Source organism: Miniopterus natalensis, chromosome X (genome assembly GCF_054644295.1).
Source record: "Miniopterus natalensis isolate mMinNat1 chromosome X, mMinNat1.hap1, whole genome shotgun sequence".
Taxonomy (NCBI): Eukaryota; Metazoa; Chordata; class Mammalia; order Chiroptera; family Miniopteridae; genus Miniopterus; species Miniopterus natalensis.
In genome coordinates, this window is record NC_142103.1 from 45,879,572 (window position 1) to 45,951,660 (window position 72,089).

The 72,089-nt window shown below is 35.2% G+C and overlaps 1 pseudogene; it reads left to right on the forward strand.

The window, feature by feature from the left end:
• Positions 1-33,403: 33,403 nt before the first annotated feature.
• Positions 33,404-33,857, forward strand: LOC107541186 (ubiquitin-conjugating enzyme E2 N pseudogene; annotated as a pseudogene).
• Positions 33,858-72,089: the final 38,232 nt, after the last annotated feature.

The window sequence follows — 72,089 nt, forward strand, 5'->3', positions numbered from 1 at the left end:
TGATGTTTCTATCTCCTTCTCCCTCTCCCTTCCTCTCTCTGACATCAATAAAAACATATAAAAAGTATGAAAAAAACACACAAGAAACACACACACAAAAAAACAAAAGATATACCCATACTGTAGCAAAAGGTAGTATTTTATTTTAGTATTTTTTATGGCTGAGTAGTATCCTGTTGAATATATGTACTACATCATTTTTATCCAATTATATTTTGAGAAACACTTCTGTTGTTTCAAAGTATTGGTCACAATTAATGAGGCTGGAATGAACACACTAGTGTGTAATTCATTGTGAATACATGTTTTCAAAATTTTAGGGTAGATACCAAGGAGATGTCTGTTCTTGTGCCAGTGCCAGGCTGTTTTGAATGCAGTGGCTTTGTAGTATAACTGGATATCTGGTATTTTCATCCCTCCAACTTTGTTTTTCTTTCTCTTGATTGCCATGGCTATTCGGGGTGCTCTTTGGTTCCATATAAATTTTTGAAGTGTTTGTTCTAGATCTGTGAAATATGCTGTTGGTATTTTAATAGGGATTGCATTCAATTTATAGATTGCTTTGGGTAATACGGACATTTTAATGATTTTAATTCTTCCAATCCATGAACATGGTATCTTTTCCCATTTGTTTATATCTTCCTCTATTTCTTTTTTCAGTGTCCTGTAGTTTTCTGAGTAAAGGTCTTTTACACCTTTGGTTAAGTTTATTTCTAGGTATCTTATTTTTTTAGTTGCAATGGTAAATGGGATTGTTTTTTTAGTTTCTGTTTCTGAGAGTTGATTATTGGTTTATAAAAATGCCACCGATTTCTGGGTGTTAATTTTGTATCCTGCTACCTTGCTGAATTCATTCATTAAATCTAGTAGTTTTTTGATGGAGTCTTTAGGATTCTCTATGTACAATATCATGTCATCTGCAAATAATGACACTTTTGTTTCCTCCTTTCCAATTTGGATAACTTTTATGTTTTCTTCTTTTCTGATCTCTGTGGCTAAGATTTCCAGTGCTATGTTGAATAAGAGTGGTGAAAGTGGGCACCCTGTCTTGTTCCTCTTCTTAGGGGAAATTGTTTTAATTTTTTCCCATTAGGTATGATGTTGGCTGTAGGTTTGTCATATATGGTCTTTATTGTGTTGAGGTATGATCCCTCTATTCAGACTTTGCTGAGAGTTTTTATCAAAAATGGGTGTTGTATTTTATCAAATGCTTTTTCTGCATCTATTGATATGATCATGTAATTTTTGTCTTTCAATTTGTTTATATGATGTATCACGTTTATTGATTTGTGAATATTGTACCAGCCTTTCATCCCTGGAATAAATCACACTTAGTCATGGTTTATGTTCTTTTTAATATATTGCTGGATCTGATTTGCTAATATTTTGTTTAGGATTTTTGCATCAATGTTCATTCAGGTATATTGGCCTGTAATTCTCTTTCTTTTTAGTGTTTTTATCTGGTTTTGGAATTAGGCTAGTGCTGGCCTTGTGAAAAGAGTTTAGAAGTGTTCCTTCCTCTTGGTTTTTTGAAATAGTTTGAGAAGAATAGGTGTTAATTCTTCTTTAAATGTTTGGTAAAACTCTCCTGTGAAGCCATTTGGGCCAGGGCTTTTGTGTGCTAGGAGCTGTTTGATTACTGCTTCAACTTCATCAGAAGTTATTGGCCTATTTAGGCTTTCTGACTCTTTCTTATTGAGTTTTGGAAGGTTGTAATTTTCTAGGAATTTATCCATTTCATCCAGGTTGTACAGGTTCGTGGCATACAGTTGTTCATAGTATTTTCTTACAATCCTTTGTATTTCTGTTGGTCAGTTGTTATTTCACCTCTTTCGTTTCTGATTTTGTTTATTTGAGTCCTTTCTCTTTGTTTCTTGATGGGTCTGGTTAACGGTTCATCAATCTTTTTTAGCTTTTTAAAGTATCAGCTCTTGGTTTCATTGATCTTTTGCTTTTTTTTTTTTTTTTTTTTTTTTAGTCTCTATGTCATTTATTTCTGCTCTGATCTTTATTAATTCTTTTCTTCTACTTACTCTGGGCTTTTCTTGTTGTTATCTTTCTAAGTTTTTAATTTGTAAAGTTAAAGTGTCTATTAGAAGTTTTTCTTGTGTTTTGAGGTAGGCTTGTAGAGCTATGAACTTCCCTCTCAGGACTGCTTTCATTGTGTCCCATAGATTTGGAGTTGTGTGTTCATTATAATTTGTTTCCAGGAAGTTTTTAATTTTTTTCTTAATCTCTTTGGTAACCCATTCATTGTTTAAAAACATGCTCTTTAGCCTCCATGTGTTTAAATGTATTTTAGTGGTTTTATTGTAGTTGATTTCTAATTTCATGCCATTGTGATCTTAGAAGATTCTTGATATGATTTCAATCTTCTTGAACTTGTAGAGACTTGCTTTGTGTCCTAACATGTGGTCTATCTTTAAGAATGTCCCATGTGCACTTGAGAAGACGGTATATTCTGTAGCTTTGAGGTAGAATGTTCTGTAAATGTCAGTTAAATCCATCTGATCTAGTGTGTCATTTAGGGTCACTGTTTCTTTATTGATTTTTTGTCTGGAAGACCTATCCAGTGAAGTCAGTGGGTGTTAAATTCCCTTAGTATGACTATTGCTGTCAATCTCTCCCTTAATGTCTTCTAGAAGTTTGTTTATAAATTTTGGGGTGTTCCTATATTGGGTGCATATATGTTAATCAGGGTCATATCCTCTTGCTGGATTGATGTCTTTAATATTGTGTGATACCTTTCTTGTCTCTAGTTATGGTCTTCATTTTGAAGTGTATTTTGTGCAATATGAGTATTGCTAACCCAGCTTTTTTTTCATTTCCATTTGCATAGAAAATTTTTTTCCATCCTTTCATCCTGTGTGTTTTGTTCTGAGGTGGGTCTCTCGTAGACAGCATATGTTTGGGTCATGTTTTCTTATCCATCCAGACACCCTATATCTTTTTATTGGGGCATTTAATCCATTTACATTTAAGATTATTATTGAAAGATACTTATCTACTGCCATTTTATTTCTTTATACCTATGTTTCTCATTCTTTTTATTTCTACTTCTAATTATAGCAGTCCCTTGAACATTTTTTGTAATGCTCCTTTTGTAGTGATAGTCTTTTAACCTCTGTTTTGTCTAGGAAACTCTTCATTTCACTGCCCAGCTTCATTGATAATCTTGCTGGATAGAGTAGTCTTGGTTTCAGATCCTTGTTTAGCATTACCTTGAATACTTCATGTAATTCCCTTCTGGCCTGTAGAGTTTCTGATGAGATGTCAGATGACAGCCTTATGGGGGTTCCTTTGTAGGTAACAGCTTGTTTTTCTCTAGCTTCCTTTAAGATTCTCTCCTTCTCTTGGATTATTGACATTTTAATTATATTGTTTCTGGACATGGGCCACTTTGGATTCTTCTTTCTTCGGACTCTTTGTGCCTCCAGAACTTGTGTGACTTTTTCTTTGATCACTTTATGGAAATTTTCTGCTGTTATTTCATAAAAGAGATTCTCTAAACCCTGCTTACTTTCGACTTCCTTTGGAACTTCTATAATATGAATATTGGTATGTTTTATGCTGTCTCACAGCTCCCTTAGACTGTCCTTCTGTTTTTTAATTGTTTTTTGTTTGAGGGTTTCTGATTGAATCACTTTCTCTACCCTATCTTCTAATTCACTGATCCGATCCTCAGCTTCCTCTAATCTGCTGTTTATTCCTTCTAATGTTTTCCTTATTTCTGCTATGACGTTCTTCATTTCTGACTGGTCATTTTTCATAGTTTCCATATCTTTTTCATGCTATTGAGCATCCTTACAATCAGTATTCTGAAATCTAAGTCTGAGAGATTGCTTATCTCCATTTTGTTTCACTCTTTTTCTGGAGACTTCTTTTTTCTTTCAGTTGGTCCTTGTTTTTTGGTCTCCCCATTTTGGCTACTTTTGGGGTTTGTTTTTAAGTGTTAGGGAGATATGCTAGGACTCTCAGTCTTTTGAGAGGGTGTCTGGTACAGGCCAATGTCAGACACAGTTTGTGTCTGGCCCTGTGTACCCTATTTGGGGCTATCAACACCCCCAGACTTGAGGTCTGCACTGCTAGGGATGGGTGCATTTCCACAGGACCAAAATGCACACCAACGTCTGCTTTTGTAAGGCCTGGATCCCAAAACAGATCAGGCAAACACTTAAAGAACCTTGAGGTCTGCCTCTGCTTGCAGACTATTTAATCGGATTCTCTTAATGAGCCTCAGGCAGTAGAAGCTCCATAAGGTGGGGCAGCTGGTTGTTATCAGTCTCTTAACATGCCTGAGGCTGTAGAAACTCATCTGGGCAGGGTGAGATGCTGTCCAGCATCGTGGGGCTATTGCTTCTCCCCTCAGGCAAAGGCCCAAAATTCGCCTTCCAAGAAAGATATCCCCCATAATCTGGGAGAATGACTCCAGAATCTCCCCACACAGCTCCAGTCCACTCCACTTCTACTCCAGAGCCTAAGGTGAATGGCTGCACATGAATTATTGTGTGTTGGCTCTTCAGAGGGTGCCTGCAATTCCAGCTGCCTCTCCCTGGCAGACAGAAGTCCTGCTGCTTTTCACAGCCAGATATTATGTGGGCACCTTCCTCAGTTCTTGTGCTCTTGGCTGGGAAGTCAGCCTGTGGTTTAGGCCCCAGAGTTCTCAGTGGGAACTCCCCCACAGCTGAGATATCCCTCTGCCTTCAGCTGCTGCCTGTAGGAGCCCAGCCAGCCCCCTCATGTCTGCACTTCCTACCAGTCTCAGTGCGATCTCCACTTTTCCTTCTTGGTATGATGGTGCTCTCCAGCTAGTCTGCAGTTGGTTTTCAGGATGGTTTTTCTATGTTTTAGTTGTAAATCCAGATTGGTCCTGGGAGAGTGTCAGTGTAGCTTCCACTCAATCTGCCACCATCTCGGATCTCCCCAAATTTAAATTTTTATTTGAGTTTATTAAGGTGCTATTGGTTGAAAAAAAGAGTTTATAAGTGTAAAACTCAAATAAAACATCATCTACACACAGCATCATGTACCCATCGCCATGAACATAGTCTTTTTCAATTCCCATTTCCTTCCCTTCATGCCCCTCCACCTAGACATCACCACATTTTCCCTTGGGCTAAACCCTACTGTTATCACTATTGTCTAAGCCTATTATATATATACAGATATGTGTGTGTGTGTGTGTGTGTGTTTATGTGTGTGTTTTGGATAATTCCTTCACCTTCTTTCATGCAGGCTCTATCTTTCCTGCCATTTGACAGCTGTCATTCTGTTCCATTTATTCATGCCTCTGTTTCTATTTTGTTTCTCACTTTATTTTGTTGATTAGCTAGCATATATAAGTTATATAATATGGTATTTGTAGTTTCTGATCGGCTTTTTTCACTTAGCATAATAATCTCTGTGTCCAATCATGCTGTCACAAAAGATAAGATTTCCTTTTTCATTAAAGCCACATAGTATTCTATTGTGTAAATGGACCGCAGTGTTTTTATCCACTCATCTACTGTTGGGCACTTGGGCTGTTTCCAGGTCTCAGCTATTTTAAATAATGCTGCTGTAAATATAGGGGTTAATATATTCTTTATGATTGGTGTTTAAGGAGTCCTAGGATATATTCCAAGAAGTGAGATCACTAGGTCAAAAGGGAGTTACTTTTTAAATTTCTTGAGGAAACGCCACTCACTTTTTCACAGTGGTTACACCAGTGTACATTCCCACCAACAGAGCATGAGTGTTCCCTTTTCTCCATGTCCATACTAGTACTTGTTTTTTGTTGATTTATTGATGATAGCAATTCTGGCAGGTGTGAAATGATATCTCATCATGGTTTTAATTTACATCTCTCTGAAAATTAGTTATGCTGAGCATTTTTTCATATATCTATTCTTCATTTGTGTCCTCTTTGGATAATTTTCTACTCATGGCCATTGCCCATTTTTTAATTGGATTCTTTTCTTCCTGGTGTTGTATTATATTAGCTATTTATTTATTTGGGAAATTAACCCTTTATTGGATGTATCATTTTCAAATATATTCTCCCATACTGTGGGTTTGTTTTCATTTTGTTAACGGTTTATTTTGCTGTGCAAAACCTTTTTAGTGTAATGTAGTTCCACTTGTTTTATTTATTTTTTCTTTTGTTTCCTTTGCTTTAGCTGATATATCAGCAAAAATATTGCTCTGAGAGGTATCTAAGATTTTACTGTCTATGTTTCTTCTAGGATTTTTATGACTTTGAGACTTACATTTAAGTCTTTTATTGATTTTGATTTCACTCTTGTGTATGGTGTAATTTCCTGGTCTAGTTTTATTTTTTTAACATACCTGTCCAATTTTCTCAACACCATTTATTGAAAAGACAGTCTTTACTCCATTGCATGCTCTTTCATCCTTTGTCAAATATTAATTGATCATAAATGTGTGGGTTTATTACTGGGCTCTTTATTTTGTTCCATTGAACTATAAGTGGTGGTAGCAGGCTGTTTTGATTACAATGGCCTTGTAGTAAAATTTGATGTTAGGTATTGTGATACCTCCAACTTTGGTCTTTTTATAGATTGCTGAAGATGTTTGCATCTTTTGTTTTCCTTATAAATTTTTGCATTTTGTTCTAGATCTGTGAAATATGCCACTAGTATTTTAATAGGAATTGCATTGAATCTATAGAATGGTTTGTGTAATATGACATTTTAATGATGTTTATTCTTCCAATCCATGAACATGGTATACACTTCCACGTATTTGTATCTAGCTCAATTTCTTTTTCTATATCCTACAATTTTTTTCTATATCCTACAATTTTTTGTGTACAGGTCTTTTACTTTCTTATTAAAATTTATTCCTACTTACCTTAACTGATTTGTGACCATAGTAAATGGGATGATTTTCTTAGTTTCTCTTTCTGTTAGTTCATTACTGGTGCATTAAAACATGTCAATGATTTTTGAATATTAATTTTGTATTCTATTCCTTTGCCATACATATTTATTAGACTTAGTAGTTTTTGGTAGAGTTTTTGGGGGCTACTATGTATATTATGTCATCTGAAATAATGAGAGTTTTACTTCCCCTTGTCCAATTTGAATGCCTTTTATTCCTTCTTTTTGTCTGGTTATTTTGCTAGTAATTCAAGTACTATGTTGAATAAGAATATTGAAAGGAGATATCCCTGTATTCTTCCTGATATTAAATGAAACAATTTAAATATTTGCTCTTTGAGTATGATGTAGGCTGTAGGTTTGTCATATATTGCCTTTATTATGTTGAGGTATGATCTCTATTCTCATTTTGTTGAGTGTTTTTATCATAAATGGGTGCTGAATTTTACCAAATGCCTTTTCTTTCTCTATTGATAAAATCCTGCGATTTTTATCCTTCGTTTTTTATGTGAAGTGTCACATTTATTGATTTGAAAATATTGTGCCAACCTTGCATCTCCAGAATAAATCCACCATAATCATGGTGCATAATCATGTGTTTATGTTTTAATTTAACTTTATTGTTGAATGTATTACAGATGTTTCTCTTTTCAACATTGATCCCCAACACACTACACCCTCCCACCCCTCCAAGCATTCACCACCCTACTGTCTGTGTCCATGGGTTATGCATATATGCATATAAGTTCTTAGGTTAACCTCCCCCCCCCCCCCACTCCCCACCTGTTCCTTCCCTCTGAGATTCATTAGCCTGATTCTTACTTCTATGGCACTGGATCTATTTTGCTCATGTATTATTTTGTTCATTAGATTCCACATATGAAGTAGATCATGTGATACTTGTCCTTCTCTGACTGGCTTATTTTATTTAGCATAATACTCATTTCATTTAGCATAATACTCAGCATAATCAGGTCTCACCATGCTGTCTCAAAGGAAAATATCCTTTTTGTTACAGCTACATACTATTCCATTGTGTAGATGTGTGAGAAGATTCATGATATGATTCTAATCTTAAAATTGTAGAGATTTGCCCGGCTGGGTGTGGCTCAGTGGTTGAGTGTTGACCTGGGATTCAGGCAATCAGGGTTTGATTCCTGGTCAGGGCACATGTCCGGTTTGTGGGCTCAATCGATGATTCTCTCATCATTGATGTTTCTATCTCTCTCTCCCTCACCTTTCCTCTCTCTGAAATCAATAAAGATATATTAAAAAAAAATTGTAGAGATTTGTTTTGTGCCCTAACATGTGGTCTGTCTTTGAGAATGTTCCAAGTGAACTTGAAGAAAATGAATATTCTGCAGTTTTGGGGTGAAAGGTTCTGTAAATTTTAATTAAATCCATCTGATCTTGTGTGTCATTTAGAGTCATTGTTTCCTGTTGTTTTTTCTAGAAGATAAATCCAGTGAAGTCAGTGGGTTGTTAATGTCCCCTACTATGACAGTATTGCTGTTGGTCTCACCCTTAAAGTACTCCAGAAGATTTTTTATATATTAAGGTGATTCTTTATTGGGTGCATATATGTTTACCAAGATTATATCTTCTGGTTGGATTGATCACTTTAGGATTATTTCGTGACCTTTATTGTTGTTTATTATGGTCTTCATTTTATTTATTTATTTATTTATTTATTTATTTATTTATTATTTTTATATATCTTTATTGATTTCAGAGAGAGGGCAGCAGGGGGAGAGAGAGATAGAAACACCAATGATGAGAGAGTCATTGATCGGCTGCAGCCTGCAACCCAGGCATGTGCCCTGCCAGGGAATCGAACCTCGATCTCCTGGATCCTAGGTCGATGCTCAACCACTCAGCCAAGCCCGGCCGGGCTATGGTCTTCATTTGAAAGTCTATTTTGTCAGATATGAGTAATGCTACTCCAGATTTTTTTTTTTCATTTCAAATTGCATGGAGAAATTTTTTTCACATCCCTTCACTCTCATCCTGTGGGAGTCTTTTGTTCTGGGGTGGGTCTCCTGTAGACAGCATATATTTGGGTCATGATTTTCTTATCCATTCAGCTACACTAGGTCTTTTGATTGGAACATTTAAGCCATTTACATTTAAGGTTATTATTCACAGGTATTTATTTATTGCCACTTTAATTCTTTATGCCTATGTTTCTCTCTATATATTTCTACTTATTATAGCAATCCCTTTAATATTTCTTGCAATGTTGATTTGGTGGTGATAAACTCCTTCTGCCTTTTTTTGTCTGAGAAGCTCTTTATTTCATCATCTATTTTGAACAATAACCTTCCTGGGTAGAGTAGTCTTGGTTTCAGTTCCTTGGTTTTCATTACCTTTAATACCTCATTCCATTCCCTTCTGGCCTGCAGATTTTCCAATGAGAAGTCAGCTGACAGCCTTATGAAAGTTCCTTTGTAGGCAACAGATTCCTTTTCTTTAGTCGCCTTTAAGATTCTCCCTTTGTCTTTAATTTTGGTAGTTTAATTGTGATGTGACTGGGCATGAGTCTATTTGGTTTCTTCTTGCTTGAGACTCTCTGTGCCTTCTGAACTTCTGTGACTTTTTCCTTAACCAGATTAGGAAATTTTTCTGCCATTATTTCTTCAAACAGGTTTTCTATCTCTTGCTAACTTTCTTCACCTTCTGTCACTCCTGTGATGTGGATATTGTTGCATATAATGTTGACCTACAACTCCCTTAAATTGTCCTCCTGTTGTTGTTTTTTTTCTTTTTTGGTTGTTTGAGTGATATTTTCCACTCTGTCTTCTAATTCACTGACCCAATTGTCAGCTTCCCCTCATCTGTTGTTTATTCCTACCAATATATTTTTTATTTCTACTATGTCATTCTTAATTTTCTTCATAGTTTCCATTTATTTTCTAATGCAATTGAGCAACCTTACAATCAGTATTCTGAACTCTATATCTGATAGATTGTTTATCTTCAACTCATTATCTCTTTTTCTGAATAATTATCTTATTCTATCATTTGGGTGTTTTTTTTCTCTCCACATTTTCTCTACCTTTTTGGGTCTGTTTGTATGTATGTGATAATTATTGTAGTACTACCAGACCTTTTGGATGGTATCTGGTGCAGATTAATATCTGATGCTGTTTGTGACTGGCCTTGAGTACCCTGTTTGGAGCTATCAACAATCTACAGCTTGTCACTCCCTCTGCTGGGGCTAGGTGCATTTGGAAAGGACAAGATGCACACATAATTCTGCTTTTCCATGCCCTGGATTAAGAAGTAGATCAGGTAAAGATTTAAATCACCCAGAGATACCTCTCTACCTGCTGGCTGATTATCATTCCAAGTCTTTTAATGAGCCTCAGTGTGTAGACCACAACAAGGTATACTCTCCAAGCATCAGGTAAGAGGTTTTCAATGGGTGAGTCAATTGCTTCCTCCTCAGGCAAAAGCTGCTGGATGTTAAAGGTCTGCCTGACAAAGATGTCCTCTACTGTATGGGGGTATGACTCAGCACATGAATCCAGATGGTTGCCCTCTGAGCTCTATCTCCAGAGCCCGAAACCCTGGATTCTCCTTACACAGCTTTAGTCTGTTCTGTCCTTCCTCTGCTGAAGCCCAAGTTGAGTGGTTGCACATAAAACTTTGTGTTGGCCCTTTAAGAGGGTGCCTGCATTTCCTGCTGTGTCTCTCTGGCAGACAGAAACCCTGCTGCCTTTCACATCTAAGTGTTATGTAGGCACCTTTCTCAGTTCTGGTGTTCTGAGCTGAGGAGCTTAGCTTGAGGTTTAGACCTCAGAGTTCTCAGCGGGAACCCCCCACAGCTGAGATATCTCCTCAGAACTTTAGCTGCTACCTTTAGGAACCCAGCTTGCCCTCCCATATCTCTAGACTTCCTATCAGTCTTTATGTGGTCTTCACTTTTCATTCTTGGTTATGAGTGTTCTTTCCAGCTAGTCCTCACTTGATTAGTCAGAATGATTTTTGTATATTTCAGATATAATTCCAGTTTTGTCCTGAGAGAGAGTCTGTGTAGCTTCCACTTAATCTGCTGCCATCTTGGATGTCTTCCATAACCTGTTTAATATATTGTTTGATCCAGTTTGCTAATATTTTATTGAGGATTTTATTATCTATGTTTGTTAAGGCTGTAAATAATTTCCTTTTTTCTGGTGTTTTTATCAGCTTTCCAAATTAAGATATTGCTGGCCTCCTAAAAAAGAGCCTGTATGTCTTCCCTCCTCTAGAATTTTTTTGGAATAGTTTGAGGGGAATAAGTGTTCTTATTTGAATGTTTGGGAAATACACCTGTGAAGCCATCTTATCCAGGATTATTATTTGCTCAGAGATTTTTTTATTGCATCTACAATTTTATTAGTTATAATTGGTCTATTCAGGTTTTCTGATTCTCCCTTATTCTGTTTTGAAGATTGGGTGTTTTTAGGAATTTATCTATTTGACACAGGTTATCCAATTTGTTGGCACATAGCTGTTCATAGTATTTTCTTATAATCTTTTTTCTTTCCATGATGTTAGTTATTTCTCCTCTTTCTATCCTGATATTATTTATTTGCATACTCTTTCTTTTTTTCTCTGTGGGTATAGTTAAAGTTATGTCAATCTTCTTTATCTTTTCAAAGAACTAGCTCTTGGTTTCATTGATCTTCTGTTTTGGAATTTTTGTTTGGTTGGGATTTTTTTTCTTCTTCTATGTCATCTGTTTCCACTCTGATTTTTATTATTTCCTTTCTTCTACTTACTCTGGGCTTTGTTTGTTTTTTCCTTATTCTATATTTTTTAGGTGTGGGGTTAGGGTTTTTTTTTGAGATTTTTCTGGCTTCTTTGGGTAGGCCCATAATGCTATAAATTTCCCTCCTATGCTTGCTTTTGCACTGTCCCATAGATTTTGGTTATCATGTGTTCATTTTCATTTTTTCCATGGAATTTTTTATTTCTTCTTTGATTTCAATGTTAATTCATTCATTATTTAATAACATGTTATTTAGATTCCATATGTCTTAATGTTCTTTAGGTTTTGTGTTGTAGTTGTTTTCTAGTTTCATAACATTGTGCTCAGAGGAGATGCTTGATATGATTTCAATCTTCTTGAATTTAAGACTATTTTTGTGTCCTAACACGTGGTCTGTCTTTCAGAATTTGTCATGTGCACTTGAGGAGAATGTATAATCTGCTCCTTTTTGATGTAATGTTCTGTAAATATCAATTAAATCAATTTGATTCACTGTGTTAAGTTTGGTGTTGCCTTTTTGGTGTTCTCTCTGCAAGTTACATATTTTGATGACAATGTCGTGTTAAAATATGATTGTATTGCTGTCCCACTCTCCCTTAATGTCTACCAAGATTTTATTTATATATTTAGGTGTTCCTATGTTGGGTGTATGTAGCTTTGCAAAGATTATAGCCTCTCCTTTGAATGATATATATATGTATATATATATTTTTTAAATATATCATTATTGATTTCAGAGAGAGGAAAGGAGAGGGAGAGAGAGAGATAGAAACATCAATGATGAGAGAGTCATTGATCGAGCCCGCAACCAGGGCATGTGCCCTGACCGGGAATCGAACCTTGATCGCCTGGATCCTAGGTCGACGCTCAACCGCTGAGCCAATCCCGGCTGGGCTGAATGATATTTTTAATATTACATTGTGACCTTTTTGGTCTCTTTTATGGCCTTTGTTTTGAAGTCTAATTTGTCAGCTGTAAGTATTGCTACCCCCATCTTTTTCATTTCTGTCTACATGGAATATGTCTTTCCCTCTCTTCACTTTTTCTCTGTGTATATCTTTTGTTTTGAAGTGTACCTCCTGTAGACAACTTATATTTGGGTCATATATTCTTATTTGTTCGGCTACCTTATGTCCTTTGATTGAAGCATATAATCTATTTACATTTAAATAAATAAATAAATAAATAAAGGCACTTTAACATTTCTTGCAATACTGATTAGGTGGTAATGAGCTTCTTTAGATTTACCCTTGTCTATTCATTTGCTTTTTTGTTTGTTTTGTCTGGGAAGCTCTTTACTTCACCTTTAGTATTAAATGAAAACTTTGCTGGATATAGTAGTCCTGGCTGCAGGTTCTTCGTTTTTATTGGTTGGAATATTTTATTATGGTCTAAATCCCTTATGGCCTAAAGTGTTTCTGTTGATAAATCAGCTGACAGCCTTACAGGAACTCCATTGTAGGTAACTGTCTTTCTCACCCTACCTTTAAGTTTCTCTTTGTCTTTAACCTTTGACATTTTAATTATAATGTGCCTTTGTGTGGGTAATTTTGGGTTCATTTTAATAGGGGTTCTCTGTGCTTCCTGAACTTGTGTGACTATTACTTTCACCAGGTTAATGAAGTTTTCAGCCACTATTTCTTTAAACAGGTTCTTGATTCCTTCCTCAATCTCTTCTTTTTCTGGCGTCCCTATCATGAGGATGTTGTTATGCTTGATGTTCTCCCAGGCGTCCCTTAAGCATTACTCATTTTTTAAAATAAACTTTTCTCTTTGATGCTCTGCTTATATGTTTACTCTTATCCTGTTTTTAAATCTCTGATTCAACGATCTGCTTCATCTAACGTACTGTTGATACCTTATAATGTATTTTTTTATTTCAGATATTCTATTCTTAATTTCCAACTGGTTCTTTTTTATGATTTCTACCTTTTTAATGATTACTTTTTCTTTGTTTGTTTTCACTGCTATCATCCATTCTTCCCCTAAGGTTCTTGAGCATCCTTATAACCATTGTCTTAAACTCTGCATCTAGTATCTTGTTTGATTTCATTTCATATAATTCTTTTTCTGGAGATTTATTTTGTTCTTTCCTTTGGGGCATATTTTTTTGTCTTCCAATTTGGCCTCTTTGTATTAGGTAGATCTGCTATGATTCCCAAGTTGTTTTGATGGCTTTATGATGTAGGTGTCTTGTTGAGTTCAGTGGCACATTCTTCCAGATTACCTGAGCTCAGTGCTCCAGGAATGTTTCTTGTTGGATATGTGCACCTTCCTGTTGTAGCTGTGTTTTGAGTGCTGACTGCTCTTTTATGGGTTGAGTTAACCCTTCAATTGAGTTAACCCTTGCTGATTATAAGTGTAAAACTTAATCATCATTTATGAGATACTGTTCAGGCATTGTCCCCTGAGGGAAAGTTGTTTCCAGTATGTTCTGGTACCTGCCAGAATTCCTTCTTTTGTGTGCTCCCTGTGTGAATAATTAAGTTGAGCTCTGGTGTTTTCTGAAGCCCACTATTGGTTGTGTTGGTTCAGGGTCCACTTGGGCATGGTTCATGTACAAGTTAATGTCAGATATTGTTTTTACCTGGCCTTGTATTACCTGTCTGAACTAACTACAATGTTTACTCTTTGTGGCTGTGTCTACTGGACTTGGGTGTGAATGAGAGGGGCCAATCTGTATATAAGGGTCAAATTCCTTCGTCTTAGACCTGGAGGCAGATCTGTAAAAGGACTGTGGCTCCCTGAGGTCTGAATTCAGCTGTCAGCTACTTTCCCTTCACCCGAGGTTGCCTGGTCTTCTTCCAGAGACTTCTGAAGAAAGACTGTAGAGTGGGACTAAGCTAGATATGGACCACAGCTTCTGGTCCACATCTAGTTTGGAAGCTCAGTGGGGTGTGGCAATTAGAGTCAGGAAGATGTGGCTAGTGGTTTCCCTACTTGGGGATCACATAGCCAGGCACTCAGTGAGCAAAAAGTAGCCCCTACACCAGAGCCAAAGCACTCAGTCTCTGCCAGAGTCTCAAATTCTAGTTTATCCTTGAAAGGGTAGCTGCAGTTTCAGGTTGGATTCAGCCTGCTGTAGCATTTGCAGGGGCAATCTCAGCTAGCCCAGGTCCTGTGGACCAGATTTAAAAAGTCTAACATTGTGGATAAGCATTTTTTCTGGGTCTGAGACAATAGATTTTGAGGGACAAACCTTTTGAATGTCCCAGCTTTGAGCTTCTCTCTCTTCCCCACATGGAATTGAACCCAGGCTATCCAGGACTAGGAACTGTAGATTCAAACAATGTCCTGTTGGGGATGGTGCCCTCAGCCAGTAAGATGGTGGTGGGCAGATATGCCCATTCCAAGGGTAGCCTGGATTGAGCTCTCTGGGGAGATAGGAGTAGTCTCCCCCTGCTCCTCATGATGTAGCCACACACTCCAGTCCCCACTCATCTGTTTCCCAGATAAAAGCTTCCCCTGAACACATGATCTGAATGTCCTAGCTCTGCACAGCACTCTGGTCTCCTGCTCAGCTGCACTCAGAAAGATGCGGCTGGCCAACTGATTTAACAGGTGGAGGAAGGAGTACCAGCTGTGTGCTTGAAGTTTAGGAGTCCAGCCTTCTTTTCAAATCCACACACTTTAGTCACTGCTTGGGTCTCTGACAAGAGTCTCATCAGATAAAGAGGGCTCCAACAATCACTGTTCCTTGCAGCCAACAGACAGTTTTGCAGGACCTGAGTATGGAAGAGTGGGATTGCAAACATTTGGATAACTGGAAGTGCATTCTCTAGATTGGTGTTGTAACAAGAGAGTACTCATCACTGAAAAGGTGGGATTCTGGGTCTCTGAGGCAGATTGGATTCCCACTGATTTTCACCACCAGATACTATTTGGAACTCTCTTCCATTCTCTGTTGTTCTGTGCTGGGGGCACTTACATAAGACTGAGACCTCATGCTTCTTGGAAGAGGGGGTTTTGCAGCCCCAATATCCCTCCATCCAGGGCCACACCTGAGTATAAGGGTTCACCCTATTTGCATCTTTGTCCTTCTTAACAGTCTCTACATGGCTTCTTCTGTAACTCATTGGTAATAATATCTTTGTTCAGCTAGGCTTCATTTGGTTATTCGAGTTGATTGACTTACAATTTAGCTGTAAATATGGCCTGGGTCCAGGAGAAGTCAAGCATTGCTACCATGTACTCTGCAGTCATCTTGAAATTTCTGGTAACTATTTTTAATTGTTTGAGGAACTGTCATACTGTTTTTTTTAGTGGCTGTACCAGCCACTACATTTCTACCAGCAGTAAAAGAGGATTCCTTTTTCTCCACAACTTCCACAGCACTTTTTACTACTTGTTGAAAATTGCCATTCTAACTGGTTTGAGGTGGTATCAAATTTTAGTTTTGATTAGCATTTCCCTAATACTAGTGAGGGGAACATTTTTTCATATATCTGTTGGCCATTTGTATGTCTTTTTTAAAATTTTTTATCCTTACCCAAGGATATTTTTTCCATTGCTTTTTCAGAAACAATGGGAGAGAGAGAGAGAGAGACAGAGAGACAGAGAGAGAAAAGCATTGATGTGAGAGAGACACATTGATTGGTTGACTCTTGCACATGCCCTGACCAAAGTGACACCTGCAACTGAGGTACATGCCCCTGGCTAGAATCGAACCAGAGACCCTTCAGTCCATAGGCTGATGTTCTAACCACTGAGCCAAACCAACTAAGGCTGTATGTATTTTTGAGAAAAGTTTCTGGTTAGGTCCTCTGATCATTTTTTAATTGGATTGCTATTGAGTTGTATGAGGTTTTTGTGTATTTTGGATATTGACCCCTTGTCAGAGCTGTAGCTTACAAAAATCTTCTCTCATTCAGATGGTTGCCTTTTTGTTTTGTTAGTGGTTTCTTTTGCTGTGAAGAAGCTTTTTTATTTGTTATAGTCCTATTCATTTATTTTTACCTTTACATCCCTTGCCTTTGGGGTCAAGTTCATAAAATCCTCTCCAAGACTAAGATCCATAAGTTTAGTACCTATGTTTTCTTCTATGTAATTTATTGTTTCAGGTCTTATATTTAGGCCTTCCATTTTAGGTAAATTTTTGCATATGGTGACAAGTAGCAGTCTGGTTTCATTCTTTAACAGATAGCTTTTCAATTTTACCAGCACCATTTATTGAAGAGGCTTTCTTTTCTTTATTGTATGTTTTTAGCTCTTGTGAAACATTATTTGTACATATACATCTCAGTTTGTTACTGGGCTTTCAATGCCATTTCATAGATTTGTGTGTAGATGTTTTTGGTCAATACTGTGCTTTTCTAATTGTAGCTTTGTGGTATAACTTGACATCAGGAAGTGTAATATCTCTGGTTTTATTATTTTTTCTTATGATTGCTTTGGTCTTTTGCATTTCTACACAATTCTGATGTGTCTTATTAAGCGTTTTTGGTTTTTTTGCATCTATTGATATGATCATTTAAATTTTATCCTCCATTTTGTCAATGTGGTGTATTACATTGATTGATTTCCTAAGTGGAACTATTGTTGTGCCCCTGGAATGAACAACATTTTATTGTGATTTATATATTTTTAAAATATATTGATATGTTAGATTTACTTGTATTTGGTTTAGGATTTTTGCATCTGTGTTTATCAGAGATGTTGCTCTGCATTTTGTGTGTGTTTGTGTGTGTATGTGTGTGTATCTTTGCCAGGTTTTGGTATCAGGATTATGTTATCCAGTTAAAAAGGCTTAGAAAGTATTACATTTTCTTCATTTTTAAAAAGAGTTTGAGAAGAATTGATATCAAATCTTTTTTGAATGTTTGCTAAAATTCACTAGTGAAGCCATCTGGTCTTAGAGTTTTAATTTTTAGAAGGTGTTTTGATGATTGTTTCAATTTATCCACTATTGATCAGTCTATTTAGATTTTCCAGTTCTTCATGATTTAGTCTAGGAAAGTTATATATTTCTAGGATCTAATCCTTTTTTTCTAGGTTATTGAACTTGGTAGCAGGTAGTCTTTCATAGTATTCTAGCATACTACTTTGTATTTGTGTGATGTCTCTGTAGCTTCTCTTTCATTTTTGATTTGGTTTATTTGAGTCTTATCTCTTTTTTCTTTAATGAGTCTAGTCAGCATTTAGTAAAATTTCTTAATCTTTTCAAAGAACTACCTTTTTGTTTCATTAATTTTAGTATTGTCATTTTGTCCTCAATTTCATTTAATTTTGTTGTAACTTTTATTATTGCTTTCCTTCTGCTGACTTTGTGCTGCATTTCTTCTTTTAGTAGTTCTTTAAGACATAAAGTTAGGTTGTTTATATTGGGTTTTTCTTGCTTCTTTACATAGACCTGTAAGAATATAAACTACCCTCTTATTACTACTTTCAATGCATCTCATAATTTTTTATGTGTTGCATTGTCATTGTCATTTGTCTATATGAATCTTTTTGTTTCTCTTTTTTTTTTCTTTTTGACCCAGTCTTTTTTTAGTACCACATTGTTTAATCTTGAGACACATGGTTTTTCTCACTTTTTCCCCCCAGTTGATTTCCAATTTCAAATCTGCTTCATATGATTTCAATCCTTTGAAATTTGTTGAGGCTAGGTTTGTGTTTCAACATACAGTTTAGCCTTCAGAATATTAAATATGCATTAGAGAAGAACATATAACCTGGTGTTCTTGGATGAAAGGTCTGTAAATGTTGATTACATACATTTAGTTCAATGTGTCATTTAAAGTTGATATTTTCTTATTGATTTTCTGTTTGGATGCTCTATACATAGCTGTCAATATGGTATTTAGGTCCCCTACTATAATTGTTTTTTTTTGTTTTTTGGTGTTTTTTAAAATTTTTTATTTATTTTCTATTTTTTTTATTATTATTATTTTTTAAATATCTTTATTGATTTCAGTGAGAGGAGAGGAGAGGGAGAGAGAGAGATAGAAACATCAATGATGAGAGTCATTGATCAGCTGCCTCCTGCACTCCCTCTACTGGGGATCAAGCCCGCAACCCAGGCATGTGCCCTGACCTGGAATTGAACCCCGATCACCTGGATCCTAGGTCACCACTCAACCACTGAGCCATGCCCGGCTGGGCAATTGTGTTTTTGTTAGTTTCTCTCTTTAGTTCTGTTAGTAGTTGCTTTATGTGTTTTGGTGCTCCCTGATTGAATGCATATATATTAAAAAGTATATCTTCTTGATGTATTGCACTTTTGTCGTTATAAAATGCATATTTTTGTCTCTTGTTACGTTTTTGTATTAAAATTTATTTTGCAAGATATAAGTATGTTTACCCTACTTTTCTCTGGATGCCATCTGTTGGCAGGATTATTTTTCATCCTTTCACTTTGAGACTATACTTGCCTTTGCATCTGGGACATGTCTCTTGAAGGCACCATATAGTTGGGTTTTGTTTTTTGATCCAGTCTAGTACTCTAAGCCTTTTTATTGGTGAGTTAATTCCATTTACATTTAGAGTGATTATTGATGTAGGAGGATTTCCTATGGACATTTTTTTCTTTTGTTTTCTGGTAGCTTTGTTTCTCTGGTGTTTCATTTTCCTTGTGTTTCTGTTTGTTGTTTCAGTTTAGTGGTATTCCATAATTCCCCCCACCCCCTGGATTATACATTTTTATGTTATGTGTCTTAGTTTTGGACTTTTTGTGTGGCTATTATTAGATTTATTCAAAAAGAATTTCCATGTACACAGTAGCTGGATTTCTTCTGAATGCATTTTATCTTCATTCTCCTTTGCAAATTCAGAATTTACCTATTCTGTTTTACATTTTTTATGTCAGATACTATTCCAATTTATGTATTGAATTTATTTCCAAATTGCAGTAGCTATTGTCCTTTTCTTTCCTATATTTTAAAAAAGTGTTGCAATATTTTGCTTATGTCTGTTAATTATTTTACCTATGGCTTTTACCCTTTTGTTATGTATTTCAGGTAGAATAAACTCCTTGAGGATTTTCTGTAATAGAGGTCTTCCTGTATTAAATTCTTCCAGGTTTTATATATCTGGAAAAGTCTTTATTTCTCCTTCATATCTAAAAGATAACTTTGCTTAATATATTATCCTTGTTTTGTAATTACTCAATTTCCATAGTTTAAATATTTGAATGCACTCTCTCCGAGCTTGTAAGGATTATGTTGAGAAATCCAATGATGATCTAATAAGATTTCTTTTACAGGTTAGCATCTTCTTTTCTTTAGCTGCCTTGAGGATTCTTTTTTTCTTCATAATTTTTTTTACAGTTTTAATATAATATGGCTTTTAGAAGGCCTTTTTAAATTGAGATAATTAGGCGCTCTGTTTGCTTCTTTCCACATGTTTAGGAAGGCATTGTCAACTATTTGTTTGAAAAGGCTCTCTGTTCTCTACTTCTTTTCTTCTTCTGGTAAACCTATTGTATCTTCAATATCACTAATTCTTTGCTTCATCTAGTCAGCTTTACTTTTTGAAATTGCTACTTCTTTCTTCATATCTTTTATTGAGATTTTCATCTCCAGAATTTCTATTTATTCCTTTATAAAATTTCAATATATTTAGTAAAGTACTCTTTTTATTTGCTGATTTTACTGATGTGTTTAATACATTGCCTATTTCTGTTTTCTATTATCTTGTTGATTTTTTTCAGAACTACAATCCTGAAGTCTCTGTCATTTAAATCAAGTATTTCCATATCATTAAGTGTATTTATTGGAGAAATTTCATTTTCTATCTAAGCTGCCTCATTTCCTTGGTTAATCATGGTATTGGATAGATTTTTTTTTTTTTCTGTCTAAGCATCTATGGGAATGGAGGCTCTGTTTTTTTGTTGCTATTATTGTTGTTGTTGTTTATTAAATTTATTGTGGTGACAATGGACAGTACATATAGCTTTTAGGTGTGTGTTTCTATGTTACAAGATCTGTATATTGCTCTGTGTGCCCATCACCCAAAGTCATGTCATCTCACATCACCATATATTGTGACCCTTTTCACCCCCTACCACCTTCCCTCGAGAAACCCTTTGTGTCCACAAGTTTCAGTTTCATATTCCACATATGAGTAAAACCATATGGCTCTTAACTTTTTGTGACTGACTTATTTCACTTAGCATAATATTCTCAAGGTCTGTTCATGTCATGAATGGCAGTATTTCATTCTTTCTTATGGCTAAGTAGTATTCTGTTGTGTACTTGTACCACATCTTCTTTACCCAGTCCTTTATCACAGGATACTTTGGTTGTCTTCATGTCTTGGCCACCATGAATAATGCTGCAATGAACATAGGGGTGCATATATCATTCTGTTCCACTAATCTATGTGTCTGTTTCTGTGCCAATCCCAGACAGTTTTGATTATCATACTTCTTTAGAATAATTTGAAGTTTGTTAGTGTGATATGTCCAGCTTCATTATTTTCTCTCAAGATTGCTTTGGTTATTTGGGGTCTTCTGCGGTTTCATACAAATCTGATGATTCCTTATTCTATTTCTTTAAAAAAAATGGCATTGTTATTTTTATGAGGATTGCATTAAATCTCTATGTTGTTTTGGTTAATATGGCATTTTTTTATGTTTATTTTCCTAATCTATGAACATGAGATACTTTTCCATTTATTTGTGTCCTTTTCAATCTCTTTTAATAATACTTTGCAATTTTCAGTACATAGGCATTTCACATTCTTTGTTAAGTTTATTCCTACATATTTTATTCTTTTGGCTCCAACTGCAAAAGGAATTGTTTTTTAGATTTATTTTCAAGTTTTGTTTTTACTATACAGGAAGGCATTGGCATTTTATATATTGATTTTTCTATTGATTTTTGAAACTTTACTGCATTTTTTTTCATTTTTATTTGTTAAAAATGTTATAAACATCCCATTTTCTCCCTATTGACACCTTCCACCCCATCCCCTTCCCCAGTCCGTCACCACACCATTGTCTGTGTCCTTGCTTTATGTATATCTAAATATAAATACTTTAGTTAATCTCTCCTGCTCCACCCGCCCAACCGCTTCCTTCCCTCTGAGATTCGTCAGTCTGATCCATGCTTCTATGTCATTGAGGGTATTGTGCTCATAAGTTTATTAAGTTGTTTAGGTTCCACATACAAGTGAGATCATGTGATGTTTCACTTTATTTGCCTGGCTTATTTAGCTGAGCATAATATTCTCCAGGTCCATTCATACTGTCCCAAAGTGTACAAGATCCCTCTTTTTACAACTGCAGAGTTGTCCATGGTGTAAATGTCCCACAGCTTTTTTATCCACTCATCTACTGATGGGTACTTGGGTTGTTTCCAGAACATAGCTATTGTAAATTGTGCTGCCATGATCATAGGGGTGCATATATTCTTTCTAATTGGTGTTTCAATATTCTTATGATATACTTCTATAAGTGGGATCACTGGGTCAAAATGTAGTTCCATTAAACAAAAAAAATTTTTTGAGAAACCTCCGTACTGTTTTCCAAAGTTGCTACAACAGTCTGCATTCCCACCAGCAGTGTACCAGGGTATCCCTTTCTCCACATCTTCATCAACACCTGTCATTTGTTGATTTGTTGATGGTAGCCATGCTGACAGTTGTGAAGTAATACCTCATTGTGGTTTTATTTTGCATCAACCTGATGATTAGTGATTTTGAGCATTTTTTTATATGTCTCTTGGCCATCTATATGTCCTCTTTGGAGAATTACTTATTCAGGTCCTTTGCCCATTTTTAATTGGATTGTTTGTCTTCCTCTTGCTGATTTGCTAGTATTTTTATAGGATCTTTTCATCTGTATTCATCAGAGATATTGGTCTGTAGTTTTCTTTTTTAGTGTTATGCTTGCCAGGTTTTGGTATCAGGTTTATATCAGCCTCATAAAAGGTGTTAGGAAGTATTGCCTCTTCTTCAGTATTTTGGAAAAGTTTAAGACACATAGGTATCAAATCTTCTTTGAAGGTTTGGTAGAATTCATTGGGAAAGCCATGTGGCTCTAGAATTTTTTGGGGGGGTGGGGAGCTTTTGATGGTTATTTCAATTTCCTTGCTGCTGTTTGGTCTATTTCATTTTCCAAATTCTAGGAATTTATACATTTCTTCTAAGTTATTGAATTTGATGGCATATATTCTTTCATAATATTCTAGTATGATCCTTTGTATATATGTGATGTCTGTGGTGACTTCTCTCTTATTTCTGATTTTGTTTATATGTTTTTTTCCTTTTCCCTTAGTGGGTGTAGCTAAAGGTTTGTGAATTTTACTAATCTTTTCAAAAACCCAGCTTTTTGTTTCATTACTTTTTTATAGTCTTTTTTGTTCTCTATTTCATTCAATGTTGCTCTAATTTTTATAATTCCCTTTCTTCTGCTGACTTTGAGTTGCTTTAGGTCTTCTTTTTCTAGTTCTTTAGGATGTGATGTTTGGTTGTTTACTTGGTAATTCTCTTGTTTCTTGAGATTGGCCTGTGATGATATAAACTTTCCTCTTATTACTACTTTTGCTGCATCCCAGAAGTTTTGATATGCTGTATTTTCATTCTCATTTGCCTTTATATATCTTTTGATCTCATTTTTAATTTTTTTGACCCAGTCATTTTTTTAGTAGTATGTTGTTTTATTTCCATGTATTTGTGGGTTTCATTAATTCCTTTTTGCAGTTGATTTCTAATTTCAAGGCACTGTGGTCAGAGAATATACTTGGTATAATTTCAATCTTCTTGGATTTGTTGATGCTAGTTCTGTAACCCAACACATGTTAATATCATTAAGAATGTTCCATGTTTATTGGAGAAGATTGTATAATCTGATATTTTGGGATGAAAGGCTCAGAAAATGTCAATTATTACCATTTGGTCTAGAGTTTCACTTAAGGCCAATATTTCTTTACTGATTTCCTGTTTCGTTGATCTGTCTAGAGCTGTCAATGGAATATTAAGGTCCCCAACTATGTTTGTGTTTTGATCTGTTTCTCCCTTTATTTCTGTAAGTATTTAGTTTATACATTTTGGTGCTCCCTGGTTGTGTGATTATTTATTAATATGTTATGTTTTATTGATGTAGTGTCACCTTTATCATTATAAAGTGTCCATCTTTGTCTCTTGTTATCTTTGTTGTCTTGAAATCTATTGCATCAAATATAATAACCTGCTTTTTGGAGGATGTATTTGCTTAGAGAATCATTTTCCACTCTTTTACTTTGAACCTACCTTTGTCTTTGTAGCTTAGATGTGTCTCTTGGAGCCAGCATATGGTTGGGTTTTGTTTATTGATCCACTCTGCTACTCTGCGCCTCTTTATTGGTGAATTCAACCCATTTACATTTAGGGTAATTATTGACTTCCTATATGAGGATTTCCTGTAGCCATTTTGTCTTTTGTTTTCTGTTAGCTCTGTGCCTCCATTGCTTCTTTTCCTTTGTACTTATATCTGTTGTTTTTATTTGGTGGTGTTTTATACTTCTTTCTTCTGTGTCCTCTTTTTTTAAGCTATGTGTCTTGGTTTGGGGATTTTTATGTGTGGTTACTACTAGGTTTATAAAAAATAAAGTTGTATATATACAATAGGTTTTGTGTGTGTTTTTTTTTTTCCTTTCGAATGCGTCTAATGTTCATCCTCCTTTACCAGTTCAGACCTTTACCCCTCCCCCTTTTTGTTTTATTCGTTACAAGTTATCCCTGTTTATGCTGTGTGTTTCTGGTGAGCTTACTTGTAGTTTTTTTACCTTATGTTCTTTTTTTCAGGTAAAATAACTCTCTTGAGTATTTCCTGCAGTGGAGGTTTTCTGGTGAGAAAAATCTCTCATCTTCTGTATGTCTGGGAACATCTGTATTTCTCCTTCATATTTAAAGGATAATTTTGCTGGATATATTATTCATGGCTTGTAATTTCTCTTTCAGATGTTTGCACATTTGGTTCCACTCTCTTCTTGTTTGTAGAGTTTCTGCAGAGAAGTCAGATGAAATTCCTATAAGTTTTCCTTTATAGGTCACTTCTTTCTATTTTCTGGCCGCTTTGAGAATTTTTTCTTTGTCATTAATTTTTGACAGTTTTAATACTGTGTTCCTTGAGAGTGCCTCTTTGGATTAAGCTAACTAGATGTTCTGTTTGTTTCTAAGATTCAAAGTTCTTTCCATAGGTTTGGAAAGTTCTCATTCAGTATTTGTTTAAATAGACTCTCTGTTCCCTTATTCTTCTCTTCTTTTTCTGGAATGTCTATTGTTCTAATATTGCTTTTTCTGATCGAGTCAGATAGTTTTTGTAGAGCTCTTTCTTTTCTTTCTTTTTTTTTTATTGCTCAAGTTTCTGTTTTCTTCCCTCTGCATCACTTCTTTATTCCTATCTTCAGTATCACTAATTTTTTCCTCCATCTGGTTGGCTCAGTTTAATATGCTCAGCAGCTCATTCTTAATCTCCTTAATTGCATGTTTCATTTCCAGTATTTCCGATTGGTTCTTTTTAAAAGTTTTAATCTCTTTGGTAAAGTACTCATTTTGTTCATTGATTTGTTTATTGAGTGCACTGAATTACTTGTCTGCATTTTCTCACAACTTGCTGAGTATTTCTTAACTGCAATCTTTAAATTTCTCATTTATATCACATTTCCATGTGTTCCACTTGCTTTCTGGGGATTTTCATTTTCTTTCTAATCATCCTCATTACCATGTTTGCACATTGTATTTGCTACTTTTCTTTGTCTAAGCATAAATATATCTTCTATAACATCCTTCTCTGTAGAGGTCTTTCCACTATTTGCCAGCAGATGTCATTGAATGGTAAGGTTTTTTTATCTCTGTGATCTCCCAGACTTGACTACCAGGGCCTCTGTAAGGCAGTACAGTCCAGCTCCACTGTTCGGGGATGGTATTTGTTTTCCCTCACCATAATGGTGACCCCGGGCCCCAGACCTTCATGAGGTCCAACTTCAGACACCAAACCCGGAGATCATTCATGAGGTAAAGAGTGGTTCCACTGCAATAGCTCTTGGTATACAGATAAAATGTTCCTCGACCTGACACAAAGGGCAACTGGAGGCGAGTTTTGGGAACCCAAGGGATGGCAGGTCTCTATGGTTCTGTTTCTTTGTCAGAAACACCACTACCAGATAGTGGACATCCACACCGCAGAACCATTTTCTCTGTCAGGCATCTGATGGTTTACTCACTGTTCTTTCTACTTACCCACTTACCCTACTGGACTGACCCCCACAGCTCTATTCCTCTCAGCTAAAGGGTGTCCCTGCTGACACTAACTTCCTCCCTTTTTGTCACCATGCCTTTACCTCCCAGCTGCAAGGCTATGTCTTAGAGTAACTTGGGCTTTCTTTCCTTCTCATCTCCCCACTTATTCCCACTTGCCTAACTTGAGATGTGTCAATGCTCGGGTCTCTCAAGCATGTCTCTGTGTTGAGTAAGGAGTTCTTTGTTGAATTATGGTTGGTTAATTTGTTGAAATTTCAGCGGGAGAGTGGTCAATGGTATCTCACACTGCCATTGCTCTGACATCACTCTTATTTTTTTCAATTTCACGAGTGACACTTTTTTATTTAATAGGGTGATAAGAAGACTTTCTTTTGTTTTCCAGTAGGTGACACTAAACTGTAAGATTTTTAGATTGTCTTACATTTCTCTGGCTTCTCAGATTTCTATGTTGAGGTTAAAAAATGCCTAGTATTGCCTGAGGTGGTGGGTGTCTCCTCTGTGGCCAGGTCATCTTGGTCTCAGGGCAGCACCTCTGTAAGGGAATGTGGTAGACAATGAGGTTCTGAGCTTTGAAATCTCAGCTCACTCCCCTGCAACCAGAAACTGCCAGCAGTGCAGTCTTGGTGGTTGGGTACATGGTGAGCTGGATAAGATGGCTGGTGCTTTTGTGGCTTTGTTCTTTTGCCAGTAATAGTGACTGCCAGACATCAGTTGCTTCACCTCTGTATCTCCACTCCTGTCACATGGATGAAGTACAACGTGCACCTGCTGCTCAGGAAAAAAATGCTCTGTCTCTCCAGTTCTCTGGGCTGCACATAATGTGCTTTGTAGCTTGTCATTAACTTCTACAGCTTCTTCTGGGCTTGCTGCTATCTCTTGAATAGTGACTAGAGGTGGCCTGGCTCCATGGCTTGTTTTTCTGCTTATCAATGGTGGCTGCCAGACAATCTGCTACACCTCTCTGCTTTATGTCTCAGCCCAGATCACTGGGTTCAGCCACAGTGCGTACTAACCACCCATACAGGAACACTCACTTTGTCCCTTTGCTCCTCTGGGCTGAAAGTAGTTCAGATGGCAACCTGATACTTCCCCTCTCCTGAGACCTACAGTGAGCTTTGGGTTGCATCTGTGGCACCTTTCTTCACTCTTCTCCATTTCCTCCTCCTTGCTAGCTTGACTGGCCCACCTTCAAATTTTTCAGTGTGTGGATCTCTCAGATGTTTTTGTGTGAATTATACCTATTCAAATTATTATAACTTCAAGAGGAAAGACCAGGGGAACATTTCACGCTGCCATTCTTCTGATATCATTCTTTTCTGTTCAGTTTTAAATTGTGAGGTTTGTCTTTTTGTTGAGTTTTTAGATGTATTGTTGTACTCTATATATTCTAGATATTAATCTCTTAGAAGATATATGATTTACAAATATTGTCTCCCATTCTGTGAGCTGTATTTTCATTCTTTTGATTGTTTTTTTTTGCACACATTTTAAATGTGAATACAGTTGAAATTACATTTTATTTGTGCTTCATCTTTTTATGACATATTAATATAAAACATCACCAAATCCAAAATAACATAGATTTTCCTTTTGTTGTTGTTGTTGTTTTTTATAATTGTAGCTCTTACATTTAGGTATTTTATCCATTTTGAGTTGATTTTTTATTAGTATGATATAAAAGTCTAACTTTATTTTTTATTTCATATTTTGTTATATCCAGTTTTTCCAGCATAGTTTCCTGTTCTTTCTTTATTTAATAATCTTGTCACACTTAATGAAAATCAATGGATCTTAGATGTATGAGTTTACTTCTGGGCATACAATTTTATTTGATTGGTTTATATATCTGTTTTATTACCAGTTTTACATTGTTCTGGGTACTATGGCTTTGTTGTAAATTTTGAAGTCTGGGAGTTTTTCACATCTGACTTTGTTGTTCTACTTTAAGACTGTTCTGTCTGTATGAAGTCTCTTGAGACTTCATATGAAGAATAAGATGTATTTTTCAATTTCTTTAGAAATGTCATTAGGACTTTGATGGGGTTTACATTAACTTTGTAGATTACTTTGACTAGTATTGATATCTTAACAATATTCAGCATGCCAACTAATGAACATATGATGGATTTCCATTTACTTATATTTTAGTTTTTATAGGCAATATTTTGTAATTTTCAGTACACAAAGAGTTTGTCTTCTTGGTTAAATTTATTTTACAGTCTTGGATTTTGATGCTAATATAAATGGAATTTTTTAATTAATTTCTTTTTTAGGATTTTTTATGCTGGTATGGGGAAATACAGCTGATTTTTGCATGTTGATTTTGTATGCTGCAACACTGATTATTTGTCTTTGAGTTTTAATAAGTGTGTGTGTTTGTGTATGTGTGCATTCTTTAGGGTTTACTAGAAATAAGATTGTGTTATCTCAGATTATAATTTTACAAATTTATTTCAATTTTGAAAGCCTTTTGTTTCCTTGTTCTTGCCTAATTGCTTTGGATAGAATTTCCAGTAATATGTTAAATATAAGTGATAAAAGCAGTCATCCTTTTCTTATTCCTTATCTTAGAAAAAGTCATTCATTCTTTCACCATTGAGTATATTACCTGTGGATTTTTCCTATATTACTCTCATATTACTAGATTATTAAGTGTTTTTTTTTTTCTTGAAAGGGTGCTTTATTTTATCAAATATATTTTCTGCATCTTAAGGTCATTTTCCCTTTAATCTATTCCCATGGTGCATTACATTGATTGATTTTCATTTTCAACCACCTTTACATTTCTGAAATAAATCTTCCCTGTTATAGTGTATAATTCTTTTAATATGCTTTTGCATTAAATTTGGTAGTATTTTGTTGAGAATTTCTGAATCTATATTCAAAAAGTATATTGATTTGCAGTTTTCTTTTCTAAACTGTCTGTCTGACTTTTGTATCAGGGCAATGCTGGCCTCACAGAAAAAGTTAGAAAATGTTGTCTCATATTCTTTTAAAAAGTTAGAGAAGAATTAATGTTTACTTTTTGTTAAATGTTTGGCAGAATTTATTAAAGAAACAATTTTAGATTTTTTTTGGTTTGTTTCCTGGAGGTTTTTAAAGTGGATCCATTTGTTCTTCAAGCTCATTATAGACCAATTGAGTTTTTCTATTTCTTCCTAAGTTTGTTTTGGTAATTTGTATGTTTCTCAGAATTTGCCCATTTTATCTTATGATAGCTTTTATTTATATAATATTAGTGAAAATGTTCCCTCTTTCATGATTAATTTTAATAATTTATCTTTTCTCTTTTTCACTTAGTCAATCTAGTTGAAATTTTGTTAATTTTGTTCATCTTATAAACAACTTTTGCTTGTGTTCTTTTTTTTTCTATTGTTCATTCTTTATTTTATTTTTCTACACTCTAATTCATAGTATTTCATTTTATCTTCTGTCTTTGGGTTTAATTTTCTGTTTATGTTCAAATTTCTTAAGATTTAGGGTTTAGAGATGGCTTTGGAGTAGTTGGAAGCTACACTCACCACCTCCCAGTGCTAAACTGGATTTACAGTTAAATTATAAAGCAATAAACCTGAATAACCAACTGAAGGCCAGCAGAACAGAAATCTTATGACCAAGGATTATAGAAGAAGCCACATAGAGGCTAAGAAGGGCAGAAAAGGCTATTCCTTGCACAAACATGTTGTAGCTGAAAATCCGAAAGGATATCTCAGCTGCAAAAGTTCTTCCTGAAGAGTATGGGTTCTCAACTCCATGGCAGGATTCCCAAATCAGAGTACCAAAGTCCATATAGCACCTGGCTGTGAAAAATCAGCAGAAATTCAGTCTGTCTGTGAGAGCAGCTTGTCAGCTAGAAACCCAGATGTCTTCTTCCCAGGCTTGAGCACTTTATTTTCATAGCACCAGCAAGGGATTGTACTAACCTGGTCCTCAACTACTAGCAACAGCACTCTGCTGAGCTCCAGTCCTGCAGTAAGCTCTTTCAATAGAACCCCACAAGGACCTTTAGTACACTCTTTTTTTTTTTAATGTTCTTGGCCAAATATACTCAGGCAGTAATTGAGCTGTGTAGCTTTGGAATGGGAGCCATTTTTTCCCACATGAAGTGTACAATTAATGCTTACCTTACACCTTTTGTTTCACTTGACTTGTCCAACAACCCATGGTCCAACCTTGTTGAACTGTCATACAGGGTATTCAGAGTAATTTGCAGAGCTGGAAACTTCTGAGTGTATCTCTTGGTGGTGGTGGGACTCTTGTTGTGGACACAGACAGGCTCTGGGTTGTATGGCTCCAGTTCTGGGGGACATTTTTATTTTGCTTGTGAGCTCAGCCTGCACCACTCCCCCAATGGGAGACTCATTTGTCCTGTCCCTCTGACACTTGGAGGCCATGTCTTCCTGAGCTTGCTCCTGCAGAGAGGACAGCTAGTTGCAGCCAACCTGAACCTGTGGTCTACTCTTTCTGGGAAAGATATGGTTGGAGCATGCAGGCAGAGATTGAGTGGTATGGCTCTAGAGTTGTGGCCACTTTCTCCCCATTGAGTGCCTGACCACACTACACCTAAGCAGGAGACCCACTAGCTCTGTCCTTGTGAACCCAGTCAACCTGCCTTATTGAACTCACACCTTGTGGAAGGGTCTTTGGACTGCAGCAAACTTGGGCCCACTTTACAGTCTTTCTATGGAAGGTTAATGAGGATAACCAGGTAACATCAGGAGGTGGAGGAGTGGCCAACATGTGAAAGCAGACCTTAGTGTGCCTTGGACCTTTTACTGATCCACCTCCAGCTCAGAACATGAGAAATCTGATCCTTGCGCACAGCTTGACACCTCCTATGCACACCCAGGCCCAGTGGAGGTTACCACAAATAGTGAATTGTGTGATCACTCCAAACAAGTAGCCTAGGGACAATTACAAGCAGAGTCTAATATCAGTCTGTACTGGAACCACACCCATGTGGACCCACAATCAATACAACCAGCAGTGGATTTCAGAACACTCCAAAGCTTGATCCAACAAACCACATATCTGGAAAACAAAAAGAGAGATCTTGACAGGTACCAGACCCTGCTGTAAACAACTATGACTAAGTGGAAATTCCTCCACAGAGAGGCTTATACACTGTGATTGATGTTTATACTTATAGTCAGCCAGTCTGAACATTAACCCCTCATATGAATAGACCAACAGCATTCAATACTCAGTTATAACAGAGGATGCACATGACCTACACAATGAGACATTTCTGAAGCACCTAGCTCAGGTGATCTGGAAGACTGGCTCACAAGACACCTACAACATAAATCCACCACAACTTTGGGAGTTATACAAATCTATCGAATAAACAGAGGCAAACACAAAAAGGCAAGCAAAATGGGGAGACAAAAAACATGTCCTAAATGAAAGAAAAAGAAATTTCCATAAAAAAGAATTCAGTGAAATGGAAGGAACCAAGATATTACATGCAGAGTTCAAAACCATGGTTATAAGGATGCTCAAAGGCTTTAGGGGCAGAATAGATGATCTCAGTGAGAACTTAAATAAATAGATAACAAGCATGAAAGATTACACAGAAACCATAAAAAATCAGTCAGAAATGACGAACACAAAATCTGAAATGAATACTACATTAGAGGAATCAATATCAGGTTAGATGAAGCAGACAGTCAAATCAGTTACTTAAAGTACAAGATAACAGAAAACGCCCAAGCATAGAAGTAAAATGAGAAAAAAAAAATTAAAAATGAGGAAAGTGCTCAGCCAGCATAGCTCAGTGGTTGAGCATTAGCTTAAGATCCAGGAGATAGTGGTTCAGCGCCCAGTCAGGGTACATAACTGGCTTGCAGGCTCAATCCCCAGTAGGAGGCCTGCAGGAGGCAGCTTATCCATGACTCTCATCATTGATGTTTCTATCTTTTTCTCTCCCTCTCCCTTCCTTTCTCTGAAATCAATACAAGTATATTTTAAAAATTTAAAAAATTTAAAAAAATGACGAAAGTCTCAGGGACCTCAAGCATAAGAATATTATAGGGGTACCAGAAGGAGATGAGAGTGAGAAAGGGATCGAGAATATATTTTAAGAAATAATTAAAAGTTCACTAACCTTTTGATGAAAAAGCACACACAAGTCCAAGAAGCACAGCATCCCAAACAAGATGAACCCAAAGAGGCCCAACCAAAACACATCATAAATAAAATGGCAATGGTTAAATATATTATTATTTTTTTTTATCCTCACCCAAAGATATTTTTTCCAATGCTTTTCAGAGAGAATGGAAGGGGGAGAGAGAGAGAGAGAGAGAGAGAGAGAGAGAGATCAGTGTGAGAGAGATGTATCTATTGGTTGCTTCCTGCATGTGCCCTGACTGGGACCAGGGATTGATCCTGCAACAGAGGTATGTGCCCTTGGCCAGAATCAAATCCAGGACCCTTTAGTCCATGGGCTGACACTCTAACCACTGATCCATACCATCTAGGGTGGCAATGGTTAAATATAAAGAGAGAATCTTAAGAGTAGCAAGAGGAAGACATTTACCTCCAAGTGAGCTCCCATAAGGCTGTAAGCTGATTCTTCAACAAAAACACTTTAGGCCACAAGGGATTGGCATGAAATATTCAAAGTAATGAAAAGCAAGAACCTATAACCAAGACTACTCGAACTAGCAATGTAATCATTTGTAATTGGAGGTGAAATAAAGAGTGGCCCAGAAAAGGATTTCATTACCACCCAACCAGTATTACAAAAAATGTTAAAAGGATTTCTTTAAAAAGAAAGAGACAGTGAGAAAGCGAGAGCAAGAGAGAGAGCAAGAACTGAGAGAGAGAGAGAGAGAGAGAGAAAGACAGAGGTATAAAGAATAAAATTACAATAAATAAGTACTTATCAATAATTATTTTAAATCTAAACAGAATAAAAGCACCAACCCTAAGACATTGGGTAGCTGAGTGAGTAAGAATTCAAGACCCATACATATACTGTCTACCAGACACCCACTCCAGAACAAAATATACACAAAGACTGAAAGTACAGGGATGGAATAAGATATTCCATGCAAGTGAAAACAAAACTAAAGAGCTGGGGTAGCAATGCTTATATCAGAAAAAATAGACTTATAAAGAAAGGCTATAACAAGAGACAAAGAAGAAATTTACGTAATGATAAATGATAAATCCAATATGAGGATTTAAACTTTGTAAACATATATGCATCCAACATAGGAGTACCTAAATATTTAAAGTAAATCTTGGTGGACTTTAAGGGAGAAATTGTCAGTAATGCAGTCACAGTAGGTGTTGGATAGATACATGAAAATACTGAAACTAGACCACCTCATTACATCATACACAAAAATAAACTCAAAATGGGTTAAAGACATAAATGTACAATTCAAAACTATAAAAACCTTTAGAAGAAAACTTAGACAGCAAAATCTTGAACATTATTAGTAGCAATATTTTTTTCTGATATATCTCCTTGGGCAAGGAGAGCAAAATAAAAATTAAAATTGACAAATAAGTGGAGCTTGGGATTTGAAGCCTGTGGAGCCAGAGACTAGACCAGAAGCGAAACTTGGGATCTGACAAGATGGCTGGGCCACCCTGCAGGATTATTAAGGAAACCCAGCGTTTGCTGGCAGAATCAGTTCCCAGCATTAAAGCAGAACCAGATGAGAGCAATGCCTGTTATTTTTACTTGGTCATTGCTGGCCCCCAGGATTTCCCCTTTGAGGGAAGGACTTTTAAACTTGAACTATTCTTCCCAGAAGAATACCAGATGGCATCACCTAAAGTATGTTTCATGACTAAAATTTATCATCCTAATGTAGACAAGTTGGGAAGGATATGTTTAGATTTTTTGAAAGATAAGTGGTCCCTAGTGCTGCAGATTCTCATAGTTCTCCTATAGATTGAGATTTGTTAAATGCTCCCAATCCAGACAATCCATTAGCAAATGATGTAGCGGAGCAGTGGAAGACCAATGAAGTCCAAGGCATAGAAACAGAGCATGGACTAGGCTATATGCCAGGAATAATATTTAAATTGATCTGATCATTAAGTGTGCATCACCTCCTATTCTGCCAAGACTTCTTCCTTTTTTGCTTGCATTGAGTGGACACAGTCTTAGAAACATTACAGAATAAAAGCCCAGACTTCTTCAGTCTTTTGGTGATTAAATGCACATTAGCAAATCTATGTATTGTCCTGATTCATTGTTATAAAGCATGAGCAGAGGCTAGAAATACCATATGGATTGTAGTGAAACGTTTAAAAACAGTAACCCCTTTCTGCTTTTATTCATTTTCCCCATCATGGTTTAAATATAAAGCACTGTGAATGAAGGTAGATGTCAGGGTTAGCTACAGGGGTGTAGGTGTTTTTATTTTTTATTATTTTGAGGGGGAGGTAGTTCAATATTAATTTTATGGGCTCCTTTCTCCCTTTCTATGGTGATCTAATTGCATTGGTCAAAAGCAGAAAATTAGTTCTTTAGAATATGCTCTCTAGCCAAATCTAATTTTATTTAGACACTGTAGATGGACAAGCTTGGATTGAACCAAAATGGAAACATTAAACAAACACCATGCCTTCACTAATAACGTTGTGACTTTGCTGTCAAATGTAAAATCTTCCATTCAAGAAATAGCTTGTGACTATTTTGTATGGCTTGTCTGGAAACTTCTGTAAATCTTATGTTTTAGTAAAATATTTTTTTTTGTTATTCTAAAAAATAAAATAAAAATTGGCAAATGACCTGAATAGACATTTCTCCAAAGAGGACATACATATATGTAAAGATAATAAAAATCGCTAATCATCAGAAAAATGCAAATTAAAACTACAATGAGATATCACCTTGCACCTGTCAAAATGCCTATCTTTATTAAATCCACAAATGACAAGTGTTGATGAGGATTTTGAGAAAAGAGAACCTTTGTGTACTGTTGGTGGGAATGCAGATTGGTGCAGCCACTGTTGAAAACAGCATAGAATTTTCTCAAAAAATGAAAAATGGAACTGCCTTAATACTGAATGAATCTACTTCTGGGAATATATCTGAAGATACCTGAAATGTTGATTTTAAAAAAATGTATCCCTATGTTCATAGTAGCATAATTTACAATAGCTAAGATTTAAAGCAGCCCATCTGTAGATGAGCAGACTGCAACTGAGCCATAAAAAACAAGGAAGTTTTACCATTTGTGACAGCATGGATGAGGTAGAGGATATTTTACTAAGTGAAATGTTCTAGTCAAAAAAGACAAATACCATATGATTTCATATATATGTGAAATCTAATGAACAAAATAAACAAACAAAATAGTAATACTCATAGATACAGAAAACAAATTGACAACTATCAAATGGGAGGGGGCTGGAGGGCTGGGTGAAATAGGTGAAAGGATTAAAAAAAACCCAACACACCTCATGGACAGAGACAACAGAATGGTGATTACCAGATGGAAGGAGGGTTAAATGTTGAGGGAAGGAGACTAGATTTGAATGGTGAGCACACATTGCAATGTGCGGATGATGTATTATCAAACTGTACACTTGAAACCTGTATAATTTTATTGACCAATGTAACTCCAATACATTTAACAAGATGATTTACAGTTGTTATTTATTTCAGATCTTTCTTCTGTTTAATAAATGCATCTATAACTATACATTTATGTTTTACTGTTTTTTTCTGTTGTATTTTCATTTTCTAAATATAATACACATTTCAAAGTGGTATTTTATTTATTATTGGTTACAGCATATTTTATTTCCATTAAATAAAATTTAAATTTACCATTTTTAAATTAGAGCAATGTACTTGAATATGTTTTATTAGTTTTTAAACTATTATTTTTAAATGTTGCAAAAAAGTGATTAAAATTATCTTTCAAATTCAACTTCATTTTGAGACTTGGTTTTTTAATTATTGTCATAGTTGAGAAATAATACTCAAATATATGCAAGCATCATGGACTACATTTAATCATTTAAGTAAATTTTTAACACCAAAATCATCTTGCATTTGTTTACATTGAAAAAAAATATGGCTATCAAATTTTTGTCTTCTGTGATCTCAGTTAGATATTCTTGCAAAACTAATTTGAAGATAATGCATTTTAATGCTTTTCATGAAGGCATTCAAAACCCACTGAAACTCTCAATTTGGAAGACTGAAAAACAGTCTTCAGATCTGAATATTAATAGCCATATACTTAGAAAATCTTCTTAAACAAAATCAATTAAAATGCTGAAAACATTTCCAAACATTTATTTTCACAACATTTTTTTTTATACATAGTTTTTTTTCCTGGAAAATTTTTATTGACATATTATAAATATACAATATTCTGTTGGTTTCATATGCACATCATAATTATTGTATATGTATATACATTTCAAAATGATCCACACAGTAAGTATAGTTTCACCGATCACAATAAAATATTATTTCAATATTTTTAACTATATTATTTATGCTGTATATTCCATCCCATTAATTCATTTGTCTTGTTACTGAAAGTCTTTTTCTCTTAATTGGTATAACCTATTTCACCTGCTACCCAACTTATCTCCCATCTGGTAACCATCATTTTGTTTCCAGCATCTAAAAATTTGTTTCTGTTTTGCTTCATTGTTCCTTTTTTTTTTTTAGATTCCACATATCAGTGAAACAATATGGTATTTGTCTTTCTTGTGTAACTTATTTTACTTAGCATATACTCTAGGTCCAACCATGCTTTTGCAAATGTCCAATTTTTACTATTTTTTATAGTTAAGTAATATTCCATCATACATATATATATATATGATCATATATCACATATAAACAATGTCACATATTGTTTATATTTTCCTATATTGATGGACACTTTGGTTACTTCCATACCTTTGCTACTGTAAATAATGCTGCAGTAAACATAAGGGTGCATATATCTCTTCAACTTAATGTCTTTATATACTTTGGGTAGATACCCAAAGTGCAATTGTAGGATTATATGGTATTTCTATTATTAATACTTGGAGAAAACTTCATACAGTTTTTCATAGTGGTTGCACTAATATATTTCCCCACCAGTTGTGTATGACAGTTCCCTCCTCTCCACATTCTCACCTACACTTGTTATTTTTAATAATTTTGATAATTGCTTTTGTTGCAATTCCCAGAAAAGACTAGTTAAAAAATATTGCTAAGACTAATGTCAAAGAACTTCCCATTTTTTTTTGGGGGGGGGTGGAGGTTTAGAGTTTTATGTTTTATATTCAGATATTTAATCCGTTTTGAATTTATTTCTGTAAATGGTATAAGATAGTGGTCCAGTTTTATTTTTTAGCATATAGTTGTCCAGTTCTCCAAATATTAAAAGACTTTTTATCACTATTGTACATTTTTGTCTCTTTTTAAAAATTTTTCTTTATTCTTGAAAGTATTACAGATGTCCCCTTTTTCCCCCCATTGATCCCCTCTACCTGACATCTGCTTCCGCCAGGCCTTCTCCACACTATTGTCTGTGTCCATGGAATATGTATATAAGTTCTTTGATTAACCTGTCCCCAACCACTCACCCACACCCTCTGAGATTCCTCAGTCTTTTCCATACTTCTTATGTTTCTGGATCTATTTTGTTCATCAGTTTATTTTGTTCATTAGATTCCACATATGAGTGAGAGCATGTGATACTTGTCTTTCTCTAACATGGCTTAATTCACTTAACATAATCATCTCCAGGTCTCACCATGTTGTTTCAAAGTGTAAGAGATCCTAAACTTTTACAGTTGCATATTATTCCACAGTGTAAATGTCCCACAGCTTTTTATTCATTCATCTATTAATGGGCAATTGAGCTGTTTCCAGATCTTAGCTATTGTAAATTGTGCTGGTATGAACATAGGGGTGCATAAAATATTCCTGATTGGTGTTTAGGGTTTATTAGGATATACTCCTAGAAGTGGGCTCACTGGGTCAAATGGCAGTTCCATTTTTAATTTTTTGATGAAACTCCATGCTATTTTCCACAATGACTGCACCAGTCTGCATTCTCACCAGCAGTGTACTACAGTTCCCTTTTATCCACATACTTGCCAGCACTTGTTATTGTTGATGGCAGCCATTCTGACAAGTATGAGGTGATATTTCATTTTTGTTTTAATTTGCATCTCTGATGATTAGTGACTTTGAGAATTTTTTCATATCTCTCTTGGCCATTTGTATGTCTTCTTTGAAGAAGTGTCCATTTAGTTCCACTCTTATTCAACATAGTACTGGAAATAATAGCCACAGCGATCAGACAAGAAGAAAGAATAAAAAGGCATTCAAAGTGGAAAAGAGGAAGTAAAACTGTCATTATTCACAGATGACATACTGTACATAGAAAATTCTACAGGCTCTACCAAAAGAACTACTAGATTTAATAAATGAATTCAGCAATGAAGCAGGATGAAAATTAACATCCAGATATTGATGGCATTTTTATACACCAATAAAGAGCTGTCAGAAAGAGAAACTAAAAAAAATAATAATAATCCCATTTACCATGGCAACAAAAATATTAAGACACTTAGGAATAAACTTTACTAAGGAGGTAAAAGACCTGTACTTAGAAAACTACAAGACTGGAAAGAGAAATAGAGAAAAATACAAACATCTGGAAGAATATACCGTCTTCATAGATTGGTAGAATTAACATCATAAAAATGTCCGTACTGCTCAAAGCAGTCTATTAATTCATTGCAATCCCTATTAAAATACAAAAAACCTATTTTACATATCTAGAACAAACACTCCAAAAATTTAAATGGAACCAAAAAGACTCCAAATACCCAAGGCAATCTTGAGAAATAAGAACAAAGTTGGAGAGATAAGAATACCAGATATCAAGTTATACAACAAAGCCATCAAAACAACCTGGTACTGGCACAAGAACAAGTGTATAGATCAATGGAACAGAACAGAGAAACCAGAAATTGACCCAATTGTTTACACTCCATTACTATTTGACAAAGGAAGCAAGAGCATACAATGGAGTAAAGGCAGTCTCTTCCTCATGGTATGGGAGAACATGTTTGCCAAGGATACATGTGATAAGGGGCTAATTTCCAAAGTGTACAAAGAACTCATATAACTCAACAAGAAGACAAATAATCAAGATAAAAATGGGCAAAGGACCTGAATAGACACTTCTCCAAAGAGGACATACAGATGGCCAAAATACATATGAAAAAATGCTCAATGTTGCTAATCATCAGAGAGATGCAAATTAAAGCCACAGTCAAGTATCACCTCACACCTATCAGAATGGCTACCATCTACAAATCAACAAATGACATGTGCTCACAAGGATGTGGGGAAAGGGGAATCCTGGTAGAGCTGGTGGAAATGCAGGCTGGTTCAGCAACTTTCGAAAACAGTATGGAGTTTCCTCAAAAAAATTAAAAATGGAACTGCCTTTTGACCTAGTAATCCCACTTTTAGGACTATATCCTAAGAATCCTGGAACACTAATCAGAGAGAATATATGCACAGCTATGTTTATAGCAGCAAAATTTACAATAGCTAAGATCTGAAAACAGCCCAAGTGCCCATCACTAGATGAATGGATAAAAAAGCTATGGGATATTTACACCATGGAATACTATGCAGATGCGGCTGTCAAGAAGAAAGATCTCTTACACATTAGGACAGTATGGATAAACCTGGAAAATATTATGCTAAGTAAAATAAAACAATCAGATAAAGACAAGTACCACATAATCTCACTCATATGTGGAATATAAAGAACATAATAAACTGATGAACAAAATAGATTCAGTGAGATAGAAGCATAGAACAGACTGATGAATTTCAGAGGGAAAGTGGGTGTGTGTGGGTGTGTGGGGGAGATTAACCAAATAATTTATATGCATATATGCATAACACATGGACACAGACAATAGTGTGATGAAGGCCTGCAGCTGGGATTGGGTACAGGGTGGAAGAGGTTAATGGGGAAAATGGGACATCAGTAATATTTTCAACAATAAAGATAAATTAAAAATAAAATAAAATAAAATACTTCACAGAAGATATGAGCATTCTAAAAAATAAATGGTGTTGGGAGGTAGGTACATGCAAAAAAATGATGCTAGACCACCAACTCACACCATACACAAAAATAAACTCAAAATGGATTAAAAAGCTTCAATGTGAGTTGTGAAAGCATAAAAATCCTTCAAGAAAACATAAGGAGCAAAATCTCAGACATCTCTTGTAGCAATATTTTTGACAATACATCTCCTAGGGCAAGTGCAACAAAGGGGAAAATAAGCAAATGGGACTGCATCAAAATAAAAATCTTCCGCACAGTGAATGAAACCATCAACAAAACGAAAAGGGAGCACACTAAATGGGAGAGCATATTGGCAAATGATCCATCTGATAAGGGGTTAATTTCCAAAATATATAAGGAACTCATACAACTTAATAATAAGAAGACAAACAATCCAATTTAAAAATATCTATGTTTTTACAGAATAATTGACCACATATGCATGGATTTATTTTTAGGCTCTTTACTCTATTTCAATGATTGGTGTGTCTGTTTTTGTGCCAGTAATATGCTATTTTTATTACTATGGATTTGTAGTATAATTTGAAGTCAGATAACAAGAAACCTTAACATTCTTTTTCTTTTTCAAGTTTACTTTTGCTCTTTGGGGTCTTTTGTATTCCCACACAAATTTTAGGATTCTTTGTTCCAGTTAAATGAAATATTCCATTGGTATCTTAATGGAATAAAATTTTGTAGATTGCTCTGAGTCTTATGGATATTTTAATAATATTAAATCTTCTGACCCATGAGCCCTATATCTCTCTCCATTTATTCCTGTCGGCTTCAATAATTTTTCATCAATGATTTATAGTTTCCAGAATACAGTCTTTCACCTCCTTGGTTAAATTTATACCTAGGTATTTTATGCTTTTTAATACAATTGTAAATTGCATTGTTTTCTTAATTTCTCTGTTTGGTATCATTATTAGTTGTAGAAATGCCACATATATATTAAATACTTCACAGAAGATATGAGCATTCTAAAAAAATAAATGGTGTTGGGAGGTAGGTACATGAAAAAAAATGATACTAGACCACCAACTCACACCATACACAAAAATAAACTCAAAATGGATAAAAAAGCTTCAATACTTTATTAAAATAATTTATTAGTACTAACAGTTTTTCGGTGGAGTCTTTAGGTTTTCTGTATATAGTATCATGTATCTTCATATGATGTCAGTTTTACTTCTTTCCTTTCAATCAAATGCCTTTATTCTTACCCAATTGTTTGGCCAGAAGTTCAAATGCTATGTTAAATTAAAGTGGCAATAATGGCATTGTTGTTTTATTCTTTATCTGAGATGAAAAGATTTCAGTTTTGCCTAGTTGTGTATTGTTAGCTGTGGGTTTGCCATATTGGCCTTTATTATGTTGAAATGTGTTTTTTATATGCCTACTTTATTGAGAGTTATGAATGAATGTTGAACTGTCTCAAATGCTTTTTCTCCGATTGCATTATCATATTTTTATTAACCATTGTGTTAATGTGCTTTATCACGTTGATTGTGTATGTTGAAAAATGGTTGCATTCCAGGAATATATCCTGTTCGATAGTGGTCTATGATCACTTTAATATATTATTGTATTTTATCTGGTAATATTTTATTGAGAATGTTTGCAACTATGTTCACCAGGGATATAACCTATAATTCTCTTGTGTGGTGTTCTTGTTTTGGTATTAGGATAATGATGGTCATGTAAAATAGTGGAGAACCATTCCTTTCATTTCAATTTTTTAAAATAATTTGAGGACAGGTATTATATTTTACATGTTTGGTAGAATTTACTGGTAAACCTTGTAGTCCTGGACTTTTTTGGGGGGGTGGGGTGCAAAAGGTGTTTTTAAATTACTGATTCATTTTTGTTATTTTTAATTTGTTTATTCAGATTTTGTATTAAATATATATATATGTATATATATATATACACATTTATTGATTTCAGAGAGAGGAAGGGAGAGGGAGAGAGAGAGATAGAAATATCAATAATGAGAGAGTCATAGATCGGCTGCCTCTTGTATGCTCCCGACTGGGGATTGAGCCTACAACCTGGGCATGTGGCCTGACTAGGAATCGAATGGTTATCTCCTGTATCCTAGGTTGATGCTCAACCACTGAGCCATGCCTAGCTGGGCTTGTATTTCTTCTGGATTCAATCATAAAGGCTGTGTTTTTCTAGGATTTTATTCATTTTTTCTAGGTTTTCTAATTTGTTGGCATATAATTGTTGATATTAGTTTCTTATGAACTTCTGTATTTCTGTAGTGTCATTTGTAACTTCTCTTTCATTTCTGATTTTATATATTTTGGGACCTTTTTAATTTTTTTCTTCATGAATCTGGCTCTTGTATATCAATTTTGTTCATTGTTTAAAAAAACAGCTTTAGCCTGGCAGGTGTGACTCAGCGGTTGAGCATCAACATATGACCCAGGAGATCATGGTTTGATTTCAGTCAGGGCACATGCCACGGTTGCAGGTTTGGTCCTGAGTGGGGAGCATGCAGGAGGCAGCTGATCAATGACTCTTTCTCATCACTGATGTTTCTCTCTTTCCCTCTCCCTTTCACTCTCTAAAAACATTAAAAAAAAAAAAGTTTTAAATTTTATTGATTGTTTCTATGTTTTAGTCTCATTTATTTTAAGTCAGATATTTATTACTTTTTCTTTTACTAACTTGGGCTTTGCTTGTTCTTTTTCTAGTTTCTTTAAGTGTAAAGATAGATTGTGATATTTCCATTTCTTGTGGTAGGCTTTTATTGCTCTGAATTTCCTTCTTAGTACTGCTTTTGCTTTGTCTAAAAGATTTTGAAAAACTCTGCTTCTATTTTTATTTGTTTCAAAATATTTTTTATTTCATCTTTGATTTCTTCATTTGCCCATTGTTTGTTTAGTAGCATGTTGTTTAGTCTCCACATGTCTCTTGTCTTTTTGTTTTGTTTTGTTTTCAGATACTCTTGTAGTTGATTTCTAGTTTTATATTGTTGTGGTCAGAAAAATCATTGTTTGATATGATTTCTTTTAAAATTTTTAAATAATTTTAATTTATCAGTTACAATTAACATACATTATTATATTAGTTTCAGGTATACACTCAGTTATAAGTGGCAACCCAGTAAGTATTACACCCATATCGCACTATACATAGTTATTAGAATATTATTTTCTATATTACCTATGCTGTACTTTGCATCCCTGTGACTATTCTGTAACAACCTGTACTTCTTAATCCCTTTACCTTTTTCACCCTTCCCCCCAACACCCATCACATCTGGCAACTGACAAAATTTTCTTTGTATCTGTGAGTCCATTTCTATTCTGCTTATTCATTTGTTTATTTATTTATTTTAGATTCAATTGTTGATAGATATGTAATCAGTGCTATCTTATTGTTCATATTTTTTATATTTTTTTCTTTTTCTTCTTCCTAAAGAAGACCCTTTAACATTTCATAAAATACTGGTTTGATGGTGATGAACTCCTTTAGCTTTTTCTTCTCTGGGAAGCTCTTTATTTGTCCTTCCATTCTCTTGGATAGTATTGCTGGGTAGAGTAATCTTGGTTGTAGGTCCTTGCTTTTAATCTCTTTGAATATTTCTTTCGTGCAAAATTTCTGTTGAGAAATCAACTGACACTCTTATGGGAGCTGTCTTGTAGGTACCTAACTGCTTTTCTCTTGCTGCTTTAAAGATTTTATCTTTGTCTTTAACCTTTTGAATTTTAATTATGATGTGTCATGGTGTGGGCCTCTTCTGTTTCATCTTGTTTGGAATTCTCTGTGCTTACTGGACTTGTATGTTTATTTCCTTCACCAAGTTAGGGACATTTTTTGTCATTAATTTTCATATAGATTTTCAACTTTTTGTTATCTCTCTTCTCCTTTTGGCACCTCCAAGATACAAATGTTAGTACACTTGAAATTGTCCCAGAGGCTCCTTACACTATCCTCATATTTTTGGATTCTGTTTTGCTCTTTTGATTGGTTGTTTTTTTGCTACCTTCTATTCCAAGTTGCTGATTCTCAGGTTCATCTACGCTACTGTGATTACCTGTAAATTATGCTCCATTTCAGTTAGTGTATCCTTCATTTCTGACTAGTCCTTTTTTATGCTGTTGAGGTTCTCACTATGTTCTTTGAGCATACTTACAAGTTTTGTTTTGAACTCTGCATATAGCAGATTGCTTTTCTCCATTTTGTTTATTTCTTCTTCTGGAATTTTATTCTGTTCTTTCATCTGAGGCATGTTTCTTTGTCTCCTCATTTTGGCAGTCTCCCTGTGTTTGTTTCTATGTACTAGGTTGAGCTGCTACATTTCCTAGGCTTGGTAGAATGGCCTAATGTACTAGGTTTTATGTAGGGTTTGGTGGCACAGCTTCTCCAGTCACCCAATCTGGGCATTCAAAGTGCACCCACTGTGTGGGCTGTTTACACCCTTCTGTCATAGTTGAGCCTTGATTGATGCTGGCATGTCAATGGAAGAGATTTAACTCAGGTGGATCAGCTGCAAGGAATGGATCTGACCACTGACCACGGACATCCAACCACTGTGGAAGATCAGCTGTGCAGGGACCCACCCCACAGAACAAGACTTACTTCAGCAGAGATCTGGTGCCTGTTGAGTCTGTCCCTTGATTGTGTCACTTGTGGAGGTGGTGTCGTGCTCTTGCTATGACAAGTTCTGAAACTGTTTACTGGGTACATTTGCTCTGGGACCTCCCTGCAGGTGTGGGCCAAGCTCAGCTGCCACCCGTATTCTTCACAGGGCTGCTCAGCATGAGCTACCAAGAAATCTGCATATGGCTGCTAATTGTGCTGGATTTAGAGGTGCCCAAGAGAGACCAGGTTGTGAACTGAGGCTGGCTACAACTAGTGCCAGGCCTGGGGGCACCTAGAGCACAGGGCACAATGAGGCCAGATCCATCCTGTTTGAGAGATTTTAGGAAAATCAGACGTATGAACCAAGACAGGCCATTCCTATGAAAAAAACACTGGCAACAACTTAGGTGGGTCTGAATGTTCAGTTAGGCAGGGCCTTGGGGAATCAACTGGGCCAGGCAAATAGTCTGAGCCATGTTATTGGCATTTGCCTTCCAGCTCTATGAAGAAAGGGGTCAGAAAAGGAACAATGACCTTTTCCAGCACTTCTGTCTGTGAGAAAGCTGTCCTCAGCTCTTTTGATTACAGTGACTTTGGTATAGATTTATATCCGGTAGTGAGCCTTCCAACTTTGTTCTTCTTTATCAGATCTTTGGAGTTTTTGTTCTAGATCTCTGAAATATTCCATTGGTATTTTAATAGAGATTGCATTGAATCTAAAGATTGCTTCGTGTAGTATGGTTATTTTAATTATGTTAATTCTACTAATCCATGAACATGGTATATTCTTTCACTTGTTTATATCTTCTATAATTTCCTCCAACTTTCTGTAGTTTTCGGAGTACAGGTCTTTTATCACCTTAGTTTAGTGTATTCCTAAGTATCTTCATATTTTTGTTGCACTGAAAAATGGGATTGTTCTATTTTTTCAGTTTCTCTTTCTGAGAGTTCATTATTGGTGTATAAAAATGCCATTGATTTCTCTGTGTTAATTTTGTATCCTGCTACATTGATGAATTCATTGATTAAATACTGTAGTTTGTTCGTGGAGTTTTCAGGGTTTTTTATATATTATCATGGCATCTGAAAATAATGACAATTTACATCTTCCCTTCCAACATGAATGCCTTTTATATTTTCTTCTTGTCTGATCACCGTGGCTAGGACTTTCAGTACTATGTTGAGTAAGAATGGTGCAAGCGACATCCATGTCTTGTTCCTGTTTTTAGGGGAAATTGTTTTAGTTTTTGGTCATTGAGTATGATGTTAGCTGTAAGTTTGTCACATATAGCCTTAAATATGTTGAGATATGAACCCAATATTTTCCACTTTCCTGAGAGTTTTTACCAAAAATGGGTGCTGGATTTTGTCACATGCTTTCTCTGCATCTATTGATATGATAATGTGGTTTATGTCTTTCAATTTGTTTATGTGATGTATAAAATTTATTGATTTTTTAATATTGTAGCAGCCTTGTACCCCTGGAATAAATCCCACTTGGTCATGATGTATGATCTTTTTAATATACTGCTGGTTCCAATTTGCTTATATTTTCTTGAGGACTTTAGCATCCATGTTCATCACTGATGTTGCCCTGTAATTCTTTTCAATTTAGTGTCTTTATCTGGTTTTGAATTTAGAATAATGATGGCTTCATAAAAAAGAGTTTGAGAGTGTTCTTTCCCCTTCTAGTTTTTGGAATAGTTTGTGAAGGATAGGTGATATTTCTATGTTGAATATTTGAGATACCATCCCTGTGAAGATGTCCAGACCAGGAATATTGTTTGTTGGGAGTTTCTTGATTACTGCTTCAATTATTAAACTTGTTATTGGCCTATTCAGGTTTTGTGATTCTTCTTAATTCAATTTTGAAAAACTGTATTTTCCTAGGAATTTATCCATTTCATCCAGGTTGTCCATATTGTTGGCATGTAGTTGTTTATAGTATTTTCTTGTAATCTCTTGTATTTCTGTGGTGTCAATTGTTACCGCGCTTCTTTCTTTTCTGATTTTATTTATTTGCATCCTCTCTCTGTTTCTTGAGGATTCTGGCTAGTGGTTCCTCAATCTTGTTTTTGTTTTCAAAGAACCACCTCTTGATTTCATTGATCTTTTGTAATGTTTTATAGTCTCTATGTAATATTTCTGCTCCAGTCTTAATTATTTTCTTCCTTCTACTTACTCTGGGCTTTTCTTGTTGTTCTCTTGCTAATTCTTTAAGTTGTAGGGTTAGATTGTTTATTAGAAATATTTCTTGTTTTTTGAGGCAGGACTATAGTACTATGAACTTCCTTCTCAGGACTGCTTTTACACTGTAGCATAGATTTTGTGTTTCTGTGTATTCATTTTCACTTGTTTCTTGGAAGTTTGATTTCTTCCTTGCTCTCATTGGTAACCCATTCATTGTTTAATAACATGTTATTTATCCTCCATGTGTCTGTTTTTTTAGTGTATTGTTATTGTAGTTTATCTCTAGTTGCATGCCCTTGTGATCTGAGAATATGCTCGACATGATTTCCATTTTCTTGTACTTGTAGAGACTTTGTTTGTGCCCTAACATGTGGCCTATCTTTGAGAATGTCTGGTGTGCATTTGAGAAGAATGTATATTCTGTAGCTTTTGGGTGAAATGCTCTTTAAATTTCAATTCATTCCATCTGTATTGTTTAAGGTTGTTGTTTCCTTGTTGATTTTTTTCCCCTCAAAGACGTAACCAGTAATGCCAGTGATGTGTTAAAATTTCCTATTATGCTTTAATTGCTGTCCATTTCTCCCTTGATGTCATCTGGTAGTTTTTTTTTAATATAGTTTTGTGATACTATATTAGCTGCACATATGTTTACTCGGGTTATATCCTCTTGTTTTATCAATCCCTTTAGTATTATGTAATGACCTTCATTCTCTCTTGTTATGGCCTTCATTCTGAAGTCTATTTTGTCAGATATAATTATTGCTACCCCAGCTTTTTATTTCATTTCCATTTGCATGGAAATTTTTTCCCATCCCTGAATTTTCATTCTTTGTGGGTCCTTTGTTCTGAGGTGGGTCTCTTGCAGACAGCATATATTTGGGTAATGTTTTGTGATCCATTCAGGTACCCTATGTGTTTTGATTGTAGTATTTAAGCCATTTGCTTTTAAGGTTATTATTGCTAAGTATTTATGTATTGCCATTTTCATTCTTTATACCTGTGTTCCTCTATTTCTCTCTATTTCTTCTTATACCAGTCCCTTTAGCATTTCTTGAAGCGCTGGTTTGGTGATAACTCTTTTAGCTTTTTTTGATCTGAAAAACTCTTTATTTCAGCTTCAATTTTTAATGATAGCTTTGTTGGATACAGTAGTCTTGGAATCAGTCCCTTGCTTTTCAATACTTTGTATATGTCATGACACTCTCTTCTGGCCTGAAGTGTTTGTATTGAGACATCAGCTGACAGTCTAATGGAAGCCATAATGTAGGTAACTATCTGTTTCTCTCTTGCTGCCTTTAAGATTCTTTCTTTGTCTTTAACGTTTGACATTTTAATTATGATGTGTCTCAGTGTAGGTTTTTTTGGGTTCATCTTGATTGGGCCTCTCTGTGTTTCTTGAACCTGAGTGACATTTTACTTCACCATGTTAGGTAAGTTTTTTGTCATGATTTCTTCAAAAAAGTTCTCTAGTCCTTCCTCACATTCTTCTCCTTTTTCTAACTTCATGATGTGGACGTTGTTATGTTTTATGTCATCCCAAAGCTCCCTTAAACTATCCTCTTCCTTTGTAATTTTTTTTTTTCTAATTGCTGCTCTGATTGGTTGTCTTTTTCTATCTTGTCTTCTATTTCACTGACTTGGTCCTCACCTTCTTGTAATCTACTCTTGATTCCTTCCAGGGTACTCTTTATTTCAGCTATGCCATTCTTCATTTCTGATTGATTCTCATTCATGGTTTCTATATCTGTTTTCAGGCTGGTATAGTTTCCACTAAGTTTCTTATAGTTCTCATTAAGTTGCTTGTAGTTTTAAGTTGTTTGAGTATCCTTAAAACCATTACTTTGAACTCTATGTCTGAAAATTAGTTGTCTCCATTTCATTTAGCCTTTCTTTCTGGAGATTCCTCCTGTTCCTTCATTTGAGGTGTATTTCTTTGTTTCCCTCTTTATTCTGTTTATTTTTCCTGTGTGTCAGAAAAGTCTGCTGTGCCTCCCAATCTTGGTGGAGTGTCCTTCTTGTGGGAATCAGTGGTGTAGTCTCCTTGATCTTTTGACCTGGGTGCTCTAGGAATGACCCTTGTGTAGGTTGTTTTTTCCATTGAATTTGGGTCTTGATTACTGTTGTTCTTTTTCTGGTTGGGCTCAGCCCTCAGGCTTGTTGACTGTGAGTCACAACCCCTACCACGTCATGCCAACTATTATACAAGTGCTGACATAACAAAATAAAACAAAAACAGACCAAACTTGAAAGAACGAAAAGAAAAAAAGAAAAGAAAAACAAAAAGAAGCACACAAATACAAATAAAAAATAAACAAATAAACACCAACAATAATAATAACAACCTCAACAAAAATAGTAAAATACAAACAAACAAATAAAAACAGACATAAAAAAAGGAATACTGGTAGACAGAAGACCAGAAGAATTAAGGAAAGAAAAAAACACAAAAAACTAAAATAAATGCATAAAAGTGAATATGAAAGCAAAGCAGAAATAGAGAATAGGATAAGTATAAAAAATAAAAGATAGAAAATAACAAATTACAAAATAATTTTAAAAATTAATAATACTAGACAAAATCAAATATAAAGTAGGAAAAGAAAAATGGGAAAAGAAAAGAAAAAAAATGAATTTAAAATAAGAATTTACTAAAAGTAAAGAAAAGGAGAAAGAAAAAAGGTTGGACTAAAATAAAAGGCAGCAATTACAGAATATGGAAATAAAGAGTGAAGAGCGAGAAAGAAAATCCAAATTAAACAAACACATACCAAATAAAAACGAAAGAAAACAAACAAGCAAAAAAAAAACACAACAAAAAAGCCTTTGAGTCTGCTATTTGTAGAGTTTGCTGGATTTTGCTTCACTGCTCTTTTAACTGGCCCCCGTGGTGTGTGGGTCCTGAGGCTCCTTGAACAGTTCTCTGGAGTAGGCCAATGTAATTCGCTTTCTATGCTTGGCCCTGGACAGCCTGGTTGAAGTCCTGCATGGTGGATCCCCAAGCAGTCTGGTGGTCAGGGCCTCCTTAGCTCAGAGGCTGGGTCTGCTTCTCGCTAATCCTTTGAAGGTACTTGTTCTGGGCTGCTTTCCTTTCCCCCATGGAACTGGGCTCAACAGGATATCTGTTCCCAGTCAGGGTGGTTTCAACAGATTTTCATTGCTGGTGGTTCCTGTGGCTTGCAGGAGGAGTGGGAGGGTACTTCTCCTTCCAATGCCTCAGCTCTCGCTGGGTCATTGGCACCCCTTTGACACCACCTCTAGCAGTTGGGGATTAATAAAAAAAACAAAATAAAAAAACCAGGCCTGCTTGGCTTTCTACAGTTTCAGCATGGCTGGCTCTGTACTTGAGGAGAGTTTCCACCCAGCCAGATATCCAAATCCCCTGCGTCAGCCAGGCCTGGCCACTGGGGCACAGATTTACAGCCCAAAGCCATTCCACAGGTGGGGGAAAGGGTGCCTCCTCTTTTCTTGAGGTGGGGAGGACTGTGCCTCTTTCTCAGGACACTTTGACTGGACCCCATCCTCCTCTTTGCTTAAAGTCCTTTCAGAGAATAATCTGCTTCTCAGAATCACAGCTGTGACGTCCACATCTGCTCAGATCCCTCTGCTGGTCTGGATTTCTGCTGAATGGCCGCTTTCACAGACACCCATCTGGGTTCGATTTCCAGGCTTGTGTTGTAACCAAGCACTGGCTATTTCTCTGGGTAAGGTGGTCAGAGTCCCTCCAGTGGACTGAATTACCACTGATTTCCACTGTCGGAAGCTACATGGGCTCCCTGCCCTTGTCTGTTGCTCTGATATGAGGTTCCCTGCGTGTGGCTTAGACCCCCTGCTCCCAAGGGGCAGGACCTGCACCTTCTCTCTGGCTTCTCAGACGTGCCTCCCTAGCTGCCCAAGTTGGCTCACCCACTTGGTGTCTTCTCCTGTCTTCTGTCCATGCTCCACACTCACGGTATTTCTGATCAGCTTTCTTCAGCTGGTTTTTCAAGTTGAATGTTCTTCAGAATAGCCACAAGTCCAGTCCAGTGTTGAGAACAAATGGACAGAACTTCCTTAGAGTACAGCCATCTTTTTGACTCCCCAAATCAGTCAGTTTCAATTGGTGTGCCGAGGCAGGCACACTGAGAAGTACAATTCTTGATATGATTTCAATCTTCTTGAATTTATTGGGGTTCTTTTGTGGCCTAACAAGATCTATCTTGGAAAATCTTCCATGGGCACTTGAAAACAATGTTTATTCTCTTGTTTTAGAATCAGATATTTTGGACATATCTATTAACTCCATCTTTTCTAATGTTTAAGGTCATTTGACTTAGAATCAATTATTATTTATTTATTTATTTATTTATTTATTTATTTATTTATTTATTTATTATGTTATACCCACAGTGTTATTTGTTATTTTTTAATTGATTTCTTAAAATTATAGTTTACATGGGGATGTGAGGTACAGCATAGAGAATATAGTCATTAAGATAAAGAATTCTTACCTTTGTGACAGTATAGGTAGACCTGGAGATTGTCATGCTAAATGAAATAAACCACTCAGAAAAAGACAAGTATCATATGATTTCACTTATATGTGGAATCTAATGCACAAAATAAACTGATATAAAAAAAAAAAAAAAAAAAAAACAGAAACAAAGGCATGGATACATGAACAGACTGACAGCTGTCAGAGGGGACTGAGTGGTGGTGACTGGATTAAAAAATGTGAGGGAATTAGCCATAGAACATATATATTTCACATAGACACAGACAACAGCGTGGTAATGGTCAGAGGGAAGGGGGGTGAGGGTGGGGTGAAGGTGCCCCAAGGGGGGAAATCAGGACATCTGCAATAGAGTAAACAGTAAAAGTAAGGTTAAAAGTGGAAAAAATATTGTAATAACTATGTATATGGTGCCAGTTGTATACTGGAAATATCAAGGGGAAGGAACACTTTGTAAAGGTGAATGTTTTCTATTAATGTTCTAACTGGTGGTGTATTTATTAGCGAATGTGGAGTATTAAAGTTCTCTACTATTAACTGTATAACTGTCAATTTCTTGCTTTATGTTGTTATTATACGCTTTATATATTTCAGTTCTCTGATGTTGATGCACACATATTTATCAATGTTATGTCCTCTTCTTGGATTGATCCATTTTTCATTGTGCAATACAGCCTTTTGTCTTTTGTTACAGTCTTTGTTTTAAAGTTTATTTCATCTGGTATGTGTATTGCTTTACCACATTTTTGTTTGTTTGTTTCCATTTTCATAGAATATTTTGTTCTATCCTTTCACTTTTAATTTGTCTTTTGATCTGAAATGAGGCTTTTGTAGCATATAAATGTGTTTTGCTTTTTTTATTCATTCCTCTACCATATGTCTTTTCATTAGAACATTTAGTAGATTTAAATTTAAATTAATTATTGATAGGCATTTACTCATTGTCATTTTGTTAATAGTATTTAGGTTATTTTGTAGATCTCTGTTCTTTTAGCCTCTTCACATGTGCTTTTATGGTTTTCTTTAGTATTATGTTTGGGTCACTTTTTAGTTTTGTATCTAAAATTATAGATATTTTGTTTGTGATTACCATCATGCTCATATATCTTGATTTAAATAGATAGTGGTCTATTTTAATCTGGTAGTCGCTAAGTTTAAACACATTTTATTTAAACACTCAGCATTTTACTCCTCTCAGCCATATTTTAATGTTTTGATGTCATAATTTACATATTTTTTACTTTGTGTATCACCTACTTAACTATTGTAGTTATAAATGATTTTACTACTTTTGGTTGATCTTGCCTTTACTATATATTTGCCTTTATTATTTTTTTTCTTTCAGATATTTTCTCATTTCTAGTTCTGGCCTTGTTTTTCTGCCTAAAATAAGTCTAGCATTTTTTGTAAAGCTAGCTTAGTGGTGATGAATTTCTTTCTTTATTTGCTTTTTTGAGGAACTCTTAAATATTCCTTTAATTCTGAATGATTAACTTGCTGGATAGAATATTCTTTGTTGCAAGTTATTTTTTATTTCTTTAAATATATCTTCCCAATCCCTTCTGATTGTCAATGTTTCTGCTGAAAAATAAGCCTATAGACTAATAGGGTTTCATTTGTATGTGGTTAGTTGTTCTCTTGCTGCCTTTATCATCCTCTTTTTATATTTCAATTTTTCCATTTTAAGTATAAAATGTCTCCATGTGAGTCTCTTAGGCTGTATCTTTTATCAGACTCTGTGTGAGTTTCCTGGACCTGAATTTCTGTTTCCTTCCCTAAGTTAGGGAATTTTTCAGGCATTATTTATTCAAATATGTTTTTTACCACTTTTTTCTTTTTTATTTTTCTGAAGCCCCTATAAATGTAAATCTTAGTATGCTTGATGTTGTCCCTGAGGTTCTTTAAACTATTCTCACGTTTAAAAATTACTTTATTCTGTTGTTAATCCGATTGGGTGATTTTCACTCTCCTGTATTTAAGGTCAATTATCCTTTTTTTTTTTTTTTTTTTGTATATCTAATCTGATGTTGATTCCTTCTATTGTATCTTTTATTTCAGTTATTGTATTATTCTGTTCTGATTGGATCTTTTAAAATATTTTTTATCTCTTTGTGGAAGTTCTCACTACTTTTTTTTCCCTTTTATCTCCATTGGTGAACATCTTTATTACCATTATTTTGACTATTTATCAGGTAAAATATCTTATCTCTATTTTTTTCAGGGGTTTTATCTTGTTTTTTCAATGAAACATATTCCTGTATCTCTTTATTTGCTTGAATTCCTAGGTTTATTATGCATTAAGCAAAACATACTTTTCCTGGTCTTGATGGTGTGTCCTTGTGCAGGAGCAACCCTTGTGCAAGCAGTGTATGTCTGGCAGTTTTGGCAGATTGGCTGGGGCTGAGTGAGGTATGGTCTGAGATAATTTCGTGGTGCACTGCATAGGGATTGCCTTGGTGAAACTGTTGGAGCAGGTGTGAGCCTGGGGGATTCTGGCACATGCTGAGCTGGGGCTGCCTTGGTGGAGTGGCAGGAGCCGATATGGGTGCAGGTGGTGGGGTAGAGGGACTCTGCACCTTTTGGTGATGACTAAAGCTGCTGTGGACCAGGAGCCTGAGGCTTACTGGGGCTGCCTTGTCAGGTTGCCTAGAGCACCTGGACTGTGCTCCATGTACTACCAAGGTGGAGGGGGAACATAAATCATGGAGCTCTCTGGTACCTCTGATCCTGTAAACAGTTCCAGCAGATCTCTGCCCATTTGGCAGATGCTGTGGGGTTAAATAAATAAATTTTCTTCACATGTAGTCTGGGTGCACTTTGAACTGCTGGTTTTTGTTTTGCCCCAGGAGGGACAAGTTTGCATGTGGGCTTCTCAGTGATATCCCTCCTTACTGTAGATCACCACACTGGGGAGGTTTCCATGTTTATTGTCTCTGTCTCTCTTACTCTTCTCCATGTGAGGAAACTATAGTTTGTTGTACAGAAGTTATTCATTCAGTTTTCAGTTTTTTGAGAGGAATTGTTGTCTAAATAGTAGTATGTTTGTTGTGATCATGGGAGGAAGTGAGTTTAGGATTTTTCTACACTGTCATCTTGGTCCTGCCTGTGTGTTGTTTTTATTTTCATTTGTATTGAGGTATTTCCTAATTTACTTTGTGAGTTATTTTGTTGTCCCCTTGGTTTTATATATTTATGTTGTTTATTTTTTATATACTTGTGAGATTTTCAGTTGTCTTTCTGTTATTTTTGTCTAGTTACATTTTGTTGTGGTCATAAAGAATACTTTATATGATTTCAATCTTTTAAAACTGATTAAGATTTGTTTTATCACCTAACATATGGTTTATTGTGCAGAACAGTCTAGGTGCTGTTAAGTAGAATGTGTATTCTGCTATTCTTGGGTGGAAAATTCCTCATATATCTGTTAGGTCTTATTATTTTATAGTGTTGTTCAAGTCCTCTATTTTTTTTGTATTTTACCCTGCCTTATTGTTCATTGAATTATTAAAAGTGAGATATTAAATTATCCATCTATTATTCTAGATTTGTATATTTATCTCCTTAATTTTGAAAATTACTTTATATATTTGTTAAGAACATGTATGTTTATACTTCCTATCTAGTGTTGATTGATTGAACCTTAATCAATATATAACATCCTTCTTAATCTCCTATAACTGTTTATTGCTTAATATCTACTTGGCTAATAAAAATATAGTCTTTGCAGCTGTACTTTGGTTAATATTTTTTTGGAATATCTTTTTCTATCATTTCATTTTCCATTACTTTGTTTCTTTGCATCTAAAGTTAGTCTAGTGTAGATGATATGTAAATGTATTGTCTCCTTTTTTATCTGTATTTGTCTTATCAGTCTTTTAATTAAAGGTTTTCACCCATTTACATTTAAATTGGTAATAAAGTCTAACTTAAACCATTTGATTATTTCTCCATGTGTTTTATATGTATTTTCTCAGTTCTTTTAATTACTACCTTTTTAAAAATTTTAGTTTATCTTTTTGGTAATCTACTGTATGAATTCCCTTTTTCCTTCCTTTTTCTTTATATTTTTAGTTATTTTCTTGGTCATTACCTTGAGATTTATGATTAACTTCTGAAACTTAAAATATCCTAGTTTGTACAGTAACAACATAGTTTAGATAGCATACAGATATTTTGATCCTATTAATCCTTGTCCTAACATTATTTAATGTTAGTTTTATGGAATACAACTTTACGTATCATGTGCACATTAACATAGACTTATAATTATTGTTCTATAAGTTGCTTTTTGTATCAGATAGAAAATAAATAAGAACTATAATTCAAATGTATAATAATAAGGGCTATTATATATTTACCTATATAGTTACCCTACTGAAAGTTTTTATCTTTATATGGCCTGAGTTGCTCTTCAGTGTCCTTTCATTTCAGCCTAAAGGAAAGACTCTATATGCAATTTCTTACAATGCATATATTCTATAAACAAATTTCCCTAGTTTTTTATTCTGGGAATTATTAATTTCCTCTCCATGCTTAAAAGGATAGTTTGGCAAATACAGAACTGTTAAATTCTTTTTTTTAAAATATGTTTTATTGATTTCAGAGAGAGGAAAGGAGAGGGAGAGATAGAAACATCAATGAGGAGAGAGAATCATTGATTGGTTGCCTCCTGCATGCCCCCTACTGGGGATGGAGCCCAAAAACTGAGCATGTGCCCTGACAAGGTATCGATCAGTGACCTGGTTCATAGGTCAATGCTCCAGCACTAAGCCATGCCGGCAGGGCTAAATTCTTGATTATAATTTTTTTCATTTAGCTCTTGAAATGTGTAGGCTTACTACCTTCTGGACACTATGATTCCTCATCAGTTATTCATCTTGTTGAGAACCCTTTGCAGGTAAAGAATATAATTTCTATTACTGCACAGATTCTACTTTTTGTTTTTCTACAATTTGACTATAATATACCTCAGTGCTGTAGCTTTCTAAATTTATTCTGCTTGAATTTTGTTGGATTTTCTTGAAACTTCGGTTCATACCTTTCATCAAATTTGGAAAATTAACAGTCATTTTTTCTTCAAATATTATTTCTACCTTTTTTCCTTTTTGTCCTCTTTTTGAGACTCTCATATGCAATGTTACTTACACAAATCACTTATATTTAGTTTACTTTTCCTTATTGTTTATTCCTTCTGCCCCACACAATAACTTTCTTCTTTTATTAAAATTTTTTAATGTTGACTATATTGAACATGTCCCTCATTTCCTCCCCCTTTGCACACCTCAATTCTCTTACATTTGAGTCTTTTTATTCTTCTGCCTATTCAAGTCAGGTGTTGAATTCATTTTTTTCATTTTAATTACTATATTTTTCAGCTCTACAGGTGGATTTATGATTTGTTTTATTAATGTCTCTATTAATAATCACATTTTTCATATATCATTTTCTTAATTTATTATAATTGTTTTGTCTTCGTTTTTTTTTTTTTTTTTTTAGCTTGTTAAACATATTTATGACAGTTGATTTAAAGTTTTTGTCTGTTAAGTTACATGTTTGGGCTTCTTCAGCGATGGTTTCCATCAATTTTTCCTTTGAATGCACTATACATTTTTGTTTCTTCATACACTTTGTGATAAATTTGTTGAAAACATAAATATTATAATGTAACAACTCTGGAAATGATTTCCTCACTCATCCACAGTGTGTGTTTATTTTTTTAAATTTATTTTTATTGTTAATGTATTACAGATGTCTCAGAGGTTTCCCCACTTTGCTCCTCTCTGCCTGGCTCCCTCCCCATTCCAGGCTTTCCCCGTACTATTGTCTGTGTTCATGGCCTATGAATGTAAGTAATGGTTAATCTCTGCCCACCCACCCACTCATGCTCCTCCTTCCCTCTGATATCTGTCAGTCTGACCCATGCTTCCATGTCATTAAATCTATTCTGTTCATCAGTTTACTAAGTTCTTTACTTTCCACATATAAGTGAGGTCATGTGATGTTTGTCTTTCTCTGCCTGGATTATTTTGTTTAGCATAGTATTCTCCAGGTCCATCCATACTGTCCCAAAGGGTATGAGATCCTTCTTCTTAACAGCTGCATAGTATTCCATGGTGTAAACGCCCCACAGCTTTTTTATCCACTCATCTACTGATGGGCACCTGGGCTGTCTCCAGATCTTAGCTATTGTAAATGGCACTGCTATGAACATAAGGGTGCATGTATTCTTTCTGATTAGTGTTCCAGGATTCTTAGAATATATTACTAGAAGTGGGATCACTGGGTCAAAAGGCAGTTACATTTTTAATTTTTTGAGGAACCTCTATACTGTTTTACAAAGAGGCTGCACCAGTTTGCATGCCCACCAGCAGTGTATCAGGGTTACCTTTTTTCCACATCCTCACCAGCATGTGTCACTTGTTGATTTGTTTATGGTAGCCATTCTGCTGACAGGTGTGATATGATACCTCATTAGGGTTTCAATTTTCATCTCTCTGATGATTAGTGACATTGAGTATTTTTTCATATTTCTCTTGACCATCTGTATGTCTTCTTTGAGAAGTGTCTATTCAGGTCCTTTGCCCAGTTTTTAATTGGATTGTTTGTCTTCCTCTTGTTGAGTTGTATGACTTCTTTGTACACTTTGGAAATTAGCTCCTTCTCAGGTACATCCTTGACAAATATATTCTCACATACTGTGGGGTTCCTCTGTACTTTGAAGCTGATTTCTTTTGCTGTGCAGAAGCTTTTTAGTTTGATGTAGTCCCATTTGTTTATTTTTTCTTTAGTTTTTCCTGCCAAAGGAGATGAATCAGTGAAAATTTCACTATGTGAGATGTTTGTGACTAAAGTACTACTAGATTTGATAAGTGACTTCAGCAAGGTAGTTGGATACAAAGTTAATATCCAGAAATTGGTGGCATTTTTATGCACCAACAGTCAACTCTCAGAAAGAGAAACTAAAACAAAATACCATTTATCATTGCAACTAAAAAAATAAGATACCTGGGAATAAACTTAACCAAGGATGTAAAGACCTGTACTTGGAAAACTACAAGATACTGAAAAAAGAAATAGAGGAAGATTTAAACAAGTGGAAGAAGATAACATGCTCATGGATTGGACAAGTTAATATCATTAAAATGCCCATACTACCCAAAGCAATTTATAGGTTCAATGCTATTCCTGTTAAAATACCAACAACATATTTCACAGAGGTAGAACAAAAATTCCAAAAATGTATATGGTACCAAAAAAGATCCCGAATAGCTGCAGCCATCTTGAGAAAGAACAGTGTGGGTGGGATCACTTTACCAGATATCAAACTGTACTACAAAGCCATTGTAATCAAAACAGCCTTGCATCGATACAACAACAGACATATAGATCAATGGAACAGAACAGAGACCCCAGAAATAGACCCATGCCATTATGGTCAGTTAATATTTGACAAAAGAGGCAAGAGGATATAATGGGGTAAAGACAGTCTCTTCAATAAATGGTGCTGGGGAAATTGGACAGATACATGCTAAAATAGGAAACTAGATCACCAACTTACTCCATACACAACAATAAATTCAAAATGGATAAAAGACTTAAATGTAAGTCACGAAACCATAAAAATCCTAGAAGAAAACATAGATCCTTACTTTTCACTATTTTGAATACTTCACGCCATTCCCTTCTGGCTTGTACCGTTTCTCTTGAGATATCAGTTAACAACCTTATGGGAGCTCCCTTTTTGGTAACTTCTCATTTCTTTCTTGCTGCCCTTATGTTTCTTTCTTTGTCTGTAATATTTACCATTTAAAATATGATGTGTCTTGGTGTGGGTCAGTTTGTGTTGCCCTTGACTGGGACTCTCTGTGCTTCCTGTACTTGTGTGACATTTTCCTTCACCGGGTTAAGGAAGGTTTCTGTCTTTATTTCTTCAAACAGATTCTCTATACCTTGCTCACTCTCTTCTTCCTTATGCAGATGTTCTGTTTCATGTTGTCCCAAAGTTCCATTAAATTCTCCTCATATTTTGTGTGTGTGTGTGTTTTTTTCTGCTTCTTTACTGGAGTGTTTTTTTACATTGTCTTCCAAATTGTTGATTTGATTCTCAGCTTCATCAAACTTGCTTTAAATTCCTTCCAGTGTATTCTTGATGTCAGACATAGTATTCTTTATTTCTGCCTGGTCTTATTCATAATTTCTATGTCCTTTTTCATGCTGATGTAGTTCCCATTGAGTTCCTTTTAGTTCCCATTAAGGTTCTTGTAGCTTTCTCTAAATTCCTTAGCACCTTTATGTCCATTACTCTGAACCTTATTTCTGATAAATTGCTTACCTCCTTCTCATTTATAGGTGTTTTTTGTTTTTTTTTCTAGAGATTCCTCCTTTTCTTTAATCTGAGTATTGTTTCTTTGTCTCCCAATTTTAGTTTTCTCTTCTTTTTCTTTATTTCTATATTTTAGATATAACTGCTAGGAATCCCAGCCTTCATGGGATGGACTTTTGTAGTAAATATCCTGTGGGACTCAGTGGTGCAGTCTCCTTGAACTCCTGAGGTGGATGCTCTATGAGTGACCTCTTTGTGTGTTATTTGGGCTCTACTGTTGTAATTTGTTCTTGATTTTTGTTTTTCCATTCTTTGTTGGGATCTCCTCTCAGGCTGGCTAACTGTGAGGCTCAGACCCAACCATGTCACATGAGCTGTTGTACAGGTGCAGACAAGGCAAAACAAAACAATCATGAATCAAACAAAAACATACAAAAGTTTCCTACAACAATAGCAGAAACAACCACAAAAGTAAAGAGAATTAGAAAAGATAAAGGAGAAAAGTTTAATAAACAGAAATGAAAGAATGAGCCCTGGCCATTGTGACAGTGGTTGGAGCATCAGCCTACATACCAAAGAGTTATGGGTTTGATTCCCTGTCAAGGGTATGCACCTGGGTTGTAAGTTCGATCCTTGATGCCAGTCTGTGCATGTATTGGAGGCAATCAATCAATGTATCTCTCTCACATCAAACTTTATCTCCCAGTGTCTCTCTCTCTCCCCCTTTCACTCTAAAAAAAATCAATGGAAAAATATCCTCAGGTGATGATTAACAAAAATTAAAAATTAAAAAGATAATACTACTAAAAATAATAATAAAAATAAAATAAAAATATTATAAAAAGAAAAAAAAGGACAGAAAAAAGCTTCTGAAAGGAAAGAAAGGAGAGAAAAAATAAGAAAAATAGCAGAAAAAGGACAGCAATAAAAAATACAAGAAGCAAGAGAATTGAAACATATCAAAATGTAAAAAGAAGAGAAAGATAAAGTGAAAGAAAAAATAGGGAAAAAATCGAGTAAGAAAAAGAAAGAAACAATATGTGAAAGAAAAAGGAGAGAAAGGAGAAAAAAATCGTAATGCCAAAGCAGTAAAAAAGAAAAAATAAAGGAAATTGAAAAACAAGACAGAAGGAAGATGGCGGCACTGTGAGAAGCAGCAGAGCGTCCGCGCTCCCAGCCACAGACTCTATTTACTCCTAAAAAACTTTGTAGCCAGGTTGGAAAAATCAGAGAAACATACATGAGTGGATGGAGTGTGAGTAGGGAGCACTGAAGAAACATCATAGAGCCCACACCCATACAACAGCTTACACGACGAGGTTGGGGCTGAAACACAATTAGCCAACCTGAGAGGAGAGACTTCTCAAGGACTGGTAAACGACAATCTAGACCCAACCACAGCAAAATAACATAAAGAAACCACAAAAGGGACACACACAAAAGACACACCTAACGCAAAGAGCTCAGAAGTATAAGGAAAACACATCTGGGCTCCACTGGACCCACAAGACAAAATTTCATCCCACAAGACTGGGAGACAACAAATATATCTAATATATAGATACAAACACTCAGACCTACCAAAATGGAGAGACAAATAAACAACCCCCCATATTAAAGAAAAGGAAAAATCGCCAGAAAAAGTCTTTGATGAGATGAACTTAAGCAAGTTATCAGAAACAGAGTTCAGAGTATTTTTTTTTTTTTAATACATCTTTATTGACTTCAGAGAGAGGAAAGGAGAGGGAGAGAGAGAGATAGAAACATCGATGATGAGCGAGTCATTGATCAAGGCTGCAACCTGGGCATGTGCCCTGACCGTGAATCAAACCCCTATCACCTGGATCCTAGGTCGACGCTCAACCGCTGAGCCACGCCCGGCCAGGCCAGAGTTCAGAGTATTGATGATGAAGATGCTCAAGGAACTTAAAAAGAAAAACAAGGCAATAGAGGATAAGATTGAGGACTTTAGGGAAAACATGAACAAAGAGATACATAACATAAAAATCAGATAGAAAGAAAGAATACTGTATCTGATATCAAGAATACACTGGAAGGAATTAAAAGTAGGATCAATGAAGCAAAGGACAGAATCAATGACTTACAAAACAAGGTAGAAAAAAATCAATCAGAGCAGCAAAGAGAAAAAACCTTTAAAACGCATGAGGACAGTCTAAGGAAGCTTTGGGACAACATGAAGCGAAACAACATTTGCATCACAAGAGTGCCAGAAGGGGAGGAAAGAGAGCAAGGGATAGAGAACTTGGTGGAGGAAATAATGACACAAAACTTCCCTATGCTAACGAAGGAAAAAGCCACACAAGATCAGGAAGCACAGAGCGTTCCAAACCAGGGAGACCCAAAGAAACCCACTCCAAGAAACATCATAATTAAAATGGCAAATGTCAAGGACAACAAGAAAATATTAAGGGCTGCAAGAGAGAGACAAGTGGTGGCCTACTTAAGGGAACCCCCATAAGGCTGACAGCAGATTCCTCAACAGAAACTCTTCAGGCCAGAAGGGAGTGGCATGAAGTTCTGCAAGTAATGAAAAGCAAGAACATGCAACCAAGATTGCTTTATCCAGCAAGGCTATCATTTAAAATTGAAGGTTAAGTGAAGACCTTCCCAGACAAAAAAAGGCTAAAGGAGTTCAGTACCACCAAAAAAGCAGTGCAAGAAATGCTAAAACAACTGCTCTAAGAAAAAGAAGAAATAGAGAAAAAACACTTAAGGTACATCAGCATAAAGGGGCAAAATGGCATTAAATAAGTTGATATCAATAGTAACCTTAAATGTAAAAGGAATAAATGATCCAATCAAAAGACATAAGGTAGTTGAATGGATAAGAAAACAGAACCCAATATATGCTATCTACAAGAGACGCACCTGAGAGCAAGAGACTAACCCAGGCTTAGAGTTACGGGATGGAATAAAATATTCCATGCAAATGGAATGAAAAGAAAGCTGGGGTCGCAATTCTTATTTCTGACAAAAAAGACCTCAAATAAAGACCATAATAAGAGACAAAGATGGTCACTAAATAACACTAAAGGGATCAATCCAACAGGAGGAAATAATCCATATAAGCATTTATGTACCCAATATAGGAGCACGAAAATATATAAAAAAATTCTCGGTGGACTTTAAGGGGGAGATTGACAGCAACACAATCATAGTGGGGGACTTTAACACCCCACTGTCAGCACTGGACAGATCATCAAGACAAAAAATCAACAGGGAAAAATACACCTGAAATGACTCACTAGACCTAAAGGATTTAATTGATATTTACAGAATATTTCATCCCAAAGCAGCAGAATACACATTCTTCTCAAGTGCACATGGAACATTCTCAAAAATAGACCACATGTTAGGGCACAAGTCAAGTCTACAAATATAGGAAGACTGAAATCATATCAAGCATCTTCTCGGATCACAATACCTTGAGTCTAGAAATTGACCACTATAAAAAAACTCAAAAATATTCAAACACATGGAGGCTAAATAGCATGTTATTAAACAATGTATGGGTTACCAATGAGATCAAGGAAGAAATCAAACACTTCATGGAAAGTAATTCAAATGAACAGACAGCAACCCAAAATCTCTGAGACATGGTGAAAGCAGTCCTGAGAGGAAAATTCATAGCATTACAGGCTTATCTCAAGAAACAAAAAGATCTAATGAACCATCTAACACAACAACTAAAAGAACTAGAATGAGAACAGCAAGAAGAGCCCCGAGGAGTAGTAGGAAGAAAATAATAAAGATCAGACCATAAATTAATGACATAAACACTAAAAAAATAAAACAAAACAAAAAACAAACAAAAAAATCAATGAAAACAAGAGCTGGTTCTTTGAAAAGGTAAATAAATTGATGCACCTTTAGCCAGGCTCACTAAGAAACAAAGAGAGAGGACCCAAATAAATAAAATCAGAAATGAAAGAGGTGATATAACTACTGATTCAACAGAAATACAAAGGTTTGTAAGAAAATATTATGAGCAACTATATGCCAACAAATTGGACAACATGGGGGAAATGGACACATTCCTAGAAGCATACAAGCTGCCAAAGCTGAATCAAAAAGAGGAAGAAAACCTGAATAGGCCAATAAGAACTAATGAAATTGAAGCAGTAAGCAAAAATGTCCCAGCAAACAAAAGTCCTGGATCAGATGGATTTACAGACAAGTTTTATCAAACATTCAAAGAAGAATTAACACCTATTCAAACTACTCCAGAAAATTCAAGAGGAGGGAAAACTCTTTTTATGAGGCCAACATCATCTTAATCCCAAAACCAGATAAAGACACTACAAAGAAAGAAAATTACAGGCCAATATCCCTGATGGACATAGGTGCTAAAATCCTCACTAAAATACTGTCAGACCGGATACAGCAATATATTAAAAAGATCATACACTATAACCAAGTGGGATTTATTCTGGGCATGCAAGGCTGGTACAACATCCACAAATCAATAAATGTGATACATCACATAAACAAAATGAAGGACAAAAATCATATGATCATATCATTAGATACAGAAAAAGCATTCGACAAAATCCAGCACCCATTTCTGAGAAAAGCTCTCAGCAGAGTGGAAATAGAGGGATCATACCTCAACATAATAAAGGCCATATATGACAGACCTACAGCCAACATCATACTCAATGGGCAAAAACTAAAACCATTTCCATTAAAAACAGGAACAAGACAGGGATGTCCATTTTCACCACTCTTATTCAACATAGTACTGGAAGTCCTTTTCACAGCCATCAGATAGGAAAAAAACATAAAAGGTATCCAAATTGGAAAGAAGGAAGTAAAACTGTCATTATTTGCAGATGACATCATATTGTACGGAGAAAACCCTAAAGGCTCCATCAAAGTACTACTAGATTTGATAAACGAATTTGGCAAGGTAGCTGGATACAAAATCAACATCTGGACATCAATAGCATTCTTATACACCAACAATGAACTTTCAGAGAGAAAAACTAAAAAAACCATGTACCATTGCAACTAAAAAAATAAAATACCTAGGAATAAACTTAACCAAGGATATAAAAGACCTGTACTCAGAAAACAATGTGACACTGAAAAAAAAAAATAGAGGAAGATTTAAACAAGTGGAAGAATATACCATGCTCATGGATAGGACAAATTAATATCATTAAAATGTCCATACTACCCAAAGCAATTTATAAATTCAATGCAATTCCTATTAAAATACCAACAGCATATTTCACAGACCTAGAACAAATATTTTGAAAATTTATATGGAACCAAAAAGGACCCCGAATAGTTGCAGCCATCTTGAGAAAAAAGAACAGAGTGGGAGGGATCACATTACCAGACTTCAAACAGTATTATAAAGCCACTGTAATCAAAACGGCCTGGTACTGGTACAACAACAGGCATATAGATCAATGGAAGAGAACAGAGACCCCAGAAATAGACCCACACCATTATGGTCAATTAATATTTGACAAAGGAGGCAAGAGCATCCAATGGAGTAAAGACAGTCTCTTCAATAAGTGGTGCTGCGAAAATTGGACAGATACATGCAAAAGAATGATACTAGACCACCAACTTTCAGCATACACAAAAATAAACTCAAAATGGATAAAAGATTTAAATGTAAGTCAGGAAACCATAAAAATCCTGGAAGAAAACATAGGCAGTAAAGTCACAGACATCCCACGTAGTGGAATTTTCACTGATACATCTCCTATGGCAAAAGAAACAAAAGAAAAATAAACATATGGGACTACATTAAACTAAAAAGCATCTGCACAGCAAAAGAAAATAGCCTCAAAATACAAAGGAACCCCACAGTCTGGGAAAACATATTTGCCAAGGATGAATCTGATAAGGGGCTAATTTCCAAAGTTTACAAAGAACTCGTAGTACTCAGCAAGAGGAAGACAAACAACCCAATTAAGAAATGGGCAAAGGATCTGAATAGACACTTCTCCAAAGAGGACATACAGATGCCCAAGAGACACATGAGAAAATGGTCAACTTCGCTAATCATCAGAGAGATTCAAATTAAAACCACAATGAGGTATTTCACACCTATAAGAATGGCTACCATCAACAAACCAACAAATGACATCTGCTGGCGAGAGTGTGGAGAAAGGGGAACCCTAGTACACTGCTGGTGGGAATGCAGACTGGTGCAACCACTATGGAAAACAGTATGGAGTTTCCTCAAAAACTTGAAAATGGAGCTGCCTTTTGACCCAGTGAATCCACTCCTAGGAATGTATCCTAAGAATCCTGAAACACTAATCAGAAAGTATATATGTACCCCTATGTTCATAGTAGCACACTTTACAATAGTTAAGATCTGGATACAGGTCAAGTGCCCATCAGTAGATGAGTGGATAAAAAAACTGTGGGACATTTACACCATAGAATACTAAGCAGCTGTAAAGAAGAAGGATCTCATATCCTTTGGGACAGTATGGATGGACCTGGAGAAAATTATGCTAAGTGAAATAAGCCAGGCAGGGAAAGACAAATGTCATATGATTTCCCTTATACGTGGAATCTAAAGAACTTAGTAAACTGATGAACAGAGTATATTCAATTACATGGAAGCATAGATCAGACTGAGGAATGTCAGAAGGATGGAGGATGGCTGGTGGATGGAGGGGGAGAGAGTAACCAAAGAACCAAAGAATTTATATGCATGTATGCACAACCCATGGACAAGGACAATGGTGGGGAGAGGGACTGCCGAAGGGGGGTGGGATGGCGTGGAATGGGTCATTGGGGAAAAAAAGGGACATGTGTAATATTTTAAACAAAAATAAAATTAAAAAAAAAAAAAAGAGAAACAAAACAAAACAAAAAACAACCAATTGAAGTTCATCTCACCACATTTTAGTGTCTGCTAGGGTTTCTGTTTAGATTCTGCTATTATGTCTGAGGCTGTTTTTTATATTGATTTCATTCCTCGCAGGAGGTACTTTTGTTCCAGCCAATGTTAGAAGCTGTCCATGTTTGTCTACAGGCATTCTTTTAGAAGCTTGATTTGAGTTACAGCTTGAGGCCCCTTTCACTGCGCTTGTCTGCCTGCTGGAGAGGCCAAGCTGAGCCCCTAGATCAACTATCTAGCAACACGCGACCCTAAGGCAAGTGGAGGGTGTGTACAGCAATGATTCCCCTGTCCTATTAGGCAAGTCAGTTGGGTCTGCTGGATGCCAAGAATTTCTATCAGCTTTCCTGTGAGAGGGAAGTGTTTGCCAGGTTCCAGGGAATGTAGGGGGATGTCTCCCCTCCACAGTCAGCCACTGAGACTGCTGAGTTTGGTTTTCTTGATTGTTGAATTCTTTGCTTGAAATCAGTCAGTGTTTGACTAAGACTCCTTTGAATACTAGAAGATTTGAAGAAAAAAATGTACCACATGTTTGAGATTGACTGTGTGTTTGGGGATGTTCTTTTAACACTTAGGTAGGTCATTAGCAATTATGCCTCTTAGGGGTGAGTATTTCTTTTTACCTTTGCTTCTTACTAGCACTGAGCTTTAAAGTCAGCCATTAGCAAAAACTTAAGAGTTGTAGACCTTTTCTGTGCATGTGTTTTTCCTAAGCATATTTGTGGCTTTCTAAATTGCACAATGTATACAAATGCTTTGGAACGCACCAGTTTTCCTAAGAATATCTCTCCCTAGCTTTTCTTCCCAGACTACATGTGCTCTACTGAAAGATTTTCTTGCATTCTTTGTCCCAAGTATCTTTGGAGATTTTTAAATATTACATGATAATGTTTCTAAGTAATTTTTGCCACTTTTGCACTATGAATGAGTTCACAGTAAGGGGAAACAAAGACAGGAATCTTGTGTTATATTTTCTGGAACACCTCTGGCAGGTTAAAGAAGAGACTAACAAAATAATTTTTTTGTGTTTTCTTTCTTTAAAGCAAAATTTGAGTGTGGGATCTGTATATATGGGTGTACTGGTAAACTGTGTCAATTTCCAAATTTTGTTTAGGGTAAAAGGGTATGATGTCTACCAGTATATAATGGGGTAGATTGTAGGAACCCCCCAAGTGGCAACATGATATCTTTGTGAGTATATTATATCTCACACTGGGAGCCTTAGTTCTGTGCAGGTAGTGTATTTCTTTAGAAAATAATCCCATGGGTTATTTTGCCCACAGGTGGATACCAAGTTGCCAATTGCCTTAGAAGTGTGTTGGGTGTGTGTGTGTGTGTGTGTGTGTGTGTGTGTGTGTGTGTGTGTGTGTAAGGATGCTACATAGTGGTTCTGCCCTGTTTTCAGCTCCATGTCACCTCAAAGTTCTGCATTTTCCTAGGGACCCTCAGGTGAATCTCTGGAGAGATTGGATGCCATATCCACAATTGTTCACATACTCTGTTTTATTTTGCTTGTCAATATGCTCTCATTAGCTTGTGATTCTATTTCTTCTATCTCTTATAGAATTATTTCCTTGGTAATGTTTTTACTTCCTATTATTCTATAGATGTTTGTAGAAAAATTACATTAAAACTGTACATAGTCTACTGTGTTGAAATGGAAACATAATAAAGTTCTTGACTTTTGTGTGAGGATGTTTCAGTTCCCCAACAATCTTTAAAACAAATTTTCAGGCACTAGAGTATTTTAGAAAATGTAGGAATTAGAAGTGGTACTCTAATATGAAACTGTCTGGACTTTATTATATGCTACTTAAACAGATGTAAAGAGGGAAAAAATTAAGAAAAAATTAAGGTCCTTAAAATGTGAATTACACAAGCCTAAAATTCTTCTCTTGGCAGGATTTAAAGTGGAAAAGAAATAATCTGGAAAGAATAGACACTAGGCATTTTTTTCTCCTGTGCCAAATGGAAAATCAGGAGCTGAAGCTTTTATTCATTCTGCTATGAAACTGTATTAATGTTTTAAGTTTACATAATTGAGACCAAGTCTAGTTTTAATATATTAAAATATTGTGCTTCTGTACTTACTTTATATATATCTTTCCTATAAAAGAACTGAACAATAACCATCTGTAAAGAGTTAGAAAATAATTTTTTTGAAAGTTAAAAATTATGTACCTCCTGTGGTGAGGACAGCCTTAGAGGAATTATCTTGTAACAAGTTCATAAAGTTTTATTACGAGGAAAAAATTACACAGCATAGTAATTGTCTTATCATGTAGTAACAGGTATGATGATTATATATTTTCTTTTGGTTTCAAATAATATGCATGTTTAATATAGTATAGGCCATTTCTAGATCTAATGGTATTTGAATATCATTTCATTCATTTATTGATTCAATATGTTTTGAGCTCTTCCTAAATCCCAGATATATGAATGTGTATCATGAAAAAAATGGTAAACAAAAAAATCACAGACCTCATGAAGCCTGTGGGGGAGCCATAATTTTTTTTAAATGTAAATAAGCACATAAAATAATTATAAATTCTGATAAAATTTAATTAGATCAATAATATTGTGTTGAAGTAATGAATAAGAAAAGAATGGTATTTTGGATGAGATGAAGAAAAAAGACCTTTCTGAGATGACATTTAAAGTAAAATCTGAGAAACACAAGGTACCAAACATGGATAATATAGTGAAAACTTAGTGTGTTCCTGGCAGAAAGAATAGGAAGTAATGCCTTGAGATCAAAACTCTTGCAGTATTTATAAATTAATTGCATTTTATTGAAGTTGTGTGTTTGTGTGTGCAATATAGTAGTGGGGCTTAAGTGTATCATCTCTGATGTCAAACAGTTGATGTTAAAATACAAGTTTACTATTTCAGTTAAATTGCCACACTAGATTTAAGACTCTGCCTGGACAAGTAATAATACCTGAGCCATGCATATAAAAGAACTTAATAAATTGTAGTTATGAATATTGGTTTATTCTAATTTCATTGAGATATAATTGGCATATAATATTATGTAGCTTTAAGGTGTACAACAAAGTGTTGTTTAATGCAAGTATATATTGAAATATTATTACAACCATAGGATTTGTTTTCTATATTTCCTATTAGATTATGAACAACTTGAGTTCATAAACTATATATTAATAGTTATAGTGATTCAATAGCCTAACAAAGTGTTTTACACATGGTAGGCTCTAGTAAATCTTTATTCAATAGATTTAAAAATAAAAGATATGAGTACAAATGCTGATGTTTCATTTGGAGTCATTGTTTTATTTAGGGATGTGTAAAATACATAACTTAGTGTGTAGAGGGTTACTTTTTGGAAATGTTCCAGGAAATTCCCATCTTACAACCACACAGCTACATGGCAAACTGTGATTACCATCTGTTGGTCTTAACTGTGTACACCTTAAGGCCAGCAGAGGCTAACATATGTGAAATCATGTTGTTAATACCTTTTCCAGCTAACTTTGATACTTAACTAGATCATAAAAGTAATTAGAAATATTATCTATATAATATTTATTTTATATCTGATGTCATATTTAAATTTAACAACTATATACGACATATGTGATGTTATATAGCTGTTTTGTAGTTAAGGAAATGAAGCATAGAAAACATAAACAATTGGAGCCCAAGATCATACAGTTAATAAATGATAGATTCAGGTCTTGAATTAGACAGGTGGCCTGTTGACCTACCTCTCTTAACCCCCATGTTATAACCCCCACAGCTGTCTCAGTTCCTTTCTGAAAAGATAATTGGCAGGAAGATAGACAATGCCTTTCTTCCCCATTTAAATGATGAACTTATTGTCAAAGAGATAGAAGCATGAAAATCTTAACTAGTAAAAAGAAAACCAGGTCCTGGCCGCGAAGTTCAGTTGGTTAGAGTGTCATTCCAATATGCCAAGGTTGACTGTTTGATCCCCGATCAAGGCACCTATAATGTTCCACATAAATAGTGGAATAACAAATCAAGATTTCGCTCTCTTTTTCTCACTTCCTCTCTCTAAAAAAACAATAAAGAAAAAAGAAAGCCAAATTAATCCAAAATCAGAGTGCTTAAAGTAAAAAGCATGCCTTGCTCTACTACAGTATATATTTTTTGTTTCTAATTCACTCGAGATGGTTTAGGCAGCATAAGACTTCTTCATTTAATTCACTGAACATTAGATCTCAGTAGCATGGAATTAATCTAATGGTATTATTTAACATTTGTTGAATGCCAATAATAAATTATGCATTATAGAGAAAGTGGGAAAGAAACCTTGTTCCAGTGCCTTAGACAAGTAGGTCTTTTGTCTGCTTTAGTGGAAAAAATATAAGGCAAGAAGAAGTTAATTAAAGGGGAAGAAATAAACCAACAATCAAAAAATAAAACAAAGCAAGTATTTGTCTTGATTTACAGGGCTAGATCTATGGGAACCATGTAGTTGCTGAAATTTGTCTTCAGTGCCCACTTCTTATTTTTCAAGATTCCCATTTCCTTGCTGCTCCTTCTCTTTTTCCACAAATGTTTAGTAAATAAAGATCATGCTTGCTGCCATGAAATACATGTATTTGCGCTAATCAAAATATGAACCAAGTGAAGTGATATTTCATTTTTCCAGTTTTACTGATAAATGACACATCACTATAATTTTAAGGTGTGCAATATGATGGTTTTATTTACATATATTGTGAAATAGTTACAACAATATGTTTAGTTAATATTCATCATCTCATATAGATACAAAAAAAAGAAAAATATATATCTGTTGAGAATTTTTAGGATCTACAACTTTCTTTTAAGTCATACAGCAATGTTAACTATAGCTATCATATTGTACAGTACATCACTAGTATTTATCACATTGGAGGTGCATACCTTTTGACCACCTTCCTCCAATTTTCTCTTCCATACTTCCTATCTGATCTCTTCTTCTATAAGTTTTGTGTTGTTTTTGTTTTGTTTTGTTTGGATCGCAAATATAAGTGAGATCACATAGTATTTGATTTTTTCTGTCTAATTTATTTCACTTAACATACTGTCTTCAAAGTCTATCTGTGTTGTCACAAATGGTAGGGTTTCCTTATTTTTTGTGGTTGAGTATTTCATTGTACATATATTATTAACACATATTTATATTATTTATAAATTATATTTATTTATTTATTTATTTATTTATTTATTTATTTATTTATATTGTTCACAATATTACACATATCCCCTTTTATCCTCATTGACCCCTTCCACCCCCACCCACTCCCAGCCCGAGGCCTACACCACACTATTGTCTGTGTATATGGGTTATGCATATATGCATATAAATTATTTGGTTAATTTCTCCCCACCCACCCATCCACCCACACCTTCCCTTTGAGATTTGTCAGTCTGTTCTATGCTTCTATGTCATTGTTTATAGTATATGTATATATACATATAGTATATATACATATACTATATATTTTATATTTTATATACATGTACTACAAATATAAAAAGTCTTTATTCATCTATTGATGAACACTTAGGTTGTTTATATGTATTGGCAATTATAATTAATGCAGCTATAAACATTGGGTGGGGTGCAGGTATATTTTTTAGTTAGTTTTTCCTTTGAATATATTGCTAGAGTTGGAATTGCTGGGTCATATAATAATTCTATTTTTAATTTTT